General features: G+C 44.8%; 1 protein-coding gene across 1 annotated transcript; it reads left to right on the top strand.

Moving 5' to 3' along the window:
* The first annotated feature begins 13945 nt into the window (after nt 1-13945).
* On the top strand, nt 13946-53912 carry LOC115170255 (calcium/calmodulin-dependent 3',5'-cyclic nucleotide phosphodiesterase 1C-like). The gene is made up of 15 exons (XM_029726657.1): nt 13946-14102; nt 18828-18941; nt 21512-21694; nt 24393-24459; nt 25256-25372; nt 26869-27009; nt 35351-35451; nt 36039-36167; nt 38134-38235; nt 41479-41599; nt 48544-48625; nt 50559-50676; nt 52004-52179; nt 52285-52572; nt 53509-53912. Exons 1-15 carry the CDS (start codon nt 13960-13962, stop codon nt 53523-53525), a joined length of 1899 nt encoding a protein of 632 aa, XP_029582517.1. The 5' UTR covers nt 13946-13959; the 3' UTR covers nt 53526-53912.
* Nucleotides 53913-72089: the final 18177 nt, after the last annotated feature.

Below are 72089 nucleotides of genomic sequence, written 5' to 3'. Positions count from 1 at the left end.
CTGCAAGAGGAAGGCATTGATGCTATGGACTGGCCCGACCGTTCCCCAGACCTGAATCCAATTGAGCACATCTGGGACATCATGTCTCGCTCCATCCACCAACGCCACGTTGCACCACAGACTGTCCAGGAGTTGGCGGATGCTTTAGTCCAAGTCTGGGAGGAGATTCCTCAGGAGACCATCCGCCACCTCATCAGGAGCATGCCCAGGCGTTGTAGGGAGGTCATACAGGCACGTGGAGGCCACACACACTACTGAGCCTCATTTTGACTTGTTTTAAGGACATTACATCAAAGTTGGATCAGCGTGTAGTGTGGGTTTCCACTTTAATTTTGAGTGTGACTCCAAATCCAGACCTCCATGGGTTGATAAAATGGATTTCCATTGATTATTTTTGTGTGATTTTGTTGTCAGCACATTCAACTATGTAAAGAAAAAAGTATTTAATAAGATTATTTATTTCATTCAGATCTAGGATGTGTTGTTTAAGTGTTCCCTTTATTTTTTTGAGCAGTATATATAAAAACAGCATTTTACATCGGCGCGTGACGTTGACTAACTATTTTCCCTCAAATGCATCTGGTGAAACAGCGCTACAATTTACTAAATTACTATTCGAAAACATTTTTAAAATGTAATATTGTCATTCTAAGATTTATAGATGAATATCTCTTGAAAGCACCTGTAATGCCAGATTTAAAAATAACTTTACTGGGTAATCACACTTTGCGATAAAAGGGGATGCGATACTCAGAAAAATAGGCTACCGTTACAGGTTAAACTTGTAATGTTGAAGTTAACCCTTTAAACCTGTAATGCTGAAGTTAACCCTTTAAACCTGTAATGTTGAAGTTAACCCTTTATACCTGTAATGCTGAAGTTAATCCTTTAAACCTGTAATGTTGAAGTTAATCCTTTAAACCTGTAATGCTGAAGTTAACCCTTTAAACCTGTAATGTTGAAGTTAACCCTTTATACCTGTAATGTTGAAGTTAACCCTTTAAACCTGTAATGCTGAAGTTAACCCTTTAAACCTGTAATGCTGAAGTTAATCCTTTAAACCTGTAATGTGGAAGATATTGCTAACTTTGATTTGATTTGAACTAATGGGGATCCATAATAAACCCCTGGAAGAGTAGCTGCTGCCTTGGCAGGAACTAATGGGGATCCATAATAAACCCCAGGAAGAGTAGCTGCTGCCTTGGCAGGAACTAATGGGGATCCATAATAAACCCCTGGAAGAGTAGCTGCTGCCTTGGCAGGAACTAATGGGGATCCATAATAAACCCCAGGAAGAGTAGCTGCTGCCTTAACAGGAACTAATGGGGATCCATAATAAACCCCAGGAAGAGTAGCTGCTGCCTTGGCAGGAACTAATGGGGATCCATAATAAACCCCAGGAAGAGTAGCTGCTGCCTTGGCAGGAACTAATGGGGATCCATAATAAACCCCAGGAAGAGTAGCTGCTGCCTTGACAGGAACTAATGGGGATCCATAATAAACCCCAGGAAGAGTAGCTGCTGCCTTGGCAGGAACTAATGGGGATCCATAATAAACCCCTGGAAGAGTAGCTGCTGCCTTGGCAGGAACTAATGGGGATCCATAATAAACCCCAGGAAGAGTAGCTGCTGCCTTGGCAGGAACTAATGGGGATCCATAATAAACCCCAGGAAGAGTAGCTGCTGCCTTGGCAGGAACTAATGGGGATCCATAATAAACCCCAGGAAGAGTAGCTGCTGCCTTGACAGGAACTAATGGGGATCCATAATAAACCCCAGGAAGAGTAGCTGCTGCCTTGGCAGGAACTAATGGGGATCCATAATAAACCCCTGGAAGAGTAGCTGCTGCCTTGGCAGGAACTAATGGGGATCCATAATAAACCCCAGGAAGAGTAGCTGCTGCCTTAACAGGAACTAATGGGGATCCATAATAAACCCCAGGAAGAGTAGCTGCTGCCTTGGCAGGAACTAATGGGGATCCATAATAAACCCCAGGAAGAGTAGCTGCTGCCTTGGCAGGAACTAATGGGGATCCATAATAAACCCCAGGAAGAGTAGCTGCTGCCTTGACAGGAACTAATGGGGATCCATAATAAACCCCAGGAAGAGTAGCTGCTGCCTTGGCAGGAACTAATGGGGATCCATAATAAACCCCTGGAAGAGTAGCTGCTGCCTTGGCAGGAACTAATGGGGATCCATAATAAACCCCAGGAAGAGTAGCTGCTGCCTTGGCAGGAACTAATGGGGATCCATAATAAACCCCAGGAAGAGTAGCTGCTGCCTTGGCAGGAACTAATGGGGATCCATAATAAACCCCAGGAAGAGTAGCTGCTGCCTTGACAGGAACTAATGGGGATCCATAATAAACCCCAGGAAGAGTAGCTGCTGCCTTGGCAGGAACTAATGGGGATCCATAATAAACCCCTGGAAGAGTAGCTGCTGCCTTGGCAGGAACTAATGGGGATCCATAATAAACCCCAGGAAGAGTAGCTGCTGCCTTAACAGGAACTAATGGGGATCCATAATAAACCCCAGGAAGAGTAGCTGTTGCCTTGGCAGGAACTAATGGGGATCCATAATAAACCCCAGGAAGAGTAGCTGCTGCCTTGGCAGGAACTAATGGGGATCCATAATAAACCCCAGGAAGAGTAGCTGCTGCCTTGACAGGAACTAATGGGGATCCATAATAAACCCCAGGAAGAGTATCTGCTGCCTTGGCAGGAACTAATGGGGATCCATAATAAACCCCAGGAAGAGTAGCTGTTGCCTTGACAGGAACTAATGGGGATCCATAATAAACCCCAGGAAGAGTAGCTGCTGCTTTGGCAGGAACTAATGGGGATCCATAATAAACCCCAGGAAGAGTAGCTGCTGTCTTGGCAGGAACTAATGGGGATCCATAATAAACCCCAGGAAGAGTAGCTGCTGCCTTGGCAGGAACTAACGGGGATCCATAATAAACCCCAGGAAGAGTAGCTCCTACCTTGGAAGGAACTAATGGGGATCCATAATAAATCCCAGGAAGAGTAGCTGCTGCTTTGGCAGGAACTAATGGGGATCCATAATAAACCCCAGGAAGAGTAGCTGCTGCCTTGGCAGGAACTAACGGGGATCCATAATAAACCCCAGGAAGAGTAGCTGCTGCCTTGACAGGAACTAATGGGGATCCATAATAAACCCCAGGAAGAGTAGCTGCTGCCTTGGCAGGAACTAATGGGGATCCATAATAAATACAAATGCTTAGCTGGAAAATGGTCCAATTCAAACACTTATCAAGAAACATCCCAGGTGATCCCTACTGCCTCTCATCTGGCAGACTCACTAAACACACATGCTTCATTTGTAAATGATGTCTGAGTGTTGAAGTGCCCTTGGCTATCCGTAAATTATAAAATTGGTGCTATCTGGTTTGCTTAATACAGTATCTACACCGAGTGCACAAAACATTAAGAACACCTGCTCTCTCCATGACACAGACTAACCAGGTGAATCCAGGTGAAAGCTATGATCCCTTATTGATATCACCTGTTAAATGCACTTCAATCAGTGTAGATGAAGGAGAGGAGACGGGTTAAAGAAGGATTTTTAAGCCTTGAGACATGGATTGTGTATGTGTGCCATTCAGAGGGAGAATGGGCAAGACAAAAGAGGCCTTTGAACGGGGTATCATATCAAATCAAATCATGTCGCATGCGCCGAATACAAGTGTAGACTTTACCGTGAAATGCTTACTTACAAGCCCTTAACCAACAGTGCAGTTCAAGAAGAGTTAAGAAAATATTTACCAAATAAACTAAAGTAAAAAATTAAATAATAAAAAGTAACACAATAACATAACAATAACGAGGCTATATACAGGGGGTACCGGTACAGAGTCAATGTGGAGGCTATATACAGGGGTACCGGTACAGAGTCAATGTGGAGGCTATATACAGGGGGTACCGGTACAGAGTCAATGTGGAGGCTATATACAGGGGGGTACCGGTACAGAGTCAATGTGGAGGCTATATACAGGGGGTACCGGTACAGAGTCAATGTGGAGGCTATATACAGGGGGTACCGATACCGAGTCAATGTGGAGGCTATATACAGGGGGTACCGGTACAGAGTCAATGTGGAGGCTATATACAGGGGGTACCGCTACAGAGTCAATGTGGAGGCTATATACAGGGGGTACCGGTACAGAGTCAATGTGGAGGCTATATACAGGGGGCACCGATACCGAGTCAATGTGGAGGCTATATACAGGGGGTACCGGTACAGAGTCAATGTGGAGGCTATATACAGGGGGTACCGGTACAGAGTCAATGTGGAGGCTATATACAGGGGTTACCGGTACAGAGTCAATGTGGAGGCTATATACAGGGGGTACCGGTACAGAGTCAATGTGGAGGCTATATACGGGGGGGTACAGGTACAGAGTCAATGTGGAGGCTATATACAGGGGGTACCGGTACAGAGTCAATGTGGAGGCTATATACGGGGGGTACCGGTACAGAGTCAATGTGGAGGCTATATACGGGGGGTACCGGTACAGAGTCAATGTGGAGGCTATATACGGGGGGTACCGGTACAGAGTCAATGTGGAGGCTATATACAGGGGGTACCGGTACAGAGTCAATGTGGAGGCTATATACAGGGGTACCGGTACAGAGTCAATGTGGAGGCTATATACAGGGGTACCGGTACAGAGTCAATGTGGAGGCTATATACAGGGGGTACCGGTACAGAGTCAATGTGGAGGCTATATACAGGGGGTACCGATACCGAGTCAATGTGGAGGCTATATACAGGGGGTACCGGTACAGAGTCAATGTGGAGGCTATATACAGGGGGTACCGGTACAGAGTCAATGTGGAGGCTATATACAGGGGTTACCGGTACAGAGTCAATGTGGAGGCTATATACAGGGGGTACCGGTACAGAGTCAATGTGGAGGCTATATACGGGGGGTACAGGTACAGAGTCAATGTGGAGGCTATATACAGGGGGTACCGGTACAGAGTCAATGTGGAGGCTATATACGGGGGGTACCGGTACAGAGTCAATGTGGAGGCTATATACGGGGGGTACCGGTACAGAGTCAATGTGGAGGCTATATACGGGGGGTACCGGTACAGAGTCAATGTGGAGGCTATATACAGGGGGGTACCGGTACAGAGTCAATGTGGAGGCTATATACAGGTGGTACCGGTACAGAGTCAATGTGGAGGCTATATACAGGGGTACCGGTACAGAGTCAATGTGGAGGCTATATACAGGGGGTACCGGTACAGAGTCAATGTGGAGACTATATACAGGGGGTAACGGTACAGAATCAATGTGGAGGCTATATACAGGGGGGTACCGATACCGAGTCAATGTGGAGGCTATATACAGGGGGTACCGAGTACAGAGTCAATGTGGAGGCTATATACAGGGGGTACCGGTACAGAGTCAATGTGGAGGCTATATACAGGGGGTACCGGTACAGAGTCAATGTGGAGGCTATATACAGGGGGCACCGATACCGAGTCAATGTGGAGGCTATACACAGGGGGTACCGGTACAGAGTCAATGTGGAGGCTATATACAGGGGGTACCGGTACAGAGTCAATGTGGAGGCTATATACAGGGGGGTACCGGTACAGAGTCAATGTGGAGGCTATATACAGGGGGTACCGGTACAGAGTCAATGTGGAGGCTATATACAGGGGGTACCGGTACAGAGTCATGTGGAGGCTATATACAGGGGGTACCGGTACAGAGTCAATGTGGAGGCTATATACAGGGGGTACCGGTACAGAGTCAATGTGGAGGCTATATACAGGGGGTACCGGTACAGAGTCAATGTGGAGGCTATATACAGGGGGGCGCCGATACCGAGTCAATGTGGAGGCTAATACAGGGGGGTACCGGTACAGAGTCAATGTGGAGGCTATATACAGGGGGTACCGGTACAGAGTCAATGTGGAGGCTATATACAGGGGGTACCGGTACAGAGTCAATGTGGAGGCTATATACGGGGGGTACCGGTACAGAGTCAATGTGGAGGCTATATACGGGGGGTACCGGTACAGAGTCAATGTGGAGGCTATATACAGGGGGTACCAGTACAGAGTCAATGTGGAGGCTATATACGGGGGGTACCAGTACAGAGTCAATGTGGAGGCTATATACGGGGGGTACCGGTACAGAGTCAATGTGGAGGCTATATACAGGGGGTACCGGTACAGAGTCAATGTGGAGGCTATATACGGGGGGTACCGGTACAGAGTCAATGTGGAGGCTATATACAGGGGGTACCGGTACAGAGTCATGTGGAGGCTATATACAGGGGTACCGGTACAGAGTCAATGTGGAGGCTATATACAGGGGGTGCCGGTACAGAGTCAATGTGGAGGCTATATACAGGGGGTACCGGTACAGAGTCAATGTGGAGGCTATATACAGGGGTACCGGTACAGAGTCAATGTGGAGGCTATATACAGGGGGTACCGATACCGAGTCAATGTGGAGGCTATATACAGGGGGGTACCGGTACAGAGTCAATGTGGAGGCTATATACAGGGGGCACCGGTACAGAGTCAATGTGGAGGCTATATACAGGGGGGTACCGGTACAGAGTCAATGTGGAGGCTATATACAGGGGGTACCGGTACAGAGTCAATGTGGAGGCTATATACAGGGGGTACCGATACCGAGTCAATGTGGAGGCTATATACAGGGGGTACCGGTACAGAGTCAATGTGGAGGCTATATACAGGGGGTACCGCTACAGAGTCAATGTGGAGGCTATATACAGGGGGTACCGGTACAGAGTCAATGTGGAGGCTATATACAGGGGGCACCGATACCGAGTCAATGTGGAGGCTATATACAGGGGGTACCGGTACAGAGTCAATGTGGAGGCTATATACAGGGGGTACCGGTACAGAGTCAATGTGAGGCTATATACAGGGGTTACCGGTACAGAGTCAATGTGGAGGCTATATACAGGGGGTACCGGTACAGAGTCAATGTGGAGGCTATATACGGGGGGTACAGGTACAGAGTCAATGTGGAGGCTATATACAGGGGGTACCGGTACAGAGTCAATGTGGAGGCTATATACGGGGGGTACCGGTACAGAGTCAATGTGGAGGCTATATACGGGGGGGTACCGGTACAGAGTCAATGTGGAGGCTATATACGGGGGGTACCGGTACAGAGTCAATGTGGAGGCTATATACAGGGGGTACCGGTACAGAGTCAATGTGGAGGCTATATACAGGGGTACCGGTACAGAGTCAATGTGGAGGCTATATACAGGGGGTACCGGTACAGAGTCAATGTGGAGGCTATATACAGGGGGTACCGGTACAGAGTCAATGTGGAGACTATATACAGGGGGTAACGGTACAGAATCAATGTGGAGGCTATATACAGGGGGTACCGATACCGAGTCAATGTGGAGGCTATATACAGGGGGTACCGGTACAGAGTCAATGTGGAGGCTATATACAGGGGGTACCGGTACAGAGTCAATGTGGAGGCTATATACAGGGGGTACCGGTACAGAGTCAATGTGGAGGCTATATACAGGGGGCACCGATACCGAGTCAATGTGGAGGCTATACACAGGGGGTACCGGTACAGAGTCAATGTGGAGGCTATATACAGGGGGTACCGGTACAGAGTCAATGTGGAGGCTATATACAGGGGTACCGGTACAGAGTCAATGTGGAGGCTATATACAGGGGGTACCGGTACAGAGTCAATGTGGAGGCTATATACAGGGGGTACCGGTACAGAGTCAATGTGGAGGCTATATACAGGGGGTACCGGTACAGAGTCAATGTGGAGGCTATATACAGGGGGTACCGGTACAGAGTCAATGTGGAGGCTATATACAGGGGGCGCCGATACCGAGTCAATGTGGAGGCTAAATACAGGGGGTACCGGTACAGAGTCAATGTGGAGGCTATATACAGGGGGTACCGGTACAGAGTCAATGTGGAGGCTATATACAGGGGGGTACCGGTACAGAGTCAATGTGGAGGCTATATACGGGGGGGTCCGGTACAGAGTCAATGTGGAGGCTATATACGGGGGGTACCGGTACAGAGTCAATGTGGAGGCTATATACAAGGGGGTACCAGTACGAGTCAATGTGGAGGCTATATACGGGGGGGATACCAGTACGAGTCAATGTGGAGGAGGCTCATATACGGGGGGTACCGCGTAGCAGAAGTCATGTGGAGGCTATATAGCAGGGGGGTACCGGTACAGAGTCAATGTGGAGGCTATATACCGGGGTGGTACCGGTACAGAGTCAATGTGGAGGCTATATACAGGGGGTACCGTACAGAGTCAATGTGGAGGGCTATATACAGGGGTACCGGTACAGAGTCAATGTGGAGGCTATATACAGGGGGGCCGGTACAGAGTCAATGTGGAGGCTATATACAGGGGGGTACCGGTACGAGTCAATGTGGAGGCTATATACAGGGGGTACCGGTACAGAGTCAATGTGGAGGCTATATACAGGGGGTACCGGGTACCCGATACCGAGTCAATGTGGAGGCTATATACAGGGGGTACCGGTACAGAGTCAATGTGGAGGCTATATACAGGGGGCACCGATACCGAGTCAATGTGGAGGCTATATACAGGGGGTACCGGTACAGAGTCAATGTGGAGGCTATATACAGGGTGTACCGGTACAGAGTCAATGTGGAGGCTATATACAGGGGGGTACCGATACCGCGTCAATGTGGAAGCTATTTACAGGGGGTACCAGTACAGAGTCAATGTGGAGGCTATTTACAGGGGGTACCGATACAGAGTCAATGTGGAGGCTACATACAATGGGGTACCGGTACAGAGTCAATGTGGAGGCTATATACAAGGGGTACCGGTACAGAGTCAATGAGGAGGCTATATACAGGGGGTACCGGTACAGAGTCAATGTGGAGGCTATATACAGGGGGTAACGGTACAGAGTCAATGTGGAGGCTATATACAGGGGGGTACCGGTACAGAGTCAATGTGGAGGCTATATACAGGGGGTATCGGTACAGAGGGTTAGGGTTAGGGTTAGGGTTAGGGTTACAGAGTCAATGTGTGGGGGCACAGGTTCGTTGAGGTAATTTGCACATGTAGGTCGGGGTGAAGTGCCCATAACAAACACACTCCTAATTATAGGACCTTCAATCAGAGGCAACGATAAACAGCTGCCTCCAATTGAAGGCCCCAATCCCAATTACATAAACATAGAAATAGAATGACTAGACGGAACATAGAAATACACTAACATAGAACATAGACCAAATCCCCGGAATACATAAATCAAACACCCCTCTACATAAACACACACCCTGAACCATATAAAACAAATACCCCCCTGCCACGTCCTGACCAAACTACAATAACAGAATAACCCCTGTACTGGTCAGAACGTGATAACAACAAATATGATCATTAAACTCAAATATACTGTTTTTATGGACTTTTTAATTTTTATTGTATTATATTTCTTAATGATATTATATATTGAAACGGTGGAGTTATGTCACATATGCAGCTATCGAAAATATATGGGAATCTCTGCTCAATCCAAAGTTACAACCAACTGATTGCAGCAAAAATGGAGGAAGCAAGTGGAAGAGGAAGAAGGTAGGGAACTTGTTTGTCTGCCATGTATTAAAGATACAAATTGGATGAAAAGTAATGGTATGATTAGAAAAATATACCAGTTTAATTTGAGGACAAAAATGTTGCCAGCTGCGCGAGACAGGTTCCAAAATAAATGGGAAGAGATTTGCGATGTGCCGATTCCATGGCACATGGTATATGAATTGATACAAACAACTAAACTTGATACAACACTTCAAGTATTTCTATTTACATTATTATATACAATTCTTGCTACCAACAGAAGGCTATATACAGTATATGGGCCATACAACAGTCTCAGCTCTGTAGAATTTACTGCGAAGAGACAGAATAACTTGATAATTTATTCTGGTATTGCCCCAATGTAGCTTGTTTCTGGTCACAGGTTCAGGAATGGCACATGTTTTTAAAGAATGCACAAGTTGTTGTGTACCTTGACACAATCTGGGTATGGCAGCCGACGACCTTACAGAGTTCCATTTCTTTCAGCTAAAAAACAACAAACTGTGGTTGCAGTGGGCTAAAGAGCGAAAACATTGGACACTGGAGAATTGGAAAAACATTGCCTGGTCTGATGAATCCCGGGTACTGCTGTTTCACGGTGATGGGAGGACTAGGGTATGGAGAATACCATGAGTACATGTATCGATCATGTTGTGATGGGAGGACTAGGGTATGGAGGATACCATGAGTACCTGCATCCATCATGTTGTGATGGGAGGACTAGGGTAGGGAGATAACCATGAGTACCTGCATCCATCATGTTGTGATGGGAGGACTGGGGTAGGGAGAATACCACGAGTACCTGCATCCATCATGTTGTGATGGGAGGACTAGGGTAGGGAGAATACCATGAGTACCTGCATCCATCATGTTGTGATGGGAGGACTAGGGTAGGGAGAATACCATGAGTACCTGCATCCATCATGTTGTGATGGGAGGACTAGGGTATGGAGGATACCATGAGTACCTGCATCCATCATGTTGTGATGGGAGGACTGGGGTAGGGAGAATACCATGAGTACCTGCATCCATCATGTAGTGATGGGAGGACTAGGGTATGGAGAATACCATGAGTACCTGCATCCATCATGTTGTGATGGGAAAACTAGGGTAGGGAGAATACCATGAGTACCTGCATCCATCATGTTGTGATGGGAGGACTAGGGTATGGAGAATACCATGAGTACCTGCATCCATCATGTTGTGATGGGAGGACTAGGGTAGGGAGAATACCACGAGTACCTGCATCCATCATGTTGTGATAGGAGGACTAGGGTATGGAGAACACCATGAGTACCTGCATCCATCATGTTGTGATGGGAGGACTAGGGTATGGAGGATACCACGAGTACCTGCATCCATCATGTTGTGATAGGAGGACTAGGGTATGGAGAATACCATGAGTACCTGCATCCATCATGTTGTGATGGGAGGACTAGTGTAGGGAGAATACCATGAGTACCTGCATCCATCATGTTGTGATGGGAGGACTAGGGTATGGAGGATACCATGAGTACCTGCATCCATCATGTTGTGATGGGAGGACTAGGGTAGGGAGAATACCATGAGTACCTGCATCCATCATGTTGTGATGGGAGGACTGGGGTAGGGAGAATACCATGAGTACCTGCATCCATCATGTTGTGATGGGAGGACTGGGGTAGGGAGAATACCACGAGTACCTGCATCCATCATGTTGTGATGGGAGGACTAGGGTAGGGAGAATACCATGAGTACCTGCATCCATCATGTTGTGATGGGAGGACTAGGGTAGGGAGAATACCATGAGTACCTGCATCCATCATGTTGTGATGGGAGGACTAGGGTATGGAGGATACCATGAGTACCTGCATCCATCATGTTGTGATGGGAGGACTGGGGTAGGGAGAATACCATGAGTACCTGCATCCATCATGTAGTGATGGGAGGACTAGGGTATGGAGAATACCATGAGTACCTGCATCCATCATGTTGTGATGGGAAAACTAGGGTAGGGAGAATACCATGAGTACCTGCATCCATCATGTTGTGATGGGAGGACTAGGGTATGGAGAATACCATGAGTACCTGCATCCATCATGTTGTGATGGGAGGACTAGGGTAGGGAGAATACCACGAGTACCTGCATCCATCATGTTGTGATAGGAGGACTAGGGTATGGAGAATACCATGAGTACCTGCATCCATCATATTGTGATGGGAAAACTAGGGTAGGGAGAATACCATGAGTACCTGCATCCATCATGTTGTGATGGGAGGACTAGGGTATGGAGAATACCATGAGTACCTGCATCCATCATGTTGTGATGGGAGGACTAGGGTAGGGAGAATACCACGAGTACCTGCATCCATCATGTTGTGATAGGAGGACTAGGGTATGGAGAATACCATGAGTACCTGCATCCATCATGTTGTGATGGGAGGACTAGGGTATGGAGGATACCACGAGTACCTGCATCCATCATGTTGTGATAGGAGGACTAGGGTATGGAGAATACCATGAGTACCTGCATCCATCATGTTGTGATGGGAGGACTAGTGTAGGGAGAATACCATGAGTACCTGCATCCATCATGTTGTGATGGGAGGACTAGGGTATGGAGGATACCATGAGTACCTGCATCCATCATGTTGTGATGGGAGGACTGGGGTAGGGAGAATACCATGAGTACCTGCATCCATCATGTTGTGATGGGAGGACTAGGGTAGGGAGAATACCACGAGTACCTGCATCCATCATGTTGTGATAGGAGGACTAGGGTATGGAGAATACCATGAGTACCTGCATACATCATGTTGTGATGGGAGGACTAGGGTAGGGAGAATACCATGAGTACCTGCATCCATCATGTTGTGATGGGAGGACTAGGGTAGAGAGAATACCACGAGTACCTGCATTCATCATGTTGTGATAGGAGGACTAGGGTATGGAGAATACCATGAGTACCTGCATCCATCATGTTGTGATGGGAGGACTAGTGTAGGGAGAATACCATGAGTACCTACATCCATCATGTTGTGATGGGAGGACTAGGGTATGGAGAATACCATGAGTACCTGCATCCATCATGTTGTGATGGGAGGACTAGGGTATGGAGAATACCATGAGTACCTGCATCCATCATGTTGTGATGGGAGGACTAGGGTATGGAGATAACCATGAGTACCTGCATCCATCATGTTGTGATGGGAGGACTAGGGTAGGGAGAATACCATGAGTACCTCCATCCATCATGTTGTGATGGGAGGACTAGGGTAGGGAGAATACCATGAGTACCTGCATCCATCATGTTGTGATGGGAGGACTAGGGTATGGAGAATACCATGAGTACCTGCATCCATCATGTTGTGATGGGAGGACTAGGGTATGGAGAATACCATGAGTACCTGCATCCATCATGTTGTGATGGGATGACTAGGGTATGGAGAATACCATGAGTACCTGCATCCATCATGTTGTGATGGGAGGACTAGGGTATGGAGAATACCATGAGTACCTGCATCCATCATGCCGCGTGTCAACATTGCAAGCTGGTGGTGGTGTGATGGTGTGGGGTGTGTTTTCGTGGCAACACATTGGGCACTTTGATAAAAGTGAAGCAACTTTTGGATGCCACAGGAAATCTGAACTTCATTGCCAATCAGGTGCATCCCTTCATGGCAGCAGTGTATCCATCTACAAATAGATTTTCTCAGCAGGATAATGCCCCATGCCACAAGGCTAGGATTGTCCACGAATGTTTCCACGAACGTGACAGTGAGCTTACTGCAGTGGCCTGCCCAGTCACCAGATCTCAATCCATTTGAGCATCTGTTGAATTAGATGGAACAAGCTATTTGGAGTAGAGATCCACTACCAGCCAACTTGACACAACTGTAGGAAGCATTGGAGTCAACGTGGGCCAGCATCCTTGTGGAACACTTTGACACCATGTAGAGACCATGCACCGACTAATTGAGGCTGTTCTGAGGGCAAAAGTGGGTGCAACTAAATATTAGGAAGGTATTCATAATGTTTTATGTACTCAGTGTTAATACACATCAATTACGCAATACATGAAATGCAATCACAAAACACAAAAAGCAAAACACAATCATATGAGTCAAACACATTCATCGGTAGAAATTCCCTCTAATATCCGCCCGCCTTAGAGGCACCAACACAACCGACTGTTACATGTTTTGAAGATACAAAAAAAACTAAAGGCACAAAAAAATAAAAGCAGAATTACCTAAATCTTGGTTACCTACCTATCATGTAGCAAATTGTTGAATCTGACAGTGTCACCTAAACCCTACAGGTTCCAAGTCCCAGAGTGCAATGTGGTCGGCCCCTGCGGCAGGGATTGGCGTGAGAGACGGAGAGACGAAGGTTCAATTTGACTCTCGTAGCCCCGAGGAGGTCCTGGCTGATGAACTTCCTGCTTCTAACGGGCCAGAAGCCACAGAGAAGACTGCCATCAGGTCAGCCTATCAGCCATCAGGTCTGGTGTTATATAGACTACAGAGAAGACTGCCATCAGGTCTGGTGTTATATAGACTACAGAGAAGACTGCCATCAGGTCTGGTGTTATATAGACTACAGAGAAGACTGCCATCAGGTCAGCCTATCAGCCATCAGGTCTGGTGTTATATAGACTACAGAGAAGACTGCCATCAGGTCTGGTGTTATATAGACTACAGAGAAGACTGCCATCAGGTCTGGTGTTATATAGACTACAGAGAAGACTGCCATCAGGTCAGCCTATCAGCCATCAGGTCTGGTGTTATATAGACTACAGAGAAGACTGCCATCAGGTCAGCCTATCAGCCATCAGGTCTGGTGTTATATAGACTACAGAGAAGACTGCCATCAGGTCTGGTGTTATATAGACTACAGAGAAGACTGCTATCAGGTCTGGTGTTATATAGACTACAGAGAAGACTTCCATCAGGTCAGCCTATCAGCCATCAGGTCTGGTGTTATATAGACTACAGAGAAGACTGCCATCAGGTCTGGTGTTATATAGACTACAGAGAAGACTGCTATCAGGTCTGGTGTTATATAGACTACAGAGAAGACTGCCATCAGGTCTGGTGTTATATAGACTACAGAGAAGACTGCCATCAGGTCTGGTGTTATATAGACTACAGAGAAGACTGCCATCAGGTCTGGTGTTATATAGACTACAGAGAAGACTGCCATCAGGTCTGGTGTTATATAGACTACAGAGAAGACTGCCATCAGGTCTGGTGTTATATAGACTACAGAGAAGACTGCCATCAGGTCTGGTGTTATATAGACTACAGAGAAGACTGCCATCAGGTCTGGTGTTATATAGACTACAGAGAAGACTGCCATCAGGTCTGGTGTTATATAGACTACAGAGAAGACTGCCATCAGATCAGCCTATCAGCCATCAGGTCTGGTGTTATATAGACTACAGAGAAGACTGCCATCAGGTCTGGTGTTATATAGACTACAGAGAAGACTGCCATCAGGTCTGGTGTTATATAGACTACAGAGAAGACTGCTATCAGGTCTGGTGTTATATAGACTACAGAGAAGACTGCCATCAGGTCTGGTGTTATATAGACTACAGAGAAGACTGCCATCAGGTCTGGTGTTATATAGACTACAGAGAAGACTGCCATCAGGTCAGCCTATCAGCCATCAGGTCTGGTGTTATATAGACTACAGAGAAGACTGCCATCAGGTCAGCCTATCAGCCATCAGGTCTGGTGTTATATAGACTACAGAGATTGGTCCTGGATTGATACCATCCTGTAGGTTTTAACTCTGGTCCTGGATTGATACCATCCTGTAGGTTTTAACTCTGGTCCTGGATTGATACCATCCTGTAGGTTTTAACTCTGGTCCTGGATTGATACCATCCTGTAGGTTTTAACTCTGGTCCTGGATTGATACCATCCTGTAGGTTTTAACCCTGGTCCTGGATTGATACCATCTTGTAGGTTTTAAGACTGGTCCTGGATTGATACCATCCTGTAGGTTTTAAGACTGGTCCTGGATTGATACCATCCTGTAGGTGGAGTAGATCTAATGGTAGTTATATTAATGAGCTGCAGAAGTCACCTGTTACTCTCTAGCTAACAGAATTAACATCATATTGGAGAAAAATCTGCTTCTAGTCACTCCAACACTCAAACTACAACTACCATCTGTCATGTCTCTAGACACTCCAGAACTACAACTACCATCTATCATGTCTCTAGCCACTACAGAACTACAACTACCATCTATCATGTCTCTAGCCACTACAGAACTACAACTACCATCTGTCATGTCTTTAGACAGTATAACACTCCAAAACTACAACTTCCATCTGTCATGTCTTCAGACACCATAACACTGCAAAACTACAACTACCATCTGTCATGTCTTTAGACACTCCAAAACTACATCTACCATCTGTCATGTCTCCAGATACTACAACACTGCAAAACTACAACTACCATCTGTCATGTCTTTAGACACTCCAAAACTACATCTACCATCTGTCATGTCTCCAGATACTATAACACTTTAAAACTACATCTACCGTCTGTCATGTCTCTAGCCACTATAACACTCCAAAACTACAACTACCATCTATCATACCTCTAGATACTTTTACACTACAAAACTACAACTGCCATCCGTCATATCCGTCATAAACACTCTAAAACTATAATTACTATCTGTCATGTCTCTAGATACTATAACACTACAAAACTACAACTACCATCTGTCATGTCTCTAGATACTATAATACTCTAAAACTACAACTACCATATGTCATGTCTCTAGACACTCCAAAACTACAACTACCATCTGTCATGTCTCTAGATACTATAACATTCTAAAACTACAACTACCATCTGTCATGTCTCTAGACACTATAAGACTACAAAACTACAACTACCATCTGTCATGTCTCTTGACACTATAACACTACAAAACTACAACTACCATCTGTCATGTCTCTAGACACTATAACACTACAAAACTACAACTACCATCTGTCATGTCTCTAGACACTATAACACTACAAAACTATCCCCCAGCCCCCCTATCCCCCAGCCCCCAGCCCCCTATCCCCCAGCCCCCTATCCCCTATCCCCCAGCCCCCCTATCCCCTATCCCCCAGTCCCCTATCCCCCAGCCCCCTATCCCCAGCCCCTATACCCCAGCCCCCCTATCCCCCAGCCCCCTATCCCCTATCCCCCAGCCCCCCTATCCCCCAGCCCCCTATCCCCTATCCCCCAGCCCCCTATCCCCTATCCCCCAGCCCCTATCCCCTACCCCCCAGCCTCCTATCCCCCAGCCCCCTATCCCCCAGCCCCCTATCCCCTATCCCCCAGCCCCCTATCCCCTATCCCCCAGCCCCCTATCCCCCAGCCCCCTATCCCCTATCCCCCAGCCCCCTATCCCCCAGCCCCCTATCCCCCAGCCCCCTATCCCCTATCCCCCAGCCCCCTATCCCCTATCCCCCAGCACCCCTATACCCCAGCCCCCTATCCCCCAGCCCCCTATCCCCCAGCCCCTTATCCCCTATCCCCCAGCCCCCTATCCCCCAGCCCCCAGCCCCCTATCCCCCAGCCCCCAGCACCCCTATCCCCCAGCCCCCTATCCCCTATCCCCCAGCCCCTTATCCCCTATCCACCAGCACCCCTATCCCCCAGCCCCAGCCCCCTATCCTCTATCCCCCAGCACCCCTATCCCCCAGCCCCCTATCCCCTATCCACCAGCACCCCTATCCCCCAGCCCCCTATCCCCTATCCCCCAGCCCCCTATCCCCTATCCCCCAGCACCCCTATCCCCTAGAATTGATTTAATGTAATTTTTGTTGTTGATACATAAGCCATTGTAATAACTGACTGATTGTTGGATAAGATTGAGCCAAACAGGTCCCGTGTGGCTCAGTTGGTAGAGCATGATGTTTGCAACGCCAGGGTTGTGGGTTTGATTCCCACGGGGGACCAGCACGAGAAAAAAAACAAATTATGAAATGTATGCATTCACTACTGTAAGTCGCTCTGGATAAGAGCGTCTGCTAAATGACTGAAATGTAAATGCAACAATCATGTTGTTTCTCTGTCCTCCTGCAGTTTGACTGAGTCATAACGATCATGTTGTTTCTCTGTCCTCCTGCAGTTTGACTGAGTCATAACGATCATGCTGTTTCTCTGTCCTCCTGCAGTTTGACTGAGTCATAACGATCATGCTGTTTCTCTGTCCTCCTGCAGTTTGACTGAGTCATAACGATCGTGCTGTTTCTCTGTCCTCCTGCAGTTTGACTGAGTCATAACGATCGTGCTGTTTCTCTGTCCTCCTGCAGTTTGACTGAGTCATAACGATCATGTTGTTTCTCTGTCCTCCTGCAGTTTGACTGAGTCATAACGATCATGTTGTTTCTCTGTCCTCCTGCAGTTTGACTGAGTCATAACGATCGTGCTGTTTCTCTGTCCTCCTGCAGTTTGACTGAGTCATAACGATCATGCTGTTTCTCTGTCCTCCTGCAGTTTGACTGAGTCATAACGATCATGCTGTTTCTCTGTCCTCCTGCAGTTTGACTGAGTCATAACGATCATGCTGTTTCTCTGTCCTCCTGCAGTTTGACTGAGTCATAACGATCGTGCTGTTTCTCTGTCCTCCTGCAGTTTGACTGAGTCATAACGATCATGCTGTTTCTCTGTCCTCCTGCAGTTTGACTGAGTCATAACGATCATGTTGTTTCTCTGTCCTCCTGCAGTTTGACTGAGTCATAACGATCGTGCTGTTTCTCTGTCTTCTGGTAGGTTAAGATGACTGCTAAAGCTGCTGGAGAGAGGAGAGGGGATAATGTTGTCTCTCTGTGTTGTAATAATGCTCTAATGGTAATGTTGTCCTCTCCTCCTGTAGGTTGAGATGTCTGGTGAAACAGCTGGAGAGAGGAGAGGGGATAATGTTGTCTCTCTGTGTTGTAATAATGCTCTAATGATAATGTTGTCCTCTCCTCCTGTAGGTTGAGATGTCTGGTGACACAGCTGGAGAGAGGAGAGGGGATAATGTTGTCTCTGTGTTGTAATAATGCTCTAATGGTAACGTTGTCCTCTCCTCCTGTAGGTTGAGATGTCTGGTGAAACAGCTGGAGAGAGGAGAGGGGATAATGTTGTCTCTGTGTTGTAATAATGCTCTAATGGTAATGTTGTCTTCTCCTCCTGTAGGTTGAGATGTCTGCTAAAGCTGCTGGAGAGAGGAGAGGTGTCTCTGGTGGACCTCAAGAAGAACCTGGAGTATGCTGCCACTGTTCTGGAGTCAGTTTATATAGAGAAGACCAGGTACACACTTCTATAAACACTGTTCTGGAGTCAGTTTATATAGAGGAGACCATCTCATCACACTACTATAAACACTGTTCTGGAGTCAGTTTATATAGAGGAGACCAGGTACACACTTCTATAAACACTGTTCTGGAGTCAGTTTATATAGAGGAGACCAGGTACACACTACTATAAACACTGTTTTGGAGTCAGTTTATATAGAGGAGACCAGGCACACACTACTATAAACACTGTTCTGGAGTCAGTTTATATAGAGGAGACCAGGTACACACTACTATAAACACTGTTCTGGAGTCAGTTTATATAGAGGAGACCAGGTACACACTACTATAAACACTGTTCTGGAGTCAGTTTATATAGAGGAGACCAGGTACACACTACTATACACACTGTTCTGGAGTCAGTTTATATAGAGGAGACCAGGTACACACTACTATAAACACTGTTCTGGAGTCAGTTTATATAGAGGAGACCATCTCATCACACTACTATAAACACTGTTCTGGAGTCAGTTTATATAGAGGAGACCAGGTACACACTTCTATAAACACTGTTCTGGAGTCAGTTTATATAGAGAAGACCAGGTACACACTTCTATAAACACTGTTCTGGAGTCAGTTTATATAGAGGAGACCAGGTACACACTACTATAAACACTGTTCTGGAGTCAGTTTATATAGAGGAGACCAGGTACACACTACTATAAACACTGTTCTGGAGTCAGTTTATATAGAGGAGACCAGGTACACACTACTATAAACACTGTTCTGGAGTCAGTTTATATAGAGGAGACCAGGTACACACTACTATAAACACTGTTCTGGAGTCAGTTTATATAGAGACCAGGTACACACTACTATAAACACTGTTCTGGAGTCAGTTTATATAGAGGAGACCAGGTACACACTACTATAAACACTGTTCTGGAGTCAGTTTATATAGAGGAGACCAGGTACACACTACTATAAACACTGTTCTGGAGTCAGTTTATATAGAGGAGACCAGGTACACACTACTATACACACTGTTCTGGAGTCAGTTTATATAGAGGAGACCAGGTACACACTACTATAAACACTGTTCTGGAGTCAGTTTATATAGAGGAGACCATGTACACACTACTATAAACACTGTTCTGGAGTCAGTTTATATAGAGGAGACCAGGTACACACTACTATAAACACTGTTCTGGAGTCAGTTTATATAGAGGAGACCATGTACACACTACTATAAACACTGTTCTGGAGTCAGTTTATATAGAGGAGACCAGGTACACACTACTATACAATAACATAAATTAACCTCTCACACGTATGCACCAATCTGTCTCTCAGTGAGGTCTACCAACTACAGAAAGGATATGTGTCTAGAGTGATCTGTCTCCATATCATCTGACTGAAACCCTCTAGATTGATCTGTCTCCATATCATCTGACTGAAACCCTCTAGAGTGATCTGTCTCCATATCATCTGACTGAAACCCTCTAGAATGATCTGTCTCCATATCATCTGACTGAAACCCTCTAGATTGATCTGTCTCCATATCACCTGACTGAAACCCTCTAGAGTGATCTGTCTCAATATCACCTGACTGAAACCCTCTAGAGTGATCTGTCTCCATATCATCTGACTGAAACCCTCTAGAGTGATCTGTCTCCATATCACCTGACTGACTGAAACCCTCTAGAGTGATCTGTCTCCATATCATCTGACTGAAACCCTCTAGAGTGATCTGTCTCCATATCACCTGACTGAAACCCTCTAGAGTGATCTGTCTCCATATCATCTGACTGAAACCCTCTAGAGTGATCTGTCTCCATATCACCTGACTGAAACCCTCTAGAGTGATCTGTCTCCATATCATCTGACTGAAACCCTCTAGAGTGATCTGTCTCCATATCACCTGACTGAAACCCTCTAGAGTGATCTGTCTCCATATCACCTGACTGACTGAAACCCTCTAGATTGATCTGTCTCCATATCACCTGACTGACTGAAACCCTCTAGAGTGATCTGTCTCCATATCACCTGACTGACTGAAACCCTCTAGAGTGATCTGTCTCCATATCATCTGACTGAAACCCTCTAGAGTGATCTGTCTCCATATCATCTGACTGAAACCCTCTAGAGTGATCTGTCTCCATATCATCTGACTGAAACCCTCTAGAATGATCTGTCTCCATATCATCTGACTGAAACCCTCTAGAATGATCTGTCTCCATATCATCTGACTGAAACCCTCTAGATTGATCTGTCTCCATATCATCTGACTGAAACCCTCTAGAGTGATCTGTCTCCATATCATCTGACTGAAACCCTCTAGATTGATCTGTCTCCATATCACCTGACTGACTGAAACCCTCTAGAGTGATCTGTCTCCATATCATCTGACTGAAAACCCCTAGAGTGATCTGTCTCCATATCACCTGACTGAAACCTTCTAGATTGATCTGTCTCCATATCACCTGACTGACTGAAACCCTCTAGATTGATCTGTCTCCATATCACCTGACTGTAGTTCAAGTTAAATAAAAAAGGTCAACCACCTTTCACCTTCTCTCCCTCCAGGAAATTGGTTGATACAGAGGATGAGCTCAGCGATATCCAATCAGAGTACGTGCCTTCAGAGGTGCGTGATTGGTTGGCCTCTACATTCACACGTCAGATGGGATTGATGCTGCGGCAAACCGATGAGAAACCACGCTTCAGGAGCATCGTCCACGCTGTGCAGGCTGGTATCTTCGTAGAGAGGTAAACTCACTCACACACACACACACACACACACACACACACACACACACACACACACACACACACACACACACATACACACACACACACACACACACACACACACACACACACACACACACACACACACACACACACACACACACACACACACACACCCACACACACACACACACACACACACACACACAGTGAGGAGAAATTACACACACATTCACACCTCTAGCTTCGCTGTAGTGTTTTAATGAAGCAGACCTCACCAGACCCTCTAGCGTCACAAATGGCACCCTATTCCCTACATAGTGCACTCCTTTTGACCAGGGACCATAGCGCTCTGGTGAGTCTGGTCTAAAGTAGTGCACTATGTAGGGAACAGGGCCCTGGTCTAAAGTAGAGCACTATGTAGGGAATAGGGCCCTGGTCTAAAGTAGAGCACTATGTAGGGTATAGGGCTCTGGTCTAAGGTAGTGCACTATATAGGGAATAGGGTGCCATTTGGGAGATGTTTTTAAAGGATGTGTCTCTACTGTTGCAGTTATAAAATCCAATCTAACAACCAGTTCACTGTCTCAGGGTGTACCCAGCTCTCAGCTGTATATCAGTACTGTGTTCAGACTGTCTCAAGGTGTACCCAGCTCTCAGCTGTATATCAGTACTGTGTTCAGACTGTCTCAGGGTGTACCCAGCTCTCAGCTGTATATCAATACTGTGTTCAGACTGTCTCAGGGTGTACCCAGCTCTCAGCTGTATATCAGTACTGTGTGTTCAGACTGTCTCAGGGTGTACCCAGCTCTCAGCTGTATATCAGTACTGTGTTCAGACTGTCTCAGGGTGTACCCAGCTCTCAGCTGTATATCAGTACTGTGTTCAGACTGTCTCAGGGTGTACCCAGCTCTCAGCTGTATATCAGTACTGTGTTCAGACTGTCTCAGGGTGAAACCCAGCTCTCAGCTATATATCAGTACTGTGTGTTCAGACTGTCTCAGGGTGTACCCAGCTCTCAGCTATATATCAGTACTGTGTTCAGATCTCAGGGTGTACCCAGCTCTCAGCTATATACCAGTTCACTGTCTCAGGGTGTACCCAGCTCTCAGCTGTATATCAGTACTGTGTTCAGACTGTCTCAGGGTGTACCCAGCTCTCAGCTGTATATCAGTACTGTGTGTTCAGACTGTCTCAGGGTGTACCCAGCTCTCAGCTATATATCAGTACTGTGTGTTCAGACTGTCTCAGGGTGTACCCAGCTCTCAGCTATATATCAGTACTGTGTGTTCAGACTGTCTCAGGGTGTACCCAGCTCTCAGCTATATATCAGTACTGTGTGTTCAGACTGTCTCAGGGTGTACCCAGCTCTCAGCTATATATCAGTACTGTGTGTTCAGACTGTCTCAGGATGTACCCAGCTCTCAGCTGTATATCAGTACTGTGTTCAGACTGTCTCAGGGTGTACCCAGCTCTCAGCTATATATCAGTACTGTGTTCAGACTGTCTCAGGGTGTACCCAGCTCTCAGCTATATATCAGTACTGTGTGTTCAGACTATCTCAGGGTGTACCCAGCTCTCAGCTATATATCAGTACTGTGTTCAGACTGTCTCAGGGTGTACCCAGCTCTCAGCTGTATATCAATACTGTGTTCAGACTGTCTCAGGGTGTACCCAGCTCTCAGCTATATATCAGTTCTGTGTTCAGATCTCAGGGTGTACCCAGCTCTCAGCTATATACCAGTTCACTGTCTCAGGGTGTACCCAGCTCTCAGCTGTATATCAGTACTGTGTTCAGACTGTCTCAGGGTGTACCCAGCTCTCAGCTGTATATCAGTACTGTGTGTTCAGACTGTCTCAGGGTGTACCCAGCTCTCAGCTATATATCAGTACTGTGTGTTCAGACTGTCTCAGGGTGTACCCAGCTCTCAGCTATATATCAGTACTGTGTGTTCAGACTGTCTCAGGGTGTACCCAGCTCTCAGCTATATATCAGTACTGTGTGTTCAGACTGTCTCAGGGTGTACCCAGCTCTCAGCTATATATCAGTACTGTGTGTTCAGACTGTCTCAGGGTGTACCCAGCTCTCAGCTATATATCAGTACTGTGTGTTCAGACTGTCTCAGGGTGTACCCAGCTCTCAGCTATATATCAGTACTGTGTTCAGACTGTCTCAGGGTGTACCCAGCTCTCAGCTATATATCAGCACTGTGTGTTCAGACTGTCTCAGGGTGTACCCAGCTCTCAGCTGTATATCAGTACTGTGTTCAGACTGTCTCAGGGTGTACCCAGCTCTCAGCTATATATCAGTACTGTGTTCAGACTATCTCAGGGTGTACCCAGCTCTCAGCTATATATCAGTACTGTGTGTGTGTCCATTCATCACAGCCTGACGAGGCTGGATATGAACCATCCCTCAGGAGAACACACACACACACACACACACACACACACACACACACACACACACACACACACACACACACACACACACACACACACACACGTCATCATGTTCATATATACTGGAAGTAGTCTCATTCCAGTGCCCGTCTGGGTGAAGTGTTGCCAAACCAGACCCACTGCAATCGTTTCTATCTAGCCAATGACTGAAACAGTGTCGTTTATTTGTCCTTTACTTCATAGCACCGTTAAAAGGCAGACACTCAGGGAGTGGTCTGTAAGGTTTGTGTTGATGTGTTTATCTCTCTCCCAGGATGTACAGACGTACCTCTAGCATGGTGGGACTGAGCTCTCCTTCTACAGTTGTAGCAGTACTGAAGGTAACACATTCACAGTGCAGAATATTAAACAGAGCCTACTAAGAGACATGAACTAGTCTTAAAGACAAAACAAACCACTCTCTGTCTGTCCTGTCTCCTCCCAACACATTTCCATTAATATGTTGTCTGTCTGTCTGTCTGTCTGTCTGTCTGTCTGTCTGTCTGTCTGTCTGTCTGTCTGTCTGTCTGTCTGTCTGTCTGTCTGTCTGTCTGTCTGTCTGTCTGTCTGTCTGTCTGTCTGTCCTGTCTCCTCCCAACACATTTCCATTAATATGCTGTCTGTCTGTCTGTCTGTCTGTCTGTCTGTCTGTCTGTCTGTCTGTCTGTCTGTCTGTCTGTCTGTCTGTCTGTCTGTCTGTCTGTCTGTCTGTCTGTCCTGTCTGTCTGTCTGTCTGTCCTGTCTCCTCCCAACACATTTCCATTAATATGCTGTCTGTCCGTCTGTCCGTCTGTCCGTCTGTCTGTCTGTCTGTCCTGTCTCCTCCCAACACATTTTCATTAATATGCTGTCTGTCTGTCTGTCTGTCTGTCTGTCTGTCTGTCTGTCTGTCTGTCTGTCTGTCTGTCTGTCTGTCTGTCTGTCTGTCTGTCTGTCTGTCCGTCCGTCCGTCCGTCCGTCCGTCCGTCCGTCTGTCCGTCCGTCTTTCTAGCGCTGAATAAGGCCATCAGTTAGATAGTGTTAGGGTCTCTCCTGTTGTTAATATTGAGTCTTTCTAGCGCTGAATAAGGCCATCAGTTAGTTAGTGTTAGGGTCTCTCCTGTTGTTAATATTGTGTCTTTCTAACGCTCCTTGCAGCACGTTGATAAGTGGTCGTTTGATGTGTTTGCTCTGAACGAGGCCAGTGGAGACCACGCCCTCAAATTCATCTTCTTCGAACTACTGACCAGATACGACCTCATCAACAGATTCAAGGTACAATAGATTACCTGGAACTCACCTGGAACTCACCTGGAACTCATCTGGAACTCACCTGGGATAATATACGTTATGAATGGGTTAATATACGTTATGAATGGGTTAATATACGTTATGAATGGGATAATATAGGTTATGAATGGGTTAATATACGTTATGAATGGGATAATATACATTGTGAATTGGTTAATATACGTTATGAATGGGTTAATATACATTATGAATGGGGTAATATAGGTTATGAATGGGATAATATACGTTATGAATGTGTTAATATACGTTATGAATGGGTTAATATACGTTATGAATGGGATAATATACGTTATGAATGTGTTAATATACGTTATGAATGTGTTAATACAGGTTATGAATGGGTTAATATACGTTATGAATGGGATAATATACGTTATGAATGGGATAATATACGTTATTAATGGGTTAATATACGTTATGAATGGGTTAATATACGTTATGAATGTGTTAATACAGGTTATGAATGGGATAATACAGGTTATGAATGGGTTAATATACGTTATGAATGGGTTAATACAGGTTATGAATGTGATAATACAGGTGATGAATGGGAGAATATAGGTTATGAATGGGTTAATATACGTTATGAATGGGATAATATACGTTATGAATGGGATAATATAGGTTATGAATGTGTTAATACAGGTTATGAATGGGATAATATAGGTTATGAATGGGATAATATAGGTTATGAATGGGATAATAAAGGTTATGAATGGGATGATATACGTTATGAATGGGATAATACAGGTTATGAATGGGATAATATAGGTTATGAATGAGATAATATAGGTTATGAATGGGTTAATATACGTTATGAATGGGATAATATAGGTCATGAATGTGATAATATAGGTTATGAATGGGATAATATAGGTTATGCATGGGATAATACAGGTTATGAATGGGTTAATATACGTTATGAATGGGATAATAAAGGTTATGAATGGGATGATATACGTTATGAATGGGATAATACAGGTTATGAATGGGATAATATAGGTTATGAATGAGATAATATAGGTTATGAATGGGTTAATATACGTTATGAATGGGTTAATATAGGTTATGAATGGGATAATATAGGTTATGAATGGGATAATATATGTTATGAATGGGATAATATATGTTATGAATGGGATAATATAGGTTATGAATGGGATAATACAGGTTATGAATGGTTGTTCAAAATGTCGCCCTGGGGTTCTGTTTTCTAACTCACCCAACTACAAACAGGTAAATAACGCTGCATCGGACAGACCTAAATAAAACAAATGATTTGTCCCCCCATTCCTTCATTCCTTCAGAGCTCCAACAGTATGGCATTTCATCTCTACTGTTTCTCATCTACATGAGTGTGTGTATGGCGTGTGTGTGAGAGTGTGTGTGTATGGTGTGTGTGTGTGTGTGTGTGTATATGTGTGTGTGTGTGTGTGTGTGTGTGTGTGTCCTCTACTCAGATCCCCGTCTCAGCGGTGGTCTCGTTCGTAGAAGCTCTGGAGGTGGGCTACGGTAAACACAACAACCCCTACCATAACCTGATGCACGCTGCGGACGTCACACAGACAATACACTACCTACTGCTGAAGACTGGCATCGTGGTGAGATACACACACACACACACACACACACACACACACACACACACACACACACACACACACACACACACACACACACACACACACACACACACGGACAATACACTACCTACTGCTGAAGACTGGCATCGTGGTGAGATACACACACACACACACACACAGACACACACACACACACACACACACACAACACACACACACACACACACACACACACACACACACACACACACACACACACACACACACAGACAATACACTACCTACTGCTGAAGACTGGCATCGTGGTGAGATACACACACACACACACACACACACACACACACACAAGCACACACACAGACACAGACACACACGCACACGCACTCACACACACACACACACATACACACGCGCGCGCACACACACACACACACACAATACACTACCTACTGCTGAAGACTGGCATCGTGGTGAGATACACACACACACACACACACACACACACACAGACACACACACACACACACACACGCACACACAATCGTTGCACAACTGTACCTAACCCTAAACATCAATGCCTTTCTTAAAATCAATAGACAGAAGTATATATTTTTAAACCTGCATATTTAGCTAAAAGAAATCCAGGTTAGCAGGCAATATTAACCATGTGAAATTGTGTCATTTCTCTTCATTGCACGCAGAGTCAGGGTATATGCAACAGTTTGGGCCGCCTGGCTCGTTGCGAACTAATTTGCCAGAATTTTACGTAATTATGACATAACATTGAAGGTTGTGCAATGTAACAGGAATATTTAGACTTAGGGATGCCACCCGTTAGATAAAATACAGAACGGTTCTGTATTTCACTGAAAGGAAAAACGTTTTGTTTTCGAGATGATAGTTTCCGGATTCGACCATATTAATGACCAAAAGGCTCGTATTTCTGTGTGTTATTATGTTATAATTAAGTCTATGATTTGATAGAGCAGTCTGACTGAGTGGTGGTAGGCAGCAGCAGGCTCGTAAGCATTCATTCAAACAGCACTTTCGCGCGTTTTGCCAGCAGCTCTTCGCTGTGCTTCAAGCATTGCGCTGTTCATGACTTCAAGCCTGTCAATTCCCAAGATTAGGCTGGTGTAATCAATGTGAAATGGCTAGCTAGTTAGCGGGTGCGCGCTAATAGCGTTTCAAACGTCACTCGCTCTGAGACTTGGAGTAGTTGTTTCCCCTTGCTCTACATGGGTAACGCTGCTTCGAGGGTGGCTGTTGTCGATGTGTTCCTGGTTCGAGCCCAGGTAGGAGCGAGGAGAGGGACGGAAGCTATACTGTTACACTGGCAATACTAAAGTGCCTATAAGAACATCCAATAGTCAAAGGTATATGAAATAGAAATCGTATAGAGAGAAATAGTCCTATAATTCCTATAATAACTACAACCTAAAACTTCTTACCTGGGAATATTGAAGACTCATGTTAAAAGGAACCACCAGCTTTCATATGTTCTCATGTTCTGAGCAAGGAACTTAAATGTTAGCTTTTTTACATGGACATATTGCACTTTTACTTTCTTCTCCAACACTTTGTTTTTGCATTATTTAAACCAAATTGAACATGTTTCATTATTTATTTGAGGCTAAATTGATTTTATTGATGTATTATATTAAGTTAAAATAAGTGTTTATTCAGTATTGTTGTAATTGTCACTATTACAAAAAAAATAAAAAATCGTCCGATTAATCGGTATCGGCGTTGATAATAATCGGTCGACCTCTAGAAAATACACAAGAGTTCAGGAGCCTTGCTTTAACAAAGTTAACCATTTTCACTGTAGTGTCAAAAATGGCTTTGAAGCTATCAGGCATTCCCTTGGCAGCAAGAGCCTCTCGGTGGATGCTGCAGTTACCCAAGTGGCGTCGGGAGCAACTTCTTGTACACGAGTTACCTCTCCACTATGTCTCCCTGTCATGGCTTTTGTGCCATCAGTACAGATACCACATTTTGACCACCAAAGTTCATTTGATGTCACACAGCTATCCAGTACTTAAAAAATATCCTTTCTTATGAACAAAAAAATGTAAACAAAATTGTTTTGTTATTTTTTTAAATGTGAATCACATTTTTATTTGTCGTACCCCAGTTTGGGATTACCTGCCGTAGAGGTTAAGGGCTTGCCAGGAAGCATTTCACGGTAAGGTCTACACCTGTTGTATTCCGCACGTGACAAATACACTTTTATTTGATTTGAGAGGGTCAGTCTTTCACTGCAGTCTCTCCAAGTAGACGGGACAGAGGGTCAGCGATGTTGTTTTTCCCTGGTATGTGGACAACACAAAAGTCATAGGGTTGGCATCTCAGCACCCACCGTTTGATGCGAGTGTATGGCTTTGAGTGAGGACTTTAAATCACCTGTAACACCTGATGATCAGTCACTAGATCAAGTTCCCTGCCGTGTACATACAGGTGAAGCCTTTCACCAGCTCAGACTACACATACAGGTGAAGCCTTTCACCAGCCAGACTATACATACAGGTGAAGCCTTTCACCAGCTCAGACTACACATACAGGTGAAGCCTTTCACCAGCCAGACTACACATACAGGTGAAGCCTTTCACCAGCCAGACTATACATACAGGTGAAGCCTTTCACCAGCCAGACTATACATACAGGTGAAGCCTTTCACCAGCCAGACTATACATACAGGTGAAGCCTTTCACCAGCCAAACTATACATACAGGTGAAGCCTTTCACCAGCCAGACTACACATACAGGTGAAGCCTTTCACCAGCCAGACTACACATACAGGTGAAGCCTTTCACCAGCCAGACTATACATACAGGTGAAGCCTTTCACCAGCCAAACTATACATACAGGTGAAGCCTTTCACCAGCCAGACTACACATACAGGTGAAACCTTTCACCAGCCAGACTATACATACAGGTGAAGCCTTTCACCAGCCAGACTATACATACAGGTGAAGCCTTTCACCAGCTCAGACTACACATACAGGTGAAGCCTTTCACCAGCCAGACTACACATACAGGTGAAGCCTTTCACCAGCCAGACTATACATACAGGTGAAGCCTTTCACCAGCCAGACTATACATACAGGTGAAGCCTTTCACCAGCCAGACTATACATACAGGTGAAGCCTTTCACCAGCCAAACTATACATACAGGTGAAGCCTTTCACCAGCCAGACTACACATACAGGTGAAACCTTTCACCAGCCAGACTATACATACAGGTGAAGCCTTTCACCAGCCCAAACTATACATACAGGTGAAGCCCTTCACCAGCCAGACTATACATACAGGTGAAGCCTTTCACCAGCCAGACTATACATACAGGTGAAGCCTTTCACCAGCCCAAACTATACATACAGGTGAAGCCTTTCACCAGCCCAGACTATACATACAGGTGAAGCCTTTCACCAGCCAGACTACACATACAGGTGAAGCCCTTCACCAGCCAGACTACACATACAGGTGAAGCCTTTCACCAGCCAGACTATACATACAGGTGAAGCCTTTCACCAGCGCAAACTATACATACAGGTGAAGCCTTTCACCAGCCCAAACTATACATACAGATGAAGCCCTTCACCAGCCAGACTACACATACAGGTGAAGCCTTTCACCAGCCAGACTATACATACAGGTGAAGCCTTTCACCAGCCCAAACTATACATACAGGTGAGCCTTTCACCAGCCAGACTATACATACAGGTGAAGCCTTTCACCAGCCAGACTATACATACAGGTGAAGCCCTTCACCAGCCAGACTACACATAACAGACTGGATCCATTTCTCTGTGTTGTTCTTGCACAAGCACAGCTCCCAGACACGGTGGTCCTGCGTCTGCTAGTACTTTTGTGGGAGCGTCTTTGTCAAAGTAAGCGGCTTCAGTCAGTTCTCTGTTAATGTCTGAAATGCCTTCTTCTGTTCCAGTCCAAAGTGGAATGTTGTGTTCTTCTTGGTCAACTTCTGTAGAGGCTCTGAGAGTGTAGAGAACTGGGGAATGAAACTACTGCGGTAGCTGGCTAACCCTAGCGAGCTACAAACCTCTGATGCAGCCTCAGGCTCCATGGCCTCGAACCACTGCTCTCATAGTCTTCCAGCTATCCTCCCTGGTCTCGACCCCTGCTCTCATAGTCTTTCAGCTGTTCTCCCTGGTCTCGAACCACTGCTCTCATAGTCTTCCAGCTGTCCTCACTGGTCTCAACCACTGCTCTCATAGTCTTCCAACTGTCCTCCCTGGTCTCAACCACTGCTCTCATAGTCTTCCAGCTGTCCTCCCTGGTCTCGACTACGGCTCTCATAGTCTTTCAGCTGTCCTCCCTGGTCTCGACCACTGTTCTCATAGTCTTCCAGCTGTCCTCCCTGGTCTCAACCACTGCTCTCATAGTTTTCAGCTGTCCTCCCTGGTTTCAACCACTGCTCTCATAGTCATCCAGCTGTCCTCACTGGTCTCGACCACTGCTCTCATAGTCTTTCAGCTGTCCTCCCTGGCCTCAACCACTGCTCTCATAGTCGTCCAACTGTCCTCACTGGTCTCAACCACTGCTCTCATAGTCTTCCAGCTGTCCTCCCTGACCTCGAACCACTGCTCTCATAGTCTTCCAGCTGTCCTCCCTGGTCTCGACGACTGCTCTCATAGTCTTCCAGCTGTCCTCCCTGGCCTCGAACCACTGCTCTCATAGTCTTCCAGCTGTCCTCCCTGGCCTCGAACCACTGCTCTCATAGTCTTCCAGCTGTCCTCACCGGCCTCGAACCACTGCTCTCATAGTCTTCCAGCTGTCCTCCCTGGCCTCGAACCGCTGCTCTCATAGTCTTCCAGCTGTCCTCCCTGGTCTCGACTACTGCTCTCATGGTCTTCCAGCTGTCCTCCCTGGTCTCAACCACTGCTCTCATAGTCTTCCAGCTGTCCTCCCTGGTCTCGACCACTGCTCTCATAGTCTATCAGCTGTCCTCCCTGGTCTCAACCACTGCTCTCATAGTCTTCCAGCTGTCCTCCCTGGTCTCAACCACTGCTCTCATAGTCTTCCAGCTGTGGCACTGAAGCCCTTCTGTGAGAGTAGCATGCCCATAAACACCAACTTGTCCATGTTGACCTGACACTGCTCTGAGTTGCGAGTCAGTCCACAATTCTTCATCCTGTTGAGGATGTCATCCAATATGTTCTCCATCCCCTCGATGCCTGTCGGTGTTGTTGTGATTTCATGTTGATACCAACTTGCTCGCCGATGAAACTCCAAATATGTGTATCCCATTATGCACTGCAAACGTTGCTATGCCTCTCGACTCTTGTGTTAGCTCCAACTGATGGTAGGCCCATTTAAGATCCAGTTTACTGAACTTGACAGACCCAATCATTCCTTGCAGAAGTTCATCTACTGTAGGGATCGGCTACCTGCCACGTTTGATTGCTGTGTTTGCTTATCTCATGTCCAGACAGTCTTATGTCGCCGTCTTGTTTGGCACCACCACTACCGGATTCACCCATGGTTTGGCACCATCCACTCTCTCCAATACACAGCTTCTCTCCAGTGGAATGGTACACACCTACGGGTCTGTGGTACTGGTCCACAGCTTCTCTCAGGTGGAATGGTACACACCTACGGTTCTGTGGTACTGGTCCACAGCTTCTCTCAGGTGGAATGGTACACACCTACGGGTCTGTGTTACAGAGTCAATGTGTGGGGGCACCGGTTAGTTGAGGTAATATGTACATGTAGGTAGAGTTAATTAAAGTGACTATGCATAGATGACAACAGAGTGGCAGTGGTGTGGACAGGGGGGGGGGCAATGCAAATAGTCTGGGTAGCCATTTAACTAGATGTTCAGGAGTCTTTTGGCTTGGGGGTAGAAGCTGTTTAGAAGCCTCTTGGACCTAGACTTGGCGCTCCGGTACCGCTTGCCGTGCGGTAGCAGAGAGAACAGTCTATGACTAGGGTGGCTGGGGTCTATGACAATTTTTAGGGCCTTCTTTTGACACCGCCTGGTATAGAGGTCCTGGATGGCAGGAAGCTTGGCCCCAGTGATGTACTGGGCCATACACACTACCTTCTCTAGTGCCTTGCGGTCGGAGGACGAGCAGTTGCCATACCAGGCAGCTATGCAACCAGTCAGGATGCTCTCGATGGTGCAGCTGTACCCTCTTCACAACTGTCTTGGTGTGCTTGGACCATGATAGTTTGTTGGTGATGTGGACACCAAGGAACTTGAAGCTCTCAACCTGCTCCACTACAGCCCCGTCGATGAGAATGGGGGTGTGCTCGGTCCTCCTTTTCCTGTAGTCCACAATCATCTCCTTTGTCTTTATCACGTTGAGGGAGAGGTTGTTGTCCTGGCACCACCCAGCCAGGTCTCTGACCTCCTCCCTATAGGCTGTCTCGTCGTTATTGGTGATCAGGCCCACCACTGTTGTGTCATCGGCAAACTTAATGATGGTGTTGGAGTCGTACCTGGCCGTGCAGTCATGAGTGAACAGGGAGTACAGGAGAGGACTGAGCACGCACCCCTGAGGGGCTCCTGTGTTGAGGATCATCGTGGCGGATGTTTTGTTACCTACCCTTACCACCTTGGGGCGGCCCGTCAGGAAGTCCAGGATCCAGTTGCACAGGGAGGTGTTTAGTCCCAGGGTCCTTAGCTTAGTGATGAGCTTTGAGGGCACTATGGTGTTGAATGCTGAGCTGTAGTCAATGAATAGCATTCTCACATAGGTGTTCCTTTTGTCCAGGTGGGAAAGGGCAGTGTGGAGTGGAATAGAGATTGCATCATCTGTGGATCTGTTGGGGCAGTATGCAAATTGGAGTGGGTTTAGGGTTTCTGGGTTGATGATGTTGATGTGAGCCATGACCAGCCTTTCAAAGCACTTCATGGCTACAGACGTGAGTGCTATGGGTCGGTAGTCATTTAGGCAGGTTGCCTTAGTGTTCTTGGGCACAGAGACTATGGTGGTCTGCTTAAAACTTGTTGGTATTACAGACTCAATCAGGGACAGGTTGAAAATGTCATTGAAGATACTTGACAGTTGGTTAGGGCATGCTTGGAGTACACGTCCTGGTAATCCGTCTGGCACTGCGGCCTTGTGAATGTTGACCTGTTTAAAGGTCTTACTCACATTAAATATAATTTTCAAATGTTATTCTCATCACCATTGTTCCATCCTTTACTTACAACGTGGGCTAAGTTAGGATATTATACTGAATTGGTAAATTTCAACTTGATAGAAAAGGAGACTGATAGAACAGGAGGCTGATAGAACAGGAGACTGATAGAACAGGAGGCTGATAGAACAGGAGACTGATAGAACAGGAGACTGATAGAACAGGAGGCTGATATAACAGGAGACTGATGGAACAGGAGGCTGATAGAACAGGAGGCTGATAGAACAGGAGGCTGATAGAACAGGAGACTGATAGAACAGGAGGCTGATAGAACAGGAGACTGATAGAACAGGAGGCTGATAGAACAGGAGACTGATAGAACAGGAGGCTGATAGAACAGGAGACTGATAGAACAGGAGACTGATAGAACAGGAGACTGATAGAACAGGAGACTGATAGAACATTAGACTGATAGAACAGGACACTGATAGAACAGGAGGCTGATAGAACAGGAGGCTGATAGAACAGGAGACTGATAGAACAGGAGGCTGATAGAACAGGAGGCTGATAGAACAGGAGACTGATAGAACAGGAGGCTGATAGAACAGGAGGCTGATAGAACAGGAGACTGATAGAACAGGAGGCTGATAGAACAGGAGACTGATAGAACAGGAGGCTGATAGAACAGGAGGCTGATAGAACAGGAGACTGATAGAACAGGAGACTGATAGAACATTAGACTGATAGAACAGGAGGCTGATAGAACAGGAGGCTGATGGAACAGGAGACTGATGGAACAGGAGGCTGATGGAACAGGAGACTGATAGAACAGGAGACTGATAGAACAGGAGACTGATAGAACAGGAGGCTGATAGAACAGGAGACTGATAGAACAGGAGACTGATAGAACAGGAGACTGATAGAACAGGAGGCTGATAGAACAGGAGACTGATAGAACAGGAGGCTGATAGAACAGGAGGCTGATAGAACAGGAGACTGATAGAACAGGAGGCTGATAGAACAGGAGGCTGATAGAACAGGAGACTGATAGAACAGGAGGCTGATAGAACAGGAGACTGATAGAACAGGAGGCTGATAGAACAGGAGGCTGATAGAACAGGAGGCTGATAGAACAGGAGACTGATAGAACATGATGTAATGTTCAACTGTTACGTTTGTTATTTCCACACCCTCTTCTCCTTTCTCTCCTTTCTGTATGGTCTCTCTCTACGGTGTCTGTCGGACGCAGCATTGGTTGACTGAGCTAGAGATCTTTGCGATGATCTTTGCAGCAGCGGTTCACGACTACGAACACACTGGAACCACCAACAATTTCCACATCCAGACCAGGTAATAGATGACTGATATAACAGATCCAGACCAGGTAATAGATGACTGATCTAACAGATCCAGACCAGGTAATAGATGACTGATATAACAGATCCAGACCAGGTAATAGATGACTGATCTAACAGATCCAGACCAGGTAATAGATGACTGATCTAACAGATCCAGACCAGGTAATAGATGACTGATCTAACAGATCCAGACCAGGTAATAGATGACTGATCTAACAGATCCAGACCAGGTAATAGATGACTGATCTAACAGATCCAGACCAGGTAATAGATGACTGATCTAACAGATCCAGACCAGGTAATAGATGACTGATCTAACAGATCCAGACCAGGTAATAGATTACTGATCTAACAGATCCAGACCAGGTAATAGATGACTGATGTAACAGAACCAGACCAGGTAATAGATGACTGATCTAACAGATCCAGACCAGGTAATAGATGACTGATCTAACAGATCCAGACCAGGTAATAGATTACTGATCTAACAGATCCAGACCAGGTAATAGATGACTGATGTAACAGAACCAGACCAGGTAATAGATGACTGAAAATATGACAATACGAACGTGTCTCCAGATCAGACACAGCGATCCTGTACAATGACCGGTCTGTTCTAGAGAGCCACCATGTCAGCGCTGCATATCGCCTCCTACAGGACGACGATGAGATCAACATACTATACAACCTGTCTAAAGACGACTGGAGGTGAGACATTCATAAAATGTAATAAATATGTAATAGGAGTAATAGGAGTGTAATAACACGTAATAACATGTCATAGGAGTAATAGGAGTGTAATAACACGTAATAACATCTTCCAAGTTTTATTCGTTGTGAAGGACATGCATGGAATACGTCCAATGAAATGCTTACTTGCAGGTTCCTTCTCGACAATGTCTGTCTGTCTCCCCAGAGAGCTGAGGGGGCCTGGTAGGAGAGATGGTTCTGTCTCCCCAGAGAGCTGAGGGGCCTGGTAGGAGAGATGGTTATGTCTGTCTCCCCAGAGAGCTGAGGGGCCTGGTAGGAGAGATGGTTCTGTCTCCCCAGAGAGCTGAGGGGGCCTGGTAGGAGAGATGGTTCTGCTGTCTCCCCAGAGAGCTGAGGGGCCTGGTAGGAGAGATGGTTGTCTGTCTCCCCAGAGAGCTGAGGGGCCTGGTAGGAGAGATGGTTCTGTCTGTCTCCCCAGAGAGCTGAGGGGCCTGGTAGGAGAGATGGTTCTGTCTGTCTCCCCAGAGAGCTGAGGGGCCTGGTAGGAGAGATGGTTCTGTCTCCCCAGAGAGCTGAGGGGCCTGGAAGGAGAGATGGTTCTGTCTCCCCAGAGAGCTGAGGGGCCTGGTAGGAGAGATGGTTCTGTCTGTCTCCCCAGAGAGCTGAGGGGGCCTGGTAGGAGAGATGGTTCTGTCTGTCTCCCCAGAGAGCTGAGGGGGCCTGGTAGGAGAGATGGTTCTGTCTGTCTCCCCAGAGAGCTGAGGGGCCTGGTAGGAGAGATGGTTCTGTCTGTCTCCCCAGAGAGCTGAGGAGCCTGGTAGGAGAGATGGTTATGTCTGTCTCCCCAGAGAGCTGAGGGGCCTGGTAGGAGAGATGGTTCTGTCTGTCTCCCCAGAGAGCTGAGGGGGCCTGGTAGGAGAGATGGTTCTGTCTCCCCAGAGAGCTGAGGGGCCTGGTAGGAGAGATGGTTCTGTCTGTCTCCCCAGAGAGCTGAGGGGCCTGGTAGGAGAGATGGTTCTGTCTGTCTCCCCAGAGAGCTGAGGGGCCTGGTAGGAGAGATGGTTCTGTCTGTCTCCCCAGAGAGCTGAGGGGCCTGGTAGGAGAGATGGTTCTGTCTGTCTCCCCAGAGAGCTGAGGGGCCTGGTAGGAGAGATGGTTCTGTCTGTCTCCCCAGAGAGCTGAGGGGCCTGGTAGGAGAGATGGTTCTGTCTGTCTCCCCAGAGAGCTGAGGGGCCTGGTAGGAGAGATGGTTCTGTCTGTCTCCCCAGAGAGCTGAGGGGCCTGGTAGGAGAGATGGTTCTGTCTGTCTCCCCAGAGAGCTGAGGGGGCCTGGTAGGAGAGATGGTTCTGTCTGTCTCCCCAGAGAGCTGAGGGGCCTGGTAGGAGAGATGGTTCTGTCTCCCCAGAGAGCTGAGGGGCCTGGTAGGAGAGATGGTTCTGTCTGTCTCCCCAGAGAGCTGAGGGGGCCTGGTAGGAGAGATGGTTCTGTCTGTCTCCCCAGAGAGCTGAGGGGCCTGTTAGGAGAGATGGTTCTGTCTGTCTCCCCAGAGAGCTGAGGGGCCTGGTAGGAGAGATGGTTCTGTCTGTCTCCCCAGAGAGCTGAGGGGTCTGGTAGGAGAGATGGTTCTGTCTATCTGTAGAGAGCTGAGGGGCCTGGTAGGAGAGATGGTTCTGTCTGTCTGTAGAGAGCTGAGGGGCCTGGTAGGAGAGATGGTTCTGGCTACAGACATGCTGCTCCTCTCTCTAACCCTAACCTGTCTGTCTGTCTGTCTGTCTGTCTGTCTGTCTGTCTGTCTGTCTGTCTGTCTGTCTGTCTGTCTGTCTGTCTGTCTGTCTGTCTGTCTGTCTGTCTGTCTGTCTGTCTGTCTGTAGAGAGCTGAGGAGTCTGGTGGTAGAGATGGTCCTGGCTACAGACATGCTGCTCCTCTCTCTAACCCTAACCTGTCTGTCTGTCTGTCTGTAGAGAGCTGAGGAGCCTGGTGGTAGAGATGGTCCTGGCTACAGACATGTCCTGTCACTTCCAGCAGCTGAAACATATGAAGAACTTTCTCCAGCAACCGGAGGGGTGAGACTTAACAGCCTCCCGATCTTCTATACATCTATATCTATATCTATACATCTATATCTATATCTATACATCTATATCTATATCTATACATCTACATCTATATCTATACATCTATATCTATATCTATACATCTATATCTATATCTATACATCTACATCTATATCTCCTCCCCATTCCTGTCCTCTCCTCTGTCTCCTCTATTAGTTCCTGTCCTCTCCTCTGTCTCCTCTGTTAGTTCCTGTCCTCTCCTCCTTCTCCTCTGTCCTGATCCTCTATTAGTTCCTGTCCTCTCCTCTGTCCTGATCCTCTGTTAGTTCCTGTCCTCTCCTCTGTCCTGATCCTCTATTAGTTCCTGTCCTCTCCTCTGTCTCCTCTGTCCTGATCCTCTATTAGTTCCTGTCCTCTCCTCTGTCCTGATCCTCTATTAGTTCCTGTCCTCTCCTCTGTCCTGATCCTCTATTAGTTCCTGTCCTCTCGTCTGTCTCCTCTGTCCTGTTCCTCTATTAGTTCCTGTCCTCTCCTCTGTCCTGATCCTCTATTAGTTCCTGTCCTCTCCTCTGTCCTGATCCTCTATTAGTTCCTGTCCTCTCCTCTGTCTCCTCTGTCCTTATCCTCTATTAGTTCCTGTCCTCTCCTCTGTCTCCTCTGTCCTGATCCTCTATTAGTTCCTGTCCTCTCCTCTGTCCTGATCCTCTATTAGTTCCTGTCCTCTCCTCTGTCTCCTCTGTCCTGATCCTCTATTAGTTCCTGTCCTCTCCTCTGTCCTGATCCTCTGTTAGTTCCTGTCCTCTCCTCTGTCCTGATCCTCTATTAGTTCCTGTCCTCTCCTCTGTCCTGTTCCTCTATTAGTTCCTGTCCTCTCCTCTGTCTCCTCTGTCCTGATCCTCTATTAGTTCCTGTTCTCTCCTCTGTCCTGATCCTCTGTTAGTTCCTGTCCTCTCCTCTGTCTCCTCTGTCCTGATCCTCTATTAGTTCCTGTTCTCTCCTCTATCTCCTCTGTCCTGACCCTCTAATAGATCCTGTCCTCTCCTCTGTCCTGTTCCTCTATTAGTTCCTGTCCTCTCCTCTGTCTCCTCTGTCCTGATCCTCTGTTAGTTCCGGTCCTCTCCTCTGTCCTGAGCCTCTATTAGTTCCTGTCCTCTCCTCTGTCCTGATCCTCTTTTAGTTCCTGTCCTCTCCTCTGTCTCCTCTGTCCTGATCCTATATTAGTTCCTGTCCTCTCCTCTGTCCTGTTCCTCTATTAGTTCCTGTCCTCTCCTCTGTCCTGATCCTCTATTAGTTCTTGTCCTCTCCTCTGTCTCCTCTGTCCTGTTCCTCTATTAGTTCCTGTCCTCTCCTCTGTCCTGAACCTCTATTCGTTCCTGTCCTCTCCTCTGTCCTGATCCTCTATTAGTTCCTGTCCTCTCCTCTGTCTCCTCTGTCCTGATCCTCTATTAGTTCCTGTCCTCTCCTCTGTCTCCTCTGTGCTGTTCCTCTATTAGTTCCTGTCCTCTCCTCTGTCCTGACCCTCTATTAGTTCCTGTCCTCTCCTCTGTCTCCTCTGTCCTGATCCTCTATTAGTTCCTGTCCTCTCCTCTGTCCTGATCCTCTATTAGTTCCTGTCCTCTCCTCTGTCTCCTCTGTCCTGATCCTCTATTAGTTCCTGTCCTCTCCTCTGTCCTGATCCTCTATTAGTTCCTGTCCTCTCCTCTGTCTCCTCTGTCCTTATCCTCTATTAGTTCCTGTCCTCTCCTCTGTCTCCTCTGTCCTGATCCTCTATTAGTTCCTGTTCTCTCCTCTGTCTCCTCTGTCCTTATCCTCTATTAGTTCCTGTCCTCTCCTCTGTCCTGATCCTCTATTAGTTCCTGTCCTCTCCTCTGTCCTGATCCTCTGTTAGTTCCTGTCCTCTTCTCTGTCCTGATCCTCTATTAGTTCCTGTCCTCTCCTCTGTCCTCTCCTCTATTAGTTCCTCTCCTCTGTCTCCTCTGTCCTGATCCTCTGTTAGTTCCGGTCCTCTCCTCTGTCCTGAGCCTCTATTAGTTCCTGTCCTCTCCTCTGTCCTGATCCTCTATTAGTTCCTGTCCTCTCCTCTGTCTCCTCTGTCCTGATCCTATATTAGTTCCTGTCCTCTCCTCTGTCCTGTTCCTCTATTAGTTCCTGTCCTCTCCTCTGTCCTGATCCTCTATTAGTTCCTGTCCTCTCCTCTGTCTCCTCTGTCCTGTTCCTCTATTAGTTCCTGTCCTCTCCTCTGTCCTGAACCTCTATTCGTTCCTGTCCTCTCCTCTGTCCTGATCCTCTATTAGTTCCTGTCCTCTCCTCTGTCTCCTCTGTCCTGATCCTCTATTAGTTCCTGTCCTCTCCTCTGTCTCCTCTGTCCTGATCCTCTGTTAGTTCCTGTAACCTTCAGCAGTGACTAGCGGTCAGTCAACATGATGTGTGTTGAGCTACTGTATTAAGACTGGGTCAGAGTGACTGGGTCAGAGTGACTGGGTCAGAGTGAGTGGGTCAGAGTGACTGGGTCAGAGTGACTGGGTCTATAACAGCCATTGGGTCAGAGTGACTGGGTCTATAACAGCCATTGGGTCAGAGTGACTGGGTCAGAGTGACTGGGTCTCTAACAGCCACTGGGCCAGAGTGACTGGGTCAGAGTGACTGGGTCTATAACAGCCATTGGGTCAGAGTGACTGGGTCTATAACAGCCATTGGGTCAGAGTGACTGGGTCAGAGTGACTGGGTCTATAACAGCCATTGGGTCAGAGTGACTGGGTCTCTAACAGCCACTGGGCCAGAGTGACTGGGTCAGAGTGACTGGGTCAGAGTGACTGGGTCTCTAACAGCCATTGGGTCAGAGTGACTGGGTCAGAGTGACTGGGTCAGAGTGACTGGGTCTCTAACAGCCATTGGGTCAGAGTGACTGGGTCAGAGTGACTGGGTCTATAACAGCCCATACAGACTGACTGCTGAACTCTGACCTTGTCCTTGTTACAACACATATAGACTGACTGCGAACTCTGACCTTGTCCTTGTTACAACACATATAGACTGACTGCTGAACTCTGACCTTGTCCTTGTTACAACCCCTACAGACTGACTGCTGTCATGTCATGGATTTACCCTTCTATGTGACTCCAATATTGAGACAAAAACTCTGTCACTGCTGCTAACTATTTAACCGTGTGTGTGTGTGTGTGTGTGTGTGTGTGTGTGTGTGTGTGTGTGTGTGTGTGTGTGTGTGTGTGTGTGTGTGTGTGTGTCCACCAGGATCGATAAACCCAAAGCCATGTCTTTGCTGCTCCATACAGCTGATATCAGCCACCCAGCTAAGACATGGGACCTACACCACCGCTGGACAGCATCCCTTCTGGAGGAGTTCTTCAGACAGGTAACCTCTAACCTCTAACCTCTAACCCTACACCACCGCTGGACAGCATCCCTTCTGGAGGAGTTCTTCAGACAGGTAACCTCTAACCTCTGACCTCTAACCCTACACCACCGCTGGACAGCATCCCTTCTGGAGGAGTTCTTCAGACAGGTAACCTCTGATCTCTAACCCTTGACCTCTAATTATTCTGTGTTGACAGGTCTTATGGGGTTCTAGTTTATTATGCTGTGTTGACAGGTCTTATGGGGTTCTAGTTTATTATGCTGTATTGACAGGTCTTATGGGGTTCTAGTTTATTATTCTGTGTTGACAGGTCTTATGGGGTTCTAGTTTATTATTCTGTGTTGACAGGTCTTATGGGGTTCTAGTTTATTATGCTGTGTTGACAGGTCTTATGGGGTTCTAGTTTATTATGCTGTGTTGACAGGTCTTATGGGGTTCTAGTTTATTATGCTGTGTTGACAGGGCTTATGGGGTTCTAGTTTATTATGCTGTGTTGACAGGTCTTATGGGGTTCTAGTTTATTATGCTGTGTTGACAGGTCTTATGGGGTTCTAGTTTATTATGCTGTGTTGACAGGGCTTATGGGGTTCTAGTTTATTATGCTGTGTTGACAGGTCTTATAGCCTTATAGTATTATCACATTTCCACTTGTCTAATGTCCATTGCTCGTGTTTCTTGGCTCAAGCAAGTCTCTTCTTCTTACTGGTGTCCTTTAGTAGTGGTTCCTTTGCAGCAATTAGACCATGAAGGCCTGATTCACACAGTCTCCTCTGAACAGTTGATGTTGATATGTGTCTGTTACTTGAACTCCGAAGTATTTTTTGGGCTTCAATCTGAGGCTGGTAACTCTAATGAACTTATCCTCTGCAGCAGAGGGAACTCTGGGTCTTCCTTTCCTGTGGTGGTCCTCATGAGAGCCAGTTTCATCATAGCACTTGATGGTTTTTGCGACTGCACTTGAAGAAACGAATTGACTGACCTTATTGCCTAATGTAATGATGGACTGTCATTTCTGTTTGCTTATTTGAGCTGTTCTTGCCATAATATGGACTTGGTCTTTTACCAAATAGGGCTATCTTATGTATATTACCCCTACCTAAACAACACAACTGATTGGCTCAAACGGAACTTCTTTGGGATTGGTGTCCCTTCGACGGGATGGTTGAGATAATGTAAGCTAATGCGATTAGCATGAGGTTGTAAGTAGCAAGAACATTTCCCAGGACATAGACATATCTGACATTGGCAGAAAGCTTAAATTCTTGTTAATCTAACTGCACTGTCCAATTTACAGTAGCTATTACTGTGAAATGATACCATGCTATTTTTTGAGGAGAGTTCACTGTTTTGAACATGAAAAGTTATTAATAAACAAAATAGGCACATTTGGGCAGTCTTGACACAACATTTTGAACAGAAATGCAATGGTTCATTGGATCAAGGTAAAACTTGGCAATACACTGCTGCCATCTAGTGGCCAAAATCTAAATTGCACCTGGGCTGTAATAATACATTATAGCCTTTCTCTTGCGTTTCAAAGATGATGGTACAAAAAAATTCAAAAAACGGTTGTTTTTTTCTTCGTATTATCTTTTACCAGATCTATTGTGTTGTATTCTCCCACATTCCTTTCACATTTCCATAAACTTCAAAGTGTTTCCTTTCAAATGGTACCAATAATATGCATATCCTTGCTTCAGGTCCTGAGCTACAGGCAGTTAGATTTGGGTATGTCATTTTAGGCGAAAATTGAAAAAAAAGGGGCCGATCCTTTAGAGGTTTTAAGAAGGAAAGAAACTCCAAAAATTTACTTTTAACAAGGCACACCTGTTAATTGAAATGCATTCCAGTTGACTACCTCATGAAGCTGGTTGAGAGAATGCCAAAAGTGTGCAAAGCTGTCATCAAGGCAAAATGTGGCTACTTTGAAAAATCTCAAATATAAAATATATTTTGATTTGTTTAACATTTTTTGGTTACTGCATGATTCCATGTGTCATTTCATAGTTTTGATGTCTTCACTATTATTCTACAATGTAGCAAATAGTCAAAATAAAGAAAAACCCTTGAATGAGTAGGTGTCCAAACCTTTGACTGGTACCGTATACAGTTGAAGTCGGAAGTTTACATACACCTTAGCCAAATATATTTAAACTCAGTTTTCACAATTCCTGACTTTCAGTTAGGATCACCACTTTATTTTAAGGATGTGAAATGTCAGAATAATAGTAGAGAGAATTATTTATTTATTTCAGCTTTTATTTCTTTCATCACATTCCCCGTGGGTCAGAAGTTTACATACACTCAATTATTTTATGGTAGTATTGCCTTTCAATTGTTTAACTTGGGTCAAACGTTTTGGGTAGCCTTCCACAAGCTTCCCACAATAAGTTTGGTGCATTTTGGCCCATTCCTCCTGACAGAGCTGGTGTAACTGAGTCAGGTTTGTAGGCCTCCTTGCTCACACACACTTTTTCAGTTCTGCCCACACATTTTCTATGGGATTGAGGTCAGGGCTTTGTGATGGTCACTCCAATACCTTGACTTTGTTGTCCTTAAGCCATTTTGCCACTTTGGAAGTATGCTTGGGGTCATTGACCATTTGGAAGACCCATTTGCGACCAAGCTTTAATTTCCTGACTGACGTCTTGAGATGTTGCTTCAATATATCCACATAATTTTCCTCACGATGTCAGCTATTTTGTGAAGTGCACCAGTCCCTCCTGCAGCAAAGCACCCCCACAACATGATGCTGCCACCCCCGTGCTTCACGGTTGGGATGGTGTTCTTCGGCTTGCAAGCATCCCCCTTTTTCCTCCAAACATAACGATGGTCATTATGGCCAACAGTTCTATTTTTGTTTCATCAGACCAGAGGACATTTCTCCAAAAAGTACGATCTTTGTCCCCATGTGCAGTTGCAAATCGTAGTCTGGCTTTTTATGGCGGTTTTGGAGCAGTGGCTTCTTCCTTGCTGAGCGGCCTTTCAGGTTATGTCAATATAGGACTCGTTTTAATGTGGATATAGATACTTTTGTACCTGTTTCCTCCAGGATTTTCACAAGGTCCTTTGTTGTTGTTCTGGGATTGATTTGCACTTCTCGCACCAAAGTTTGTTCATCTCTAGGAGACAGAACACGTCTCCTTCCTGAGTGGTATGACGGCTGCGTGGTCCCATGGTGTTTATACTTTGTACAGATGAACGTGGTACCTTCAGGTGTTTAGAAATTGCTCCCAAGGATGAACCAGACTTGTGGAGGTCTACAATTTTTTTCTGAGGTCTTGGCTGATTTCTTTTGATTTTCCCATGATGTCAAACAAAGAGGCACTGAGTTTGAAGGTAGGCCTTGAAATACATCCACAGGCACACCTCCAATTGACTCAAATGATGTCAATTAGCCTATCAGAAGCTTCCAAAGCCATGACATAATTTTATGGAATTTTCCAAGCTGTTTAAAGGCACAGTTAACTTAGTGTATGTAAACTTCTGACCCACTGGAATTGTGATACAGTGAATTATACAGTGAAATAATCTGTCTGTAAACAATTGTTGGAAAAATTACTTGTGTCATGCACAAAGAAGATGTCCGAACCGACTTGCCAAAACTATAGTTTGTTAACAAGAAATTTGTGGAGTGATTGAAAAACAAGTTTTAATGACTCCAATCTAAGTGTATGTATGTGTATTTATATTTGTATTTGTATTTATTATGGATCCACAGTAGCTGCTGCCAAGGTAACCCTTCCTGGGGTCCAGCAAAATTAAGGCAGTTTATACCATTTTAAAAACATTACAATACATTCACAGATTTCACAACACACTGTGTTCCCTCAGACCCCTACTCTACTACCACATATCTACAATACACTGTGTTCCCTCAGGCCCCTACTCCACCACTACCACATATCTACAATACACTGTGTTCCCTCAGGCCCCTACTCTACTACCACATATCTACAATACACTGTGTTCCCTCAGAATCCCCATCTCTACTACCACATATCTACAATACACTGTGTTCCCTCAGGCCCCTACTCTACTACCACATATCTACAATACACTGTGTTCCCTCAGGCCCCTACTCCACTACCACATATCTACAATACACTGTGTTCCCTCAGGCCCCTACTCTACTACCACATATCTACAATACACTGTGTTCCCTCAGGCCCCTACTCTACTACCACATATCTACAATACACTGTGTTCCCTCAGACCCCTACTCCACCACTACCACATATCTACAATACACTGTTTCCTCAGACCCCTACTCTACTACCACATATCTACAATACACTGTGTTCCCTCAGGCCCCTACTCTACTACCACATATCTACAATACACTGTGTTCCCTCAGGCCCCTACTCCACCACTACCACATATCTATAATACACTGTGTTCCCTCAGGCCCCTACTCTACTACCACATATCTACAGTTCTAAGTATATGTGTATGTGTGTGTGCATAGTACCTGCATGGTCACACCTCCATCCCTAGTACCTGGTCACACCTCCATCCCTAGTACCTGGTCCCACCTCCATCCCTAGTACCTGGTCACACCTCCATCCCTAGTACCTGGTCACACCTCCATCCCTAGTACCTGGTCACACCTCCATCCCTAGTACCTGGTCCCACCTCCATCCCTAGTCACACCTCCATCCCTAGTACCTGGTCACACCTCCATCCCTAGTACCTGGTCACACCTCTATCCCTAGTACCTGGTCCCACCTCCATCCCTAGTGCCTGGTCACACCTCCATCCCTAGTACCTGGTCCCACCTCCATCCCTAGTGCCTGGTCACACCTCCATCCCTAGTACCTGGTCACACCTCCATCCCTAGTGCCTGGTCACACCTCCATCCCTAGTACCTGGTCACACCTCCATCCCTAGTACCTGGTCACACCTCAGTCCCTAGTGCCTGCCTGGTCACACCTCCATCCCTAGTACCTGGTCACACCTCAGTCCCTAGTGCCTGCCTGGTCACACCTCCATCACTAGTACCTGGTCACACCTCCATCCCTAGTACCTGGTCACACCTCCATCCCTAGTACCTGGTCACACCTCCATCCCTAGTACCTGGTCACACCTCCATCCCAGTCACACCTCCATCCCTAGTACCTGGTCCCACCTCCATCCCTAGTCCACTTGGCTTTAAATTGTACCAATGTGTTTTTCTCTGTCACCCATGGTATTTAAATAATTATATTTTTCCTTTGTGTTAATGATGGTGAATTTATTTATTAATGATATTTTTCCTTTGTGTTAATGATGGTGGATTTATTTATTAATGATATTTTTCCTTTGTGTTAATGATGGTGGATTTATTTATTAATGATATTTTTCCTTTGTGTTAATGATGGTGAATTTATTTATTAATGATATTTTTCCTTTGTGTTAATGATGGTGGATTTATTTATTAATGATATTTTTCCTTTGTGTTAATGATGGTGAATTTATTTATTAATGATATTTTTCCTTTGTGTTAATGATGGTGGATTTATTTATTAATGATATTTTTCCTTTGTGTTAATTATGGTGGATTTATTTATTAATGATATTTTTCCTTTGTGTTAATGATGGTGGATTTATCTATTAATTATATTTTTCCTTTGTGTTAATAATGGTGGATTTATTTATTAATGATATTTTTCCTTTGTGTTAATGATGGTGAATTTATTTATTAATGATATTTTTCCTTTGTGTTAATCATGGTGGATTTATTTATTAATGATATTTTTCCTTTGTGTTAATGATGGTGGATTTATTTATTAATGATATTTTTCCTTTGTGTTAATGATGGTGAATTTATTTATTAATGATATTTTTCCTTTGTGTTAATGATGGTGAATTTATTTATTAATGATATTTTTCCTTTGTGTTAATGATGGTGGATTTATTTATTAATGATATTTTTCCTTTGTGTTAATAATGGTGAATTTATTTATTAATGATATTTTTCCTTTGTGTTAATGATGGTGAATTTATTTATTAATGATATTTTTCCTTTGTGTTAATTATGGTGGATTTATTTATTAATGATATTTTTCCTTTGTGTTAATGATGGTGGATTTATTTATTAATGATATTTTTCCTTTGTGTTAATGATGGTGGATTTATTTATTAATGATATTTTTCCTTTGTGTTAATGATGGTGGATTTATTTATTAATGATATTTTTCCTTTGTGTTAATGATGGTGAATTTATTTATTAATGATATTTTTCCTTTGTGTTAATGATGGTGGATTTATTTATTAATGATATGTTTCCTTTGTGTTAATGATGGTGGATTTATTTATTAATGATATTTTTTCTTTGTGTTAATGATGGTGGATTTATTTATTAATGATATTTTTCCTTTGTGTTAATGATGGTGAATTTATTTATTAATGATATTTTTCCTTTGTGTTAATGATGGTGGATTTATTTATTAATGATATTTTTCCTTTGTGTTAATGATGGTGAATTTATTTATTAATGATATTTTTCCTTTGTGTTAATGATGGTGAATTTATTTATTAATGATATTTTTCCTTTGTGTTAATGATGGTGGATTTATTTATTAATGATATTTTTCCTTTGTGTTAATGATGGTGGATTTATTTATTAATGATATTTTTCCTTTGTGTTAATGATGGTGGATTTATTTATTAATGATATTTTTCCTTTGTGTTAATGATGGTGGATTTATTTATTAATGATATTTTTCCTTTGTGTTAATGATGGTGGATTTATTTATTAATGATATTTTTCCTTTGTGTTAATGATGGTGAATTTATTTATTTTCAAGTTTTACGGTTTTTTCAAGATCAGTGTTGAGAAGAGAATCTTCCAGTCCATTGGGTGTCTCACTACACTCCCATATGCCATGTCTTGATCGTTTTATTGACGTTGTGATGTCATCATGTTGGTCATGTGATCATATGATATGCTGTGTCTCCAGGGTGATAAAGAGGCGGAGCTAGGACTGCCCTTCTCTCCTCTGTGTGACCGCAAGTCAACCATGGTGGCCCAGTCCCAGATAGGTGAGTTATATAACCTCAAACCTGACAGCAAGTCAACCATGGTGGCCCAGTCCCAGATAGGTGAGTTACATAACCTCAAACCTGACAGCAAGTCAACCATGGTGGCCCAGTCCCAGATAGGTGAGTTACATAACCTCAAACCTGACAGCAAGTCAACCATGGTGGCCCAGTCCCAGATAGGTGAGTTATATAACCTCAACCCTCACTCTGACATATGTGATACCTTTCCATGTAAAGTAAGTATCATACATTATGATTATACATTCCGTTTGGAAAGTATTCAGACCCATTCCATTTTTCCATATTTTGTTACTTTACAGCCTTATTCTAAAATGGATTTTAAAAAGAGACACAATACCCCATAAACAGGTTTTTAGAAATCTTAATAGAAAGTCTTATTTACCTAAGTATTCAGACCCTTTGCTATGAGACTCTAAATTGAGTTCAGGTACATCCTGTTTCCATTGATCATCCTTGAGATGTTTCTACAACTTGATTGGAGTCCACCTGAGTTAAAGTCAATTGATTGGACATGATTTAGAAAGCCGCACACCTGTCTATATAAGGTCCCACAGTTGACAGTACATGTCAGAGCAAAAACCAAGCCATGAGGTTGAAAGAAATGTCCGTAGAGCTCCGAAACAGGATTGTGTCGAGGCACAGATCTGGGGAAGGGTACCAAAACATGTATTCATCATTTAAGGACCGCAAGAACACAGTGGTCTCCATCATTCTTAAATGGAAGCAGTTTGGAACCACCAAGACTTTTCTTAGAGCTGACTACCGGCCAAACTGAGCAATCGGGGAAGAAGGGCCTTGGGCAGGGAGGTCACCAAGAACCCAATTGTCACTCTGACAGAGCTCCGGAGTTCCTCTGTGGAGACAGGAGAACCTTCCAGAAGGACAACCATCTCTGCAGCACTCCACCAATCAGGCCTTTATGGTAGAGTGGCCAGATGGAAACCACTCCTCAGTAAAAGGCACATGACAGCCCGCTTGGAGTTTGCCAAAAGGCACCTAAAGGACTCTCAGACCATGAGAAACAAGATTCTCTGGTCTGATGAAACCAAGATTGAACTCTTTGGCCTGAATGTCAAGCGTCATGTCTGGAGGAAACCTGGCACCATCCCTATGGTGAAGCATGGTGGTGGCAGCATCATGCTGTGGGGATTTTTTTGAGCGGCAGGGACTGGGAGACAAGTCATGATCGAGGGAAAGATGAACGGAGCAAAGTACAGAGAGATCCTTGATGAAAACCTGCTCCAGAGCCTCAGTACCTCAGACTGGGGGGAAGGTTCACCTTCCAACAGGACAACGACCCTCAGCACACAGACAAGACAATGCAGAAGTGGCTTCGAGACAAGTCTCTGAATGTCCTTGAGTGGCCCAGCCAGAGCCCGGACTTGAACCCGATATCATTTGAGGGCCGCGCATTATCAGCAAATTAATTTGTACAATTTCACTTTGCTTGTAAGAAGCATTAGCACAAGCAAGTCTGATTAGGCTTAGCTATACCACAGCCTCTGGTAATGTATGTCTCTGGTCTTAGCTGTACCACAGCCTCTGCCATAGAAACAAACAGAGTATGGCTTTGTGTCTGTGGTTGCACCTTTAAAATGCAGAAAACCACTCGTCTCTAGACAAAACATTTTTTTTTTTTAAATATCCAAAACCCAATTTAATCTACAAAAAACTTTTGTCACAAAAAAATGTATGATTTGTATGGCTTTTGCAATGCCAGAGTTGTGGGTTCGATTCCCACGGGGGACAGGTACGCTCTGCTAAATAACAAAAATAAAAATACAAGTCTTTACCAGTAAATAAATTAATAGAGAAATTTTAGTTGTGCTGTAGAATTGTTTATCCCATCAAGTTGTGCCACGGTTAAAAAAACGGTTAATAACCACTGGCCTCTCTATGTGTCCGTCTCCAGGGTTTATAGACTTCATTGTGGTTCCAACCTTCACCGTGTTGACAGAAATGACGGAGAAGATTGTCATTCCGCTCATCAACGAGGCGTCACTCAGCCTGGCAGGGTTCAGACGCTCCAGGTACCACAATTCCTGCTTCTATTTCCTGGTACCGGCTTCTACTTCTACTGTTTCTCCTCAGACCCTGTAGGAAAAGAGAGCATCGCCAACATATTGTATCTTCTGGACCTATCAGTGTGTAGCACTGGGTCCAGGAGATGATGCTGTCATCTGGCTCCAAGGACTGGACCAATCAGTGTGTAGCACTGGGTCCAGGAGATGATGCTGTCATCTGGCTCCAAGGACTGGACCTATCAGTGTGTAGCACTGGGTCCAGGAGATGATGCTGTCATCTGGCTCCAAGGACTGTGAGAAAGTCAAAATGAGTTTCAGGGCCTGTGAAGGATTGCACTGTTGTACCCTGTTTGTACGCTGTTGTACGCTGTTGTACCCTGTTACTCCCTGTTGTACCCTGTTACTTCCTGTTGTACCCTGTTACTTCCTGTTGTACCCTGTTACTCCCTGTTGTACCCTGTTGTACCCTGTTACTTCCTGTTGTACCCTGTTTGTACCCTGTTGTACCCTGTTACTTCCTGTTGTACCCTGTTACTCCCTGTTGTACCCTGTTTGTACCCTATTGTACCCTGTTACTTCCTGTTGTACCCTGTTTGTACCCTATTGTACCCTGTTACTTCCTGTTGTACCCTCTTACTCCCTAGTGTACCCTGTTACTCCCTGTTGTACCCTGTTTGTACCCTATTGTACCCTGTTACTTCCTGTTGTACCCTGTTACTTCCTGTTGTACCCTGTTACTCCCTGTTGTACCCTGTTTGTACCCTGTTGTACCCTGTTACTTCCTGTTGTACCCTGTTTGTACCCTATTGTACCCTGTTACTTCCTGTTGTACCCTGTTTGTACCCTATTGTACCCTGTTACTTCCTGTTGTACCCTGTTTGTACCCTGTTGTACCCTGTTACTTCCTGTTGTACCCTGTTACTCCCTGTTGTACCCTGTTTGTACCCTGTTGTACCCTGTTACTTCCTGTTGTACCCTGTTACTTCCTGTTGTACCCTGTTTGTACCCTATTGTACCCTGTTACTCCCTGTCGTACCCTGTTTGTACCCTGTTGTACCCTGTTACTTCCTGTTGTACCCTGTTACTTCCTGTTGTACGCTGTTACTCCCTCTGTGTGGTTGAGTCTGTGCAGGATTAAACACTGCTGTTATCCCAAACACAGGCCTCCACTCCGTGCTTTAAAGGGGAGTTGGCAACTTCACAGTCTTCTTCTCCCTGTCAACCCTGTAGATACCATCTCTCCTCTAGTGCTCCAGTCTCAGTTAACTAACAGTCTTCTTCTCCCTGTCAACCCTGTAGATTTGTTTTTACTCCTCTCCTCTCCTCTCTCCAGTCTAAACAGTATTAGCTGTGAGGATGCTAAGCATGGTAGTGTAAAGAGTACCGGGTCAGAGAGCAGTGCTGCTGGACATTTCTCTCTACTGGCTGTGGACCTGAAGAACTTCAAGGCTCTGTGGAACGAAGAGGTTTATCAGAACAGAGAGAGATGGAAGACACAGGCCACTAAAGGTGTCTTGTCTGTAGTTTTATCGATCGATCGACCAATCAATCAACCAACCAACCAATCAATATCCCTTGACACTTTTGTGTGTGTGTGTGTGTGTGTTCCTCCAGAGACACAGGAGAAGGCCAGAAGGGAGGCTGAGGAGGAGAGAGTGCTGCAGGAAGACACTATGGAACCCCAGGAGAGAGAAATTGAAACAGAGCTGGGAGATACAGAGTCACAGGAGGGAGAGGAAGAGGGAGAGGAGGGAGTGGGAGAAGAGGAGAGTGAAGTGCCAGAAGAGCTCAACTTACGTCAGGACAGACGCACAGAGAAGACCGGAGAGAGAGAAGGAGAGAGGGATGAAGTGAGGACACAGACTGGAAGTGCAGCAGACACCAGCCCACCATTACAGAATGGTAGGTGTCATTATACTGTATATTAATCAGGTTTTTCAGGGAACATTTTCTCTTATGTCAGAGGGGGCGGAGTCTCCACAGAGTGACCAGAACAAGACCAAAACACCTGAAGGTAAGAGACAGCCAACCTCTGCTGACAGATAACATGAAGGTAAGAGACAGCCAACCTCTGATGACAGGTAACATGAAGGTAAGAGACACCAACCTCTATTGATATCAACACTAACTCAAACTGATGACAGGTAACATGAAGGTAAGAGACACCGACCTCTACTGATATCAACACTAACTCAAACTGATGACAGGTAACAGACAGGTAACATGAAGGTAAGAGACACCAACCTCTGCTGATATCAACACTAACTCAAACTGATGACAGGTAACATGAAGGTAAGAGACACCGACCTCTGCTGATATCAACACTAACTCAAACTGATGACAGGTAACATGAAGGTAAGAGACACCGACCTCTACTGATATCAACACTAACTCAAACTGATGACAGGTAACAGACAGGTAACATGAAGGTAAGAGACACCAACCTCTGCTGATATCAACACTAACTCAAACTGATGACAGGTAACATGAAGGTAAGAGACACCGACCTCTACTGATATCAACACTAACTCAAACTGATGACAGGTAACATGAAGGTAAGAGACACCGACCTCTGCTGATATCAACACTAACTCAAACTGATGACAGGTAACATGAAGGTAAGAGACACCGACCTCTACTGATATCAACACTAACTCAAACTGATGACAGGTAACAGACAGGTAACATGAAGGTAAGAGACACCAACCTCTGCTGATATCAACACTAACTCAAACTGATGACAGGTAACATGAAGGTAAGAGACACCAACCTCTGCTGATATCAACACTAACTCAAACTGATGACAGGTAACATAAAGGACTATGTTATTTCCCTCAGCGATAGATCTGGACTAGGATGAAGCAGCAGACCAGGAAGCTGAAGCTCTAACGCTCTCTACTGGACAGAGACGATTATATGTGATCCCTCCGTCATCCCTCCATCCTCCCTCCAGCCGCTGTTTCTTATCATATGTAGAGTACGGATCGCACTTTATACATGAGAGCTTTTTGAAGCAATGTGGACGAATCAGAACTTCAGATCTTGAGAACTTCCTGAATTGAAATGTAATGGAACCCAACCCTGTTGCTTACTGCATTAAGTTGGGCTGCAGGGTATTTGAGCCAAACTCTTCCTTTCCTATGTTGTGATTGACATTGTTTTTACTGTTGAGGTGCATTATGGGTAAAGAGCCTTCACAGATTATTCAATCCACCGACACCCCCAACTGGATGTATTTGAAGTTGAAGTCAGAAGTTTACATATACCTTAGCCAAATACATTTTAACTCAGTTTTTCACAATTCCTGACATTCAATCCTAGTAAAATCCCCTGTCTTAGGTCAGTTAGGATCACCACTTTATTTTAAGAATGTGAAATGTCAGAATAATAGTAGAGAGAATGATTTATTTCAGATTTTATTTCTTTCATCACATTCCCAGTGGGTCAGAAGTTTACATACACTCAATTAGTATTTGGTAGCATTGCCTTTCAATTGTTTAACTTGGGTCAAATGTTTTGGGTAGCCTTCCACAAGCTTCCCACAATAAGTTGGGTGAGTTTTGGCCCATTCCTCCTGACAGAGCTGGTGTAACTGAGTCAGGTTTGTAGGCCTCCTTGCTCGCACACACTTTTTCAGTTCTGCCCACACATTTTCTATGGGATTGAGGTCAGGGCTTTGTGAGGGCCAGTCCAATACCTTGACTTTGTTGTCCTTAAGCCATTTTGCCGCAACTTTGGAATTATGCTTGGGGTCATTGTCCATTTGGAAGACCCATTTGTGACCAAGCTTTAACTTCCTGACGGATGTCTTGAGATGTTGCTTCAATATATCCACATAATTTTCCTCCTCATGATGCCATCTATTTTGTGAAGTGCACCAGTCCCTACTGCAGCAAAGTACCCCCACAACATGATGCTGCTACCCCCGTGCTTCACAGTTGTTTCATCAGACCAGAGGACATTTCTCCAAAAAGTACAATATTTGTCCCCATGTGCAGTTGCAAACCGTAGTCTGTCTTTTTTATGGAGGTTTTGGAGCAGTGGCTTCTCCCTTGCTGGGCGGCATTTCAGGTTATGTCGATATAGGACTCGTTTTACTGTCGATATAGATACTTTTGTACCTGTTTTCTCCAGGATCTTCACAAGGTCCTTTGCTGTTGTTCTGGGATTGATTTGCACTTTTCACACCAAAGTACGTTAATTTCTAGGAGAGAGAATGTGTCTCCTTCCTGAGCGGTATGACGGCTGCGTGGTCCCATGGTGTTTATACTTGCGTACTATTGTTTGCACATATGAACGTGGTACCTTCAGGCGTTTGGATATTGCTCCCAAGGATGAACCAGACTTGTGGAGGTCTTGGCTGATTTCTTTTGATTTTCCCATGATGTCAAGCAAAGAGGCACTGAGTTTGAAGGTAGGCCTTGAAATACATCCACAGGTACATCTCCAATTGACTCAAATTATGTCAATTAGCCTATCAGAAGTTTCTAAAGCCATGACATCATTTTCTGGAATTTTCCAAGCTGTTTAAAGGCACAGTCAACTTAGTGTATGTAAATTCTGACCCACTGGAATTGTGATACAGTGAATTATAATTGAAATAATCTGCCTGTAAACAATTGTTGGAAATATTACTTGCGTCATGCACAAAGTAGATGTCCTAACCGACTTGCCAAAACTATAGTTTGTTAACAAGACAATTGTGGAGTTGTTGAAAATTGAGTTTTAATGACTCCAACCTAAGTGTATATAAACTTCCGACTTCAACTGTATGTGTTAATTACATAACTGTAACTCACCTGTAACTCACCTGGAATACTCCTCTATTCCTTTAGCACCTGTCACAGCCTTTAACCTCACCTTCTGTTAGGAACAGCGTCAGCCAAGCTTGTGCGACTGACACTAAGTCACCTTTATACCTGTACCTGTCTAGACTAGCCTGGGGAACCGACACTAAGTCACCTTTATACCTGTACCTGACTAGACTAGCCTGGGGGACCAACGCTAAGTCACCTTTATACCTGTACCTGACTAGACTAGCCTGGAGGACCGACACTAAGTCACCCTTTAATCGTGTATCTGACTAGACTAGCCTGGGGGACCGATGCTAATTCACCTTTATACCTGTACCTGACTAGACTAGCCTGGGGGACCGATGCTAAGTCACCTGTACCTGACTAGACTAACCTGGGGGACCAACGCTAAGTCACCTTTATACCTGTACCTGACTAGACTAGCCTGGGGGACCAACGCTAAGTCACCTTTACTAGCCTGGGGACCGACAATAAGTCACCCTTTAATCGTGTATCTGACTAGACTAACCTGGGGGACCGACGCTAAGTCACCTTTATACCTGTACCTGACTAGACTCACCTGGGGGACCAACGCTAAGTCACCTTTACTAGCCTGGGGGACCGACAATAAGTCACCTTTATACCTGTACCTGACTATACTAGCCTGGGGGACCAACGCTAAGTCACTCTTTAAACCTGTACCTGACTAGACTAACCTGGGGGATCAACGCTAAGTCACCTGTACCTGACTAGACTAATCTGGGGGATCGACGCTAAGTCACCTTTATACCTGTACCTGACTGGACTAGCCTGGGGGACCAACGCTAAGTCACCTTTATACCTGTAACTGACTAGACTAGCCTGGAGGACCGACACTAAGTCACCCTTTAATCGTGTACCTGACTAGACTAGCCTGGGGGACCGACGCTAAGTCACCTGTACCTGACTAGACTAGCCTGGGGGATCGACGCTTAGTCACCTGTACCTGACTAGACTGGGCGTCCAATGCTAAGTCACCTGTTTTATTTATTTCACCTTTATTTAACCAGGTAGGCAAGTTGAGAACTAGTTTCCATTTACAATTGCAACCTGGCCAAGATAAAGCAAAGCAGTTTGACAACATACAACAACACAGAGTTACACATGGAGTAAAACAAACATACAGTAGAAGTCTATATACAATGTGAGCAAATGAGGTGAGATAAGGGAGGTAAAGGCAAAAAATGCCATGGTGGCAAAGTAAATACAATATAGCAAGTTGTAACAGAAGTTGTCGTTTTGTTGAAGGGAGGACCAAGGCACAGCGGGAATGTGGATACTCATATTTTAATTCAAAAAAGGAGTAAAGCATCCACCGGACAAAAACAATACACGACAGCAACAGTCTTGCAGGCACACAAAACGCAATGCAAGAACAACTACCCACAACCCCAAAGAAAAACACACACTACTATATAGGACTCCCAATGAAAGGCAACTCAACACACCTGCCTTCAATTGGGAGTCCTAATCACCAACACAACACTTAACACACAAAAACCTGCCACGTCCTGACCAAAACTAATACAATTGCTCCTTCTGCTGGTCAGGACGTGACACAAGTAAAACACTGGAATGGTAGATTTGTAGTGGAAGAAAGTGCAAAGTAGAATAGAAATAATGGGGTGCAAAGGGGTAAAATAAATAAATACAGTAGGGGAAGAGGTAGTTGTTTGGGCTAAATTATAGATGGGCTATGTACAGGTGTAGTGATCTGGGAGCTGCTCTGTACCTGACTAGCCTAGGGTTAGAGACTATTTTTTTAAACAAATCAGATCAAATATGTGTCTATCCACTGTTCATATATAGAAGATACTGTTTTGCATTTGATCTGATCCTTTACATAACACCTTTAAACCTTTCTTTGTGATGCAATGTTAAACATGTATGTACAGTTTATACCGAGTTAGTTATTCCTGGTGTTCCTGTGTGTCGTTCAGAGCTTAGCTGTCCTGACGTTAAGTCACCTTTATACCTGTAACTGACTAGACCTTCCTGTGTGTCGTTCAGAGCTTAGCTGTCCTGACGTTGTCACCTTTATACCTGTAACTGACTAGACCTTCCTGTGTGTCGTTCAGAGCTTAGCTGTCCTGACGTTAAGTCACCTTTATACCTGTAACTGACTAGACCTTCCTGTGTGTCGTTCAGAGCTTAGCTGTCCTGACGTTAAGTCACCTTTATACCTGTAATTGACTAGACCTTCCTGTGTGTCGTTCAGAGCTTAGCTGTCCTGACGTTAAGTCACCTTTATACCTGTAACTGACTAGACCTTCCTGTGTGTCTTTCATAGCTTAGCTGTACTAAAATGTATTATTCTGGATGTCCATATCTTTCTCTCTCCTTTCTTCCTATAGGTTTAATGTCTGTCTTTGTTTTCTAGGTGTGGTGTCACTATTATTACAATGTTGTTTGTTTTAAAATGTGCCTTAATGAACAGTACTAGGCAATTAACAATTACTTGTGTCCTAAATGGCACCCTATTGTCTATGGGCCATGGACAAAACTAGTGCACTATATAGAGAATATGATGCCATTTGAGACATGGCCAGTTGTAACTTGTTGGCTGTGTTGAAGACTATAAGACACCCATATACAATATAATCTAGAAGTAGAAGGTCTAGAAGTGACTGCTGTCTATTATTATTATTATAATAATATAATGATATTGAACTTCTGCCAAGCTGTATATGTGGAGATATCATATGATAGGAGAAATGCTTAGGGGCAGTATTTAGCATTTAATGATTCATGATTTGATGTTCTCCCTCTGAAGACAGTAAGATGAACTGTTTCTCTATCTGTGCTTTCACATATAATATCCCCACAGCTTAGTAAATATAGATTTTCTGATTAGCCAAATTAGCTATATATCTCTTATCATGTTTATCATCTAAACTGGGGATTCGTATGATTGTTGCATTATTCCTATAATGATTTAGTTTATTAGCTACATATGGATCTATGTTTAAATCTAGCAAAGTAAAGCAGTCAGAGGTTAGTTACCAACACATTGAATGTGTGCCTATACACTATACCACATAAGAACAACAAGCCACATTCAACAAGCCACAACAAACCACATTCAACAAGCCACATTAAAGAAGCCACAACAAGCCACATTAAACAAGCCACAACAAGCCACATTCAACAAGCCACATTAAACAAGCCACAACAAACCACATTCAACAAGCCACATTCAACAAGCCACAACAAACCACATTCAACAAGCCACAACAAGCCACATTAAACAAGCCACAACAAACCACATTCAACAAGCCACAACAAAGCACATTCAACAAGCCACAACAAGCCACAATCAACAAGCCACAACAAACCACATTCAACAAGCCACAACAAAGCACATTCAACAAGCCACAACAAGCCACAATCAACAAGCCACAACAAACCACATTCAACAAGCCACATTCAACAAGCCACAACAAACCACATTCAACAAGCCACATTCAACAAGCCACAACAAGCCACATTCAACAAGCCACAACAAGCCACATTAAACAAGCCACATTAAACAAGCCACAACAAGCCACATTAAACAAGCCACAACAAGCCACATTCAACAAGCCACAACAAACCACATTCAACAAGCCACATTCAACAAGCCACAACAAACCACATTCAACAAACCACATTAAACAAGCCACAACAAGCCACATTAAACAAGCCACAACAAGCCACATTCAACAAGCCACAACAAACCACATTCAACAAGCCACATTCAACAAGCCACATTCAAAAAGCCACAACAAGCCACAACAAGCCACATTCAACAAGCCACAACAAGCCACATTCAACAAGCCACAACAAACCACATTCAACAAGCCACATTAAACAAGCCACAACAAGCCACATTAAACAAGCCACAACAAGCCACATTCAGCAAGCCACAACAAGCCACATTAAACAAGCCACAACAAGCCACATTCAACAAGCAACTTTCAACAAGCCACATTCAACAAGCCACATTCAACAAGCCACATTCAACAAGCCACATTCAACAAGCCACATAAGATAACGAGATGTTATCACCAACAGGGTGTGTGATGGCCGTCTAAATGTCTTAGACTTCACTCTCTTCAGTCAGATATCAAAAGTCAACTGGGTTAAAAGGTACATAAAAAACATCCTCATTGTTTCTGGAATATTATACCTCATTTAGATTTTCAGAAGCTTGAATGTGCTGGGGTTTGCTGTATAAACACAACTTTTCACCTCATAAATGTTTTATATGGAATAATGGGTCGATATTACATTGAAACAAAATGTTATTTTACTGTAACTGGTTCTCGAAAAACATTGTCCTTGTCAGCCAATTTGTATTAGAAGAAATCTATTTACGCGGAGAGAATTTATGGAAAGATACAACTTTGAGGTTTCAAGCAAGGAATATGACACTGTTATTAAAGCTATACCTAGTGGGATAAAAACTTTACTTCAGAATAATACATATTTTGGAATATCTCCTATTGTAAGCGATATCCAGGTGAATGGCATTGGTCTGCTAGATATGAAATTCAACAATCGTTTATTAAGGGATATTTTCTACAGGAAGTCTATTCCCTCTGCGATATTTTGTTGGGCTTCATCGTTTGATGTAAACTGACGCCGTGCTTGGTTCACTCCACACAAATTTATGGTGACCAATAAAGTGAAGATCTCCTTTAAGATTATCCATAGATTCTATCCATGTAACAGCTTGATTTCTAAATATATACTTGATGTTACCAGTGAATGCAGTTTTTGTGAACTAGAAACTGAATCTATTGAACACTTATTCTGTCATTGTTTATAAAGTGAAGTGTTCTGGACTGATGTAAAACTGTATCTTGGCAACAAAATGCATACAACCATTGAAATATCTAAGTTTGACATATTTTACTACACTGATTCCACAATTAAACATATGTCATAAATCTCTTTATTTTATTAGGAAAATGTTTCATACACAAATCTACATTTATGAAGAAAAAGCCCCTTTTCTTAATTAAAAAAAAATCTGATTTGGAAAACTATTTAGAGTCATTAAAACATATACAAAATGTCTAAGAAATGTATCCGCTACATATCTGTATTTGAATTGATATGTTTTATTTTTTTCCTTCTCTTATTTCTTTATGGAAACCCTCTGGCTGTTCTGTTTAGCATGTTACTGTTTAATAATAATAACATATATATAACTATACATAAGAAATATTTAAAATAAAAATACAATTTGAAAAATTTGAAGAAATAAAAAAAATGCTCTAACAGCGTTTCTTACAGTATGGGTTGCAACATAAATGTATAATTATTTAAGGAATTACTGGAATTGATTTAGCCAAGTGTAACTGCGCTCTCTGCTCAGTTTGGCAGCTGTGCAGTGGGAGAGGTGGAGGGAGATGCCCATTCTTGAAGATCACTCCACAACCAACACACTGCAGCGCTGTTGTTCAGCAGCAGACGAGACGCCACCGACTTGTCTTTATTTATTAACAACACATCAATACAGGAAGTACATGTGGGAACACAAGTATATATAAATAATATACAAAGGACAATTGGGCTGGGGGTGGGGGTACAATATCACATTACACAAGGACCTTAAGGGACATACATGCACGTATAATTCTAACAGCTTTTTTGTTAGTAGAGTATTTAATTGTCTTAAAATGCACCACTGACTTGTCATTCCCACTCGCCATCACTCACCACTGTGATGAAATGGACTCATGCTAGCCACAAGTTCTGACTGAGCTCAATCGTCATGTAACGCAAATACAGCGATGAATTTCTGTCTCTTTCATACAAACTTTGAGAAATAACGAGGAGCGCCCACATTGTGTTTTGGTGTGGGGAAGTGCTTAGTAATGAGTCTCTCAAAACGAACAAATTAATAAAACAACACGTCCGGACTAAACATCTACAGCATGACGGTTAACCTTGGGAGTTCTTTCAGAGCAGGGCAGAATGCTTCAGGAAACAGGGCTTCAAGAAACAGGGCTTCAGGAAACAGGGCTTCAGGAAACAGGGTTTCAGGAAACAGGGCTTCAGGAAACAGGGCTTCAGGAAACAGGGATTCAGGAAACGGGGATTCAGGAAACAGGGCTTCAGGAAACAGGGCTTCAGGAAACAGGGATTCAGGAAACAGGGATTCAGGAAACAGGGATTCAGGAAACAGGGCTTCGGGAAATGTGTTCGACAGTGGAAAAGTAAGTCAACTTGCAAGGCATTGTTGTCATTTTATAACAGGTGATGAGAAGCAGAAATAAGGGAGTACTAACTAACTCTCATAGTAGTAGATGTGAGTTTCTCTTTCAAACAATCCCCTGGCCTTGTAACGTTACACAGCTAATAGCTAACGCTAGCCAAAGCAAGTTAGCTAGCTACTGATAGTGCAACCCTTAGTAACAGTACAGACGAAGATGAAAAATGATCAGGCCTACTGTACATCTCACTGTAGAAATGATCATGCCTACTGTACATCTCACTGTAGAAATGATCAGGCCTACTGTACATCTCACTGAATAAATGATCAGGCCTACTGTACATCTCACTGTATAAACGATCAGGCCTACTGTACATCTTACAGTAGAAATGATCAGACCTACTGTACATCTTATTGTAGGAATGATCAGGCCTACTGTACATCTTACTGTAGAATGATCAGGCCTACTGTACATCTTACTGTAGAAATGATCAGGCCTACTGTACATCTCACTGTAGAAATGATCAGACCTACTGTACATCTCACTGTAGAAATAATCAGGCCTACTGTACATCTCACTGTAGAAATGATCAGACCTACTGTACATCTTACTGTAGAAATAATCAGGCCTACTGTACATCTCACTGTATAAATAATTGTTGAAAACTAGTCTAGGTTGGAACTGTTGCTGTTAAAATACAAGTAATTTTTATTCTGAACTGGAATTAACTGATTGAAGCAAGATGCTTTTTGAGGTAAACCCACTCTCTCTGGGTTGTTCATCAACAGCAGGAAGTGGTCTCCTGCCTCACTGAGAACCCACTCACACAGTTCTGGGTTGTTCATCTACAGCAGGAAGTGGTCTCCTGTCTGACTGAGAACCCACTCACACAGTTCTGGGTTGTTCCATCTACAACAGGAAGTGGTCTCCTGCCTGACTGAGAACCCACTCACACATTTCTGGGTTGTTCATCTCCAGCAGGAAGTGGTCTGCTGCCTGACTGAGAAAGCAGTAGATGTTCTGGTCCAGTTTAGCACCACATACGCGAGTCCGGGTTCTCAAGTACAGAAACAGTGTCAATGCTGAGCATGACCTGAGTGTTGCACTGTCAAAACTGAGCCCAGAATAGACATGCTATATTAAATATATACTTTATCCAATGTTCACCTAAGGAGGAGGGAGGATTATAATAAATATATACCGTATTCCCTGTCCATCTAGGGAGGAGGGAGACATATAATACATATTTACTGTATCCACTGTCCATCTAGGGAGGAGGGAGGAATATAATTAATATTTACTGTATCCACTGTCCATCTAGGGAGGAGGGAGGAATATAATAAATATTTACTGTACCGACTGTCCATCTAGGGAGGAATATAATACATATTTACTGTATCCACTGTCCATCTAGGGAGGAGGGAGACATAAAATAAATATTTACTGTATCCACTGTCCATCTAGGGAGGAGGGAGGAATATAATAAATATTTACTGTATCCACTGTCCATCTAGAGAGGAGGGAGGAATATAATATATACACTATCGTTCAACAGTTTGGGGTCACTTAGAAATGTCCTTGTTTTTGAAAGAAAAGCAATTTTTTTGTCCATTACAATAATATCAAATTGATCAAAAATACAGTGTAGACATTGTTCATGTTGTAAGTGACTATTGTAGGTGGAAACGGCAGATTTTGTATGGAATATTTACATAGACGTACAGAGGCCCATTATCAGCAACCATCACTCCTGTGTTCCAATGGCACGTTGTGTTAGCTAATCCAAGATGATCATTTTAAAAAGGCTAGTTGATCATTAGAACACCCTTTTGCAATTATGTTAGCACAGCTGAAAACTGTTGTCCTGATTAAAGAAGCAATAAAACTGGCCTTCTTTAGACTAGTTGAGTATCTGGAGCATCAGCATTTGTGGGTTCGATTAATGGCTCAAAATGGCCAGAAACAAATAACTTTCTTCTGAAACTTGTCAGTCTATTCTTGTTCTGAGAAATGAAGGCTATTCCATGCAAGAAATTGCCAAGAAACTGAAGATCTCGTACAACGCTGTGTAGAAATAGAATAGAAGGAGTGGGAGGCCCCGGTGCACAACTGAGCAAGAGGACAAGTACATTAGAGTGTCTAGTTTGAGAAACAGACGTCTCACAAGTCCTCAGCTGGCAGCTTCATTAAATAGTACCCGAACAACACCAGTCTCAACGTCAACAGTGAAGAGGTGACTCCGGGATGCTGGCCTTCTAGGCAGAGTTCCTCTGTCCAGTGTCTGTTTTGGGGTTTCAACAAAATGTACAGCTGTGTATCGTCCACATAAGAGTGAAAGTTAACACTATATTTCTGAATGACATCAACAAGAGGTAAAATATATAGTGAAAACAATAGTGGTCCTAAAACGGAACCTTGAGGAACACCGAAATTTACAGTTGATTTGTCAGAAGACAAACCATGTAGTTCTGGGCTGATTCCTCACCGTTCTCATGATCATTGCAACTCCACGAGGTGAGATCTTGCATGGAGCCCCAGGCCGAGGGAGATTGACAGTTATTTTGTGTTTCTTCCATTTGCGAATAATTGCACCAACTGTTGTGACCTTCTCACCAAGCTGCTTGGCGATGGTCTTGTAGCCCATTCCAGCCTTGTGTAGGTCTACAATCTTGTCCCTGACATACTTGGAGAGCTCATGGTGGAGAGTTTGGAATCTGATTGATTGGTTGCTTCTGTGGACAGGTGTCTTTTATACAGGTAACAAGCTGAGATTAGGAGCACTCCCTTTAAGAGTGTGCTCCTAATCTCAGCTCGTTACCTGTATAGTGCTCCTAATCTCAGCTTGTTACCTGTATAAAAGACACCTGGGAGCCAGAAATCTTTCTGATTGAGAGGGGGTCAAATACTTATTTCCCTCATTAAAATGCAAATCAATTTATAACATCTTTGACATGCGTTTTTCTGGATTTTTTTGTTGTTATTCTGTCGCTCACTGTTCAAATAAACCTACCATTAAAATTATAGACTGATAATTTCTTTGTCAGTGGGCAAACGTACAAAATCAGCAGGGGATCAAATACATTTTGCCCTTACTGTATAGGCCTATGAAGGAGCACGCCCCCATTCTCATCAACGGGGCTGTAGTGGAGCAGGTCGAGAGTTTCAAGTTCCTTGGTGTCCACATCACCAACAAACTAACATGGTCCAAGCACACCAAGACAGTCGTAAAGAGGCACAACAAAACGTATTCCCCTTCAGGAGACTGAAAAGATTTGGCATTGGTCCTCCAATCCTCAAAAGGTTCTACAGCTGCACCATCGAGAGCATCCTGACTGGTTGCATCACTGCCTGGTACGGCAACTGCTAGGCCTCCAAACCGCAAGGCAATACCGAGGGTGGTGTGTGCGGCCCAGTACATCACTGGGCCAAGCTTCCTGCCATCCAGGACCTCTATACCAGGCGGTGTCAAAGGAAGGCCCTAAAAATTGTCAAAGACTCTGCATTGCCCCTTTACACCGCTGCTACTCTTCTTTATTGTTCCCGGAGCCACAGTCTGAAGGCCTTTCATTGTTCCTGAAGCCACAGCTTCCATGTTCCTGTAGTCACAGTCTGAAGGCCTCTTCCTTGTTCCTATTTTCTGGTCAATCATCTACATTCCTCAGTGCGGAGGGACTGGTGTGTCAGTATTGAGTCCACCTTTATCCTCTACATACTTCTCACAATATTCTCACAATATTTATCACCTGCTTGATAATAACTTGTGACAAACCTGGAACTTGTGTAGCGTGGTTCGTTCTGCGTTGTGTACTTTTAATCAGGACACTGCCACAACTGGAATTATGATGGTTGAATCATGTTTATTGGTCCTGCACACGAAGAGACAACACACAATAGGTTAGCCCTCGGTGCAGTCACAGCTCTCGGGCACCTTGCTAGCTGAAGGTCCGGCAAAAGAGCGGGAACTGCATACATACATTCAGTGCCCATCAGCACACTATACAATACAGTTAAAATTAAATACAACATATTCTGAACAAAATAAAAGACATACCTGCACACGAAGAGACAACACACAATAGGTTAGCCCTCGGTGCAGTCACAGCTCTCGGGCACCTGCGTGACCACATAGCAACTCACTCAAACACGGTCCCAAATACTCCCGAGTTACAATAGGTACCCTAATTAGCGAGCTGGTGAAAGTTAACATAAATCGTTATAATTGTTCACATTGTAACAAACCCTATAATTGAGTAACAGCACTTTATGTAACTTTACCACAGTTTTATATTGCCAAATTACGGCGCCAAGGACAACATACCTTGCTAGCTGAAGGTCCGGCAAAAGAGAACGATAACAGGGTCCGCAAGTACGGATAACCCGCGATGGACCAAACCAAAATATACAAACTTTTACAATTAGGTGTATTTACAATATAGATATCAAAAAATGTTTGTACACTGAAAAATAACATTAACTATGCTGCTGTAATTAAATAAAGAAAACACATTGAATTATTATTATTGTTATTAACTTATTAACATCCCCTCTTGCCCTGGCCTACTTGAACTGTCCTTGCGTGCAACTTGGTGCATAATCTAGGGGAACAACATCACTCTACTACATTCACCCCCACTGTTTTACACTAGATTATAGGCACAAAACACATTACCTCGAAGGTAACAAAGCAAAGAAAGAAAAAAAAAATAATTCACACCCACAGAGCGACGGAGTAACCCAGTGTAGTCCCTTAAGTCTAGACCCACAAATGGTCGATCAGCTGGAAAGCTATCCCGCGAAGGATTAGGAAAAATAAGAGGTAGCTAATCCCTTATTCAACCGTATACAAAAAAATGCCAAATACATTTTATGCTGATGAACTACACACAAAGTTACATGAATTGTCAAAAATATTAGACCAACCCACCAATCACTCTAAAACCCAGTTAGGTTACCATATACACACAAAAAAATGAAAAGGTAGACAATATCCTACCGTCACTGAGAAACCAAGAACGGTTTCATTTCCTGTGTAAACATAGTTTGGATTAACCTATTCACTGGCTTAATAAATCTACCTAGTCTAGTCCGAACACCCTCACCCAAAAACCTAGCAGGAATGTCACGGACAGCACTAACCGTGCTCAGAGGTCTAACCTCAGGTTGGGGAATACTACAACTCGGCCTATCCGGAGCCAGCACACTTTCAGTTACAGACTCAACACTAGTAGCGTCAGACGACTGATCAGAATCCTGGTAGATTGCCACAGACCACACTGACAAAGCATCTTCAACCAAGTTAACATCTGTCACAGCACCATCCCCACTGAATGGAGTTTCGCCATCAGAACTCTTGTAGGCTTTGGGAATCTCTCTCTGGTCCACTTCTACTGAGCACACCTCACTCAAGGGGACGTCATATGGCCGTTCCACTTCACTTCCATCAACTGGGACTACACCATCTTCTTGGAATATCCTCCCAGAAGACTCAGGAAGGCTTGCTACCCAGTGGACAGTCCTTGCGTCACTCCCATCCATTTTGCTGGACGCTGCATACATCTCAGAGAACACGTCACCACTCGATAGATATCCGTGACTCTCAGGTTCCTCCCATGAAGGCAAAGGCAGAAAGTTGACTGGCATAATCAGGTTCCTATGCACCGTCTTGATGCGCCCAGTGGTAGGGTGCTGTATACGATATGTGTTCAGTGAGCTGTTCTTCGCAACAACTATGTACACTGCACTGTCCCAGCGATCAGCCAGTTTCTTCTTGCCCCTCTCTCCCTTGTTAGCAAGTAGAACTCTGTCTCCCTTCTCTACCGAATGACCCTTCGACCGTCTGTTGTAGACCTCGGCTTGTCTCTTTTGTTGCTTACTTGCATGCTGCTGAGCCAATGTCATGGCTTCTCTCAGATCCTCACCCAAAGACTGGACATACTTATCCACATCGACCGTGTCCCCATCCAACAGCACACTTTCAAACATAACATCTACTGGCAACCTAGGGGTGCGTCCAAACATCAAGAAGAAGGGTGGAAACCCAGTAGTCTCGTGAACAGTGCAGTTATAGGAGAATGTCAATGTGTTCAACATCTGAGGCCATTTAGCCTTGGACCTTGCTGGCAGAGCTCTAATCATCCCACCCAGCGTGCGATTTAGACGTTCTGCTTGACCGTTCCCCATGGGATGATAAGGTGTGGTGTGGGACTTTCCAACACCAGATAACTGAAGTAATTCTGCAATAAGTGAACTTTCAAAGTTAGCACCCCTGTCAGAATGGATACAATCAGCGAACCCATAAACGCAGAAGAAATTATTCCAGAGAACACGAGCCACAGTCTTAGCAGACTGGTTTGGACACGGATACGCACATGCCAGCTTAGTAAAGTGATCAGTCACTACTAACACATCAATAGACTTGTTGTTTGAATCTTCTGCAGTCCAGAAATCAATACACACAAGTTCCAAAGGTGCCGTTGTCACAATGGAGACAAGTGGAGCTCTTGCTTCAGGCTCAGGTGCTTTACTCAACACGCATCTCTTACAGTGGGCCACGTATTCCTTGACATCCTTTTCCATAGAGTTCCAGTAAAACCGCTGTCTCGTAAGCCACAATGTGCGCTGCTGACCCTGATGACCAGCATCATCATGAACTCCCTTCAACACAAGGCCCCTCAAAGACACAGGTACAACATACTGGAATATTTTCTTCTTACTCACTGGGTGTTTCGAGACACGATACAGAATCCCTAACCGCGTGGTGAGTTTTCCCCACTGTCTTAGAGTATAAACTGTTTCATTAGCTTCAAGGACTCGCTCTCTCCTAGATGGGCGCCGGCCTCTATCTACAAAGAACATGACTCTGCTGATGACAGGATCCAGTGACTGGTTATCATACAGCTCCTTGTGTGTAAAGACAGGTAAAGGGCTCTGACCCATGGACATCAACTTCTCAAGGTGCTGCGCATGTGAAATGGCCCTCACCGTGGCACCATCATCCCATCGGCGGTGAGCATGGAGGACAGCAGACACCTCTTCACAGGAAACCAACCCACTGACATCGTCTCCAGCTCTACTTAACTCACTCCCAGGAGCCATAGACGTTCCACAGCCAGCCTCGGGCTGTTCACAGGAGAGGCGGAACATGTCTTGAACATCAACCACTCGAAGACCTCTGGCTTCCTCCAGCAGGACATCATATGGAATTCTTGTCAGTCGGTGCAGAACTATGGAGCGGACAAATGGCTCTCTGCTCAAAGCATCAGCAACGACATTCTTGGGACCTGGTATGTACTGGATATCAAAGTCAAAGGGTGCCAGCTTTGCAACCCATCTCTGCTCACATGCATCAAGTCTCGGCTTTGTAAGAATATATTTGAGTGGATTGTTGTCGGTCCACACAGTAAACTTATGCCCTCGCAGCCAATGGCTGAATTTATCATGAATGGCCCATTTCATGGCTAGAAATTCCAGCCGGTGAGCAGGATACTTGGATTGTGCATGATTAAGAGATTTACTAGCAAAAGCTATTGGCCTGGCTATTGCCGTTCCATCTTGCACTTGGGATAGTACAGCTCCCAAACCACTAGTAGATGCATCCACAGAAAGTAAAAATGGCTGAGAAAAATCTGGATGAGCCAGCAGTGCCTGGTCAACTAGTGCTGATTTCAAAGCTTCAAAAGCGAGTTGACATTCGGCAGTCCAGTCTGCAGCAGCGAGCCTGCGAGAGGGACCAGGCCTCCTCCCACCCTTGCCTCTCCTAGGCTTCTTCTGACCTGTAGTTAGCTGAAACAATGGCCTAGCAACCATGGAACAATTCTCAATGTAGTGCTGATAGTATACTACCATACCAAGAAAAGAATGGATTTTGCTAGGAGACGGAGTGACACCATCAGCTTCCATCATCTCGCTCTCAGTCACGTTCAAAATAGTTTGAACTTTAGCAGGGTCAGTGGCTACACCCTCCTGAGAAATGATGTGACCCAAAAACTTAACAGACCTCCTCAAAAACTTGCACTTAGACGGAGACAGTTTAAGATTGTGCTCCTGCAACCGCTGAAAAACCATCTCAAGTCTCTGCAGACTCTCTTCCTCAGTCTTAGCAAAAACCATCAGATCATCCAAATAACAAAGGAGACTTAGAAAGTTTTGGTCACCAAAAATGGTCAGCATCATTCTCATAAATGTAGCCGGGCTGTTGCAGAGGCCCTGAGGCAACCGATTGTACTCGTGCAGGCCTAAAGGAGAGGAAAAGGCCGTGTATTTCCTGTCCTCTTCATGCAGTGGCACGTTATAATACCCTGACGTCAAGTCCATTGTGCTGAAGAAGGCATTACCTCCCAGCGCGGCCAGTACATCAGCCTGATGAGGCAGGGGATGAGCGTCCTTTACAGTGCGGGCATTTAACCACCTAAAGTCAGTACATAGGCGCAAGTCCCCATTCTTTTTCCATACCAGCACCAATGGTGAGGCATACTCACTGCTTGATTTTCTGACAATTTCCTTTTCCTCCATATCATCCAGTGTTTCCCTGAGTTTTTGGTAATGAGCTGGAGAAAGCCTACGATAAGGTAATCGAAATGGGCGGTCATCAGTCAGCCGTATGCGATGGCAGAACCCCTTTGCCTCACCACAATCTAGGCTATGTCTAGAGAACACTGTGTCATACTTCCCAATTAAATTGACAAGTTTATCCTTCCAGAACTGTGAAACTGGACACTCCTCAACAGACAGGCCTTGAAGTCCAAGATTGCTCAGTGTACTGTTGCCATGAACTACACTGCCACCAACTGAACTCTTAGCTGTCAGACTGCCGTGCGAGCTGTCACATTGAACTTTAGCCACGTTCTGGTAAGCTGCTTGCTGCTTGACATCATCAAAATCCTCTAATGCAATGCAAGGATACACATCCGCCACTTTAGCATTTCGTCTCAGGGTAACTGGTGATGTTGTTGGATTCACTATCTTCACAGGTAGCCATCCATCCCCCCACAGAGGCGTAACTACTCTCCCCACTAGTATGTGTCGATTCACACAACGAGACGTGCTGGGCTCGACAACAACAGTACTGCCCACAGAGAGTTTTGTCTTTGGGGGTAGGCGGCCCCACACTAGATGCTCACTCATGGGTTGGAGTGTTACTGCTCTCTTCAACTTAATGGTGCCTACTTTATCTGGGATAGAGTCTCCTCTCCATCTCTCCAGATTTGACAGGAGACGCAGGAAGTGGCTGTCATCGCACTGGCTAGAGGAACCTGGTGTACCCACCACCCGCCAGTAGCTGTCATTTGATTTGAACTGTCTAATCAAAGACTTCAACACATTAGTGCCCACAATGAGTTCATCAACCTGCCCATCTACAATAAGCACTGGGACTACATAGCTGAAACCATAAAGCTGAATTTTTAAATCACACATGCCCACTGGGCTAGTTTGCTTCCCACCACAACCCACCAGGATAATATCTGAAGGAGCTAGAAAGTTCCCCTCTACCACTCCTGCCTCCCTCAACCGAGGTACAATATCTGCGGTCAGAGTAGTAGCCATGGACCCACTATCTAACATCCCCTTCAGCTCAACTTTATCCTGTACTAGCACGGAGGTGTAAAACAAACTGTCATTCTGCGTAATTCTCATTGTGTTCTGAAAAATGACTGTGTTGTTCTTGGGTACTGACTCACAAATGTAAGAATAAACAGATTGGATATCATCATCAGTGGAGGAAAAATAAGACTGCCCCACATTGCCCTCCTCAGAATGGAGGCATTCTAGTTTTCCTGAGACCTGCCAGTCTGTCCACATCCAGGGCTCTGTCGCTGCCCAGCCTCACTACAGTCAAAGCTAATGTGGCCCGGAGAGAAGCACTTGAAGCACAGCTGGTGCATCTGACAGTGGGCTTTGGTCCAGTGATTAGTGCTTCCACAGACGGCGCACTCACGCTGACGTTTGTGGAACTGTTTACGGGGCCCTCTGTTCACAGACTGAGTATTGCTGACCAGAGCCTTCTCTAACAAAGTCAAAACCTTCTCTAATGTCTCACCCTCAGATATAGATGGTGCCTGGTCTGGTTCACGGCCACATTGAGAAAAGGATGACACCTTAGGTCTGTTCACAGGACCCACTCCCTCCTGTGGGGAGTCAAAGACGGCAGCCACCTGCTGTGAAAGTTGTGTTCTACATGCTTTACGTTCCCTTAACAGTTCATCCAACTGATCCTGTACCTCACTGGCTGTCCAGTCACGAATGGGTTTGCTCTTGAACACTTGGGCCAACTCTCTATCAGGACAGTTGCGTACAAACATGACTGCCAACTCTGAGCACTCATTGGGTAAGGTCCTGCCCTCACTCACAAGGTACTGTTTGGCTGCCTCTGCAGCTTTGTTAAGCC

This window comes from Salmo trutta, chromosome 31, assembly GCF_901001165.1.
Source record: "Salmo trutta chromosome 31, fSalTru1.1, whole genome shotgun sequence".
Classification (NCBI taxonomy): domain Eukaryota; kingdom Metazoa; phylum Chordata; class Actinopteri; order Salmoniformes; family Salmonidae; genus Salmo; species Salmo trutta.
The sequence above is the reverse complement of the archived record's forward strand: the minus strand, read 5'-3'. Positions and strand labels throughout refer to the sequence as shown.

Bases quoted from the DNA above. Each gene is read 5' to 3' on its own strand.
- LOC115170255 (XM_029726657.1), top strand. From the start codon at position 13,960: ATGTGGTCGGCCCCTGCGGCAGGGATTGGCGTGAGAGACGGAGAGACG. The intron at 14,103-18,827 runs GTCAGCCTATCA...CTCCTCCTGTAG, and splicing joins ACAGAGAAGACTGCCATCAG to GTTGAGATGTCTGCTAAAGC. The intron at 24,460-25,255 runs GTAACACATTCA...CGCTCCTTGCAG, and splicing joins CAGTTGTAGCAGTACTGAAG to CACGTTGATAAGTGGTCGTT.